Consider the following 72089-nt stretch of genomic DNA (forward strand, 5'->3'; position numbering starts at 1 on the left):
GTGGTAGGGATGCCAAGGAGGCTGAGCTGCCTCTGCTTCCCAGAGCTCCATTTGCTTCCCTCTCTCCCCAGCGTTTATGACAGCCAGGCTGCCTGGAGGCTGACCATCCATCAGGAAGATCTGCACGGTTAACCAGCCTGCAGGCAACATGGCTCTCATTAACTCTGGGGCAGGAGAGAAAGGAGCATTCTGGGAAGTAGAGGCAGCTGTGCCTCCTTTGGCGTCCCCACCCCAGCTCGTTAGGATGAGCCACTCCTGTTTCATACGTAAAAGAGAAAGAAGTGACAAATTGGGACTAAGGCCCCAGACTGGCCCCACTCCTGACCTCTATGCATGCAGTGGAAAGTGGGAAAGGCAGGCATCCAGTTGGCTCTCATAGCAGCTGCAAACCCAGTACAATTGAGGTTCTCATTGTCCTGGCTGCTCATGTGCAAACCCCTTTCCCCTGTAGAAGCCATCCAGACATTGCACCAAATGTGTGGCAGTGGGTGGCATGGCCAGTGGGTGCAATCCTGCTTCTCCCTTCACACATTCAGGGGGAAAGGACTTACGAACAGGGCTGCAGTCATTCTTGCTGCCGCAGTTGGGTTTTTGGAATATCTAGATACGGTTTGGGGAATGCCTTTCGGAGGAGTCATGGAATAGTTGCGCAGTGATCTGTGCAGCATGACAACCCCAAGTCTGGCACTGGCATTTGCATTTGGCTGTGACCATTTGAAGTGGGATCATGGCCTTCCAAAGGTGGAGCGGGGGCTGACAAGGTGTGGACTGCACTCTATCTGTCCTGGCTGCTCAGCGGATCCTTCAATTGACTCTATGCACATAGCAGCCAAGAGATGGGGGAAGGCAAGCCACTTATTCATGAGCCGGTATTCATGTCACTCACTCCCCAGCAGATAACGTTTGTCTTTGCTAAAATTATTTGGAGGCCTGTTGCAACAAAGAGATGGGGGAACCAGCTCAGCATTCAGAGCTGCTGGTCATTCATTTCAGCAGTTCTCATGCAGACCATAATAAAGTGTCTGGTCAGCAAGCATGACAGGAAAGCTTCAGAAAATATGATCGGAAGCCAGCAAAGTACAGTAGAGGCTTCTTCTTTTTCCTTTTCTTCTTTTTAAAAAGAAAACCCGTGTCACCCCAGTTTTTCAGACAGCTCCTCAATATGTGCATAATTCAGGCTGTGCAGCAGAGAGATAAAAAATTTCCCAGCAAAGATTTATGAAGTGGACTCCAAGGCAGTTAAAAGAACCTGGATCAGAGTTGTAAAAGGACAAATTTATTTAGGAGTGGGTATCAATTCCTTAAGCCCAAGACCAGGCAAATGCATGGGGGCAGACAGGGAGCAAAGGCAGGTGGAACACAGGAACATAGGGCGGGCCACTGGGTGTGAAACAGGATGCTGGACTAGATAGGTCTTGGGCCTGATCCAGCAGGGCTGTTCTTACGTATTTAGGAAGCGGCCTTATACCAAGTCAGACCCTTGTTCCATCCAGTTCAGGATTGTCTACACAGACTGGCAGTGGCTCTCCAAGGTTTCAGGCAGGAGTCTTTCCCATCCCTACCTGCAGATGCCAGGGATTGGAGCTCCTGCATGCAAATATGCAGATGTTCTTCCACTGAGCTATGGCCTGGTCCCCTGTCCTGGAGAAGAGAGGAGGAGAGGAGAGGAGAGCTGGTCTTGTGGTAGTAAGCATGACTTGTCCCCTTAGCTAAGCAGGGTCTGCCCTGCTTGCATATGAATGGAAGACTAGAAATGTAAGATATTCCCCTCAGGGGATGGAGCCACTCTGGGAAGAGCAGAAGGTACCAAGTTCCCTCCCTGGCAGCATCTCCAAGATAGGGCTGAGAGAGATTCCTGCCTGCAACCTTGGAGAAGCCACTGCCAGACTGTCTGGACAATGCTGAGCTAGATAGACCAATGGTCTGACTCAGTATGTGGTAGCTTCCCATGTTCCTATGTTCTGGCAGTCAAGAACCTGCAAGGCAAGATGGTTGGGGCTACAGCACCATGGAGAGCTCCAAAGGACCAGAGCTGGACAGAGGCCATAAAAACCTCCAGGCTCAGATTTTGCCTCTCTGCTGAAATTTATTATTTCTCTGTGTAAACTGCCCTGAGCCATTTTTGGAAGGGTGGTATAGAAATTAAACAAACAAACAAACAAATACAGTGATAGGCCCCTTCTATAAAGTCCTCTTCTGTACAAGGACAGTCCCCTTCCTCAGGGTCAATGTAGTACTTCTCCTCTGCTCCATCAAGTCATTTCTGGCCCAATGTGGGTACTGGGATGCAAAGCTGCGGTAGCACAGGATATGGAAGAGGGCAGATCATTGAGAGGGGGTCAAGCTTAGGCTCAGTGAGTTCCATTTTCTGGGTCTCCAAGCCGGCAGGCTCACAGCTCAGCCTGGTGTCAGAACTTGGGGCTGGGCCCAGGGCTGGCTCTTTCCGCCCAAATGCTCCCCACTCCTCAGGGTTGGACACTGTGCAAATGCTCAGGGCAAAGGTCATGATGCAGGCAGAAGAGGATGGAGAATGGCACTGCAGCTAAGTGGCAGAGCATCTGCTTTGCATACAGAAGGTCCCAGGTTCAATCCCTGGCCACATCTCCAGGTAGAGCTGGGAAATACCCTTAGGAGATACGCCTGGTATCTCCAGTGGAAACATTGGAGAACCACTGCCAGACAGTGTAAGCAATCCTGAGCTAGGTGGACCAAGGGTCTGACTCAGTATCAGGCAGCTTCCTATTTTGTGGCCTGACTCAGTATCAGAGATAGAAGGATAACTGGGTGCCCTCTTTCATCAACAAGTTGCCTGGACTGAGGGAGAGCAGCAGATCTGGAAGCTTTGTGTCAAAGAGTGTCACAGAATTGGTGGTCGGGTGTCATCTGACTTCCCAGATCAGGAAGTCAAAACTGTTGTGCTGCTGTTCCACTGTGTGTTGCCTGCAGTTTCCTCCTCTAACCAGCACCTGGAGCTTTCCCACACTGGGGCTTCACCCCGAATCTCCTCTGGAAGGGAGAGTGTGTGTTCTCATGAGAACTGGATTCCCGCCAAGGTCATTCACTGTCTTTGGAAGCATCCTCCACACAAATTGGGCTTTTCCTTCTGGATTTCACCTCATCCTGGTTTATATCTGAGTTTTAAAAATCCTGTATTGGAATGAAGTTACCTGGAAAATCCCCTGCAAGGCGCTGAGGTCAGTCTTTACATTTACATGATAAGAGCAAGTCATGCCTATAGAATGCAAAAACAAAGCTGCCTAGTGGCCTTGCCTTCGATCCTGAGGCAAAGAGTGGGAAAACTAGTTTTCAGGCATTTTGCTCTTTGAAATTTTATGGATGGCGGAGATCTGGGAGGAGGATTTGCAGAAAATGAGCAATTCCTTGCTGGGCTGCAAAAGCAGAGGAGATGCTGCAGGAAGGCCGACACATGCTGGGAACGTGTGTGTGTGTGTGTGTGTGTGTGTGTGTGTGTGAGTGTTTGGTGTGTGTGTGTGTGTGTGTGTTTGGGGTGTGTGTGTGTGTGTGTGTGTGTGTGTGTGTGTGTGTGTGTGTGGACTTCAACAGAACCAGATCACAGATGGTGCTTTAATTACTAAACCCTTGGGGGAAAGGAAGGTGTAGCGTCCCACGCCACAAGGAAAACATGGAAGTCAGCTGTGTGTGAAGCTACACAAAAGAAAACTTGCAGTAGAGAGGGGAGGGGCTGCTTCCCTAATACTGCAAGTTTCATTCAAAGTGGCTTCGTTCATTGGATAACAACAGCCCTGCTGGTTCAGGCCCAAGGAGGCCCATCTAGTCCAGCATCCTGTTCCACACAGTGACCCACCAGATGCCGCTGGAAGCCTACAGGCAGGAGTTGAGGGCATGCCCTCTCTCCTGCTGTTATTCCCCTGCAACACCTCCTCTGAGGCTGGAGGTGGCATATAGCCCTCCAACTAGTAGCCATTGATAGACCTCTCCTTCTTGAAGTTATCCAAACCCTTCTTAAAGCCATCCAGGTTGTTGGCTGTCACCACATCTTGTGGCAGAGAATTCCACAAGTGGATTATGCGTTGTGTGAAAAAGTACTTCTGTTTGTTGGTCCTAGATGAAGAGCTGCAAGCCCTGTGTGGGAAAGCTCCTGGTGTCTGCCAGGGTAAGCCTGTGCCCAGATCCAGAATGGTATATCTAGCTCCTTGGGAGCCAGAGGGATCAATGTTCTGAATCCCATCCTGTTCGCTTTTGGCAGCTTCATATGAACCATATGCAAAAGGTGCCAGGGGGCAAACTCAGCAGTCCAGTGAGATGTCCTCTTGTACAAGCCCAATACAATAAGCTTCAGTAGGGCTTATGGAAAAGAACTCTTGGCTTGACTCAGCCTCATGTATAATCTCAACTGGCCAACATCTAATGTGGAGAAGTCTCCGTTGTTCTCATATGTATGTCGAAACAAAAGGCGGAATTTGCAACACTTCCATTTTGGAACTGTACACATTTGGAACTGTGCAGAGATAGGGCTGTACAGTTCCATGTTTGTACTGTTCAATCATGTAAAGCAGATGCTAGGTGGTAGAGCAGTTGCTTTGTATGTTGAAGGTGTCAGGTTCACTCCCTGGCAGCATCTCCAGATATGGCTGGGAGAGACTCCTGCCTGGAACTTCAGAGAGACAGTTGGGGAGACAATTCTGAACTAGATGGAACAATGGCCTGACACTGTCTGAGGCAGCTTCCTATGTTCCTGTGTTCCAGTGCCTTCTACTGAATTGGGTTCATCTAGCTCAGTCTTCTCTTGTCAACCTCTGCTCAGACTGGCAGCACTTCTCCAAGGTATAGTAGCTCATGATGCAAGGCAGGGACTTTTTCCAGTCTTACATAAGAACAGCCCTGCTGGATGAGGCCCAAGCCCTATAGCAATAGCAATAGCACTTACATTTATATACTGCTTTATAGCCGGAGCTCTCTAAGCGGTTTACAATGATTCAGCATATTGCCCCCAACATTCTGGGTACTCATTTTACCGACCTCGGAAGGATGGAAGGCTGAGTCAACCTTGAGCCCCTGGTCAGGATCGAACTTGTAACCTTCTGGTTACAGGGCGGCAGTTTTACCACTGCGCCACCAGGGGCTCTGGGTCCAGCATCCAGTTTCACACAGTGGGCCACCAGGTGCCTCTGAGGAGCCCAAAGGATCTGACCAATCTTCAGGCTAAGATTACAGTCTAGTCAAGGTCAATGCTTTCATGTGAAGGCTTCGGGTAAAAGGTGGTGAACTCAAGGACAGCCCTCTGGATCAGGCCCAAGGCCTATTTAATCCAGCAATCTGTTTCCCACAGTGGCCCACCAGATGCCTCTGCGAAGCCCACAGGCAAGAGGTATGTGCCTGCCCTCTCTCCTGCTGTTGCGCTCTTGCAACTGGTGTTTAGAGGCATCTAGCCTCTGAGGCTGAAGGTGGCCTATGGCCACCAGACTAGTAGCCACTGATAGGCCTGCCCTCCATTAATTCATCTAAGCCCCTTTTAAAGCCATCCAAGCTGGTGGCCATCACCACATCTCATGGCAGGCAATTACATAGATTAATTATGCACTGGCTTCTGACGATCTGTTTCAACTGCGCAGGAACATTGGAGTGCCTCACAGTTATCAAGAGTTGCTGGGTCAGCCAGACAGGCCACCGCCACAGGGCACACATGAAGGCTAAAATTCTGGGGGGAAATGGAGGTTCGGTGCAGCAGGGGAAGAGCAGGGTGGCTTCAGGGGGCCATTTGGAGTGACTGCAGACCTTGGAGGCCACGAACCGGGGCCCCAATGTCTGTGGTAAGAACACCTCTGTTTCAGCGATCTGTCCACCACAACCCCAAGATCCCTCTACTGGTCAGTTACTGACAGCTCAGACCCCATCAGTGTATATGTGAAGTTGCGGGGCGGGTTGCCACTCTACACTTGCTAACATTGAACCATATCTACCATTTTGTCGCCTGCTCCCCCAGTTTGGAGAGATCCTTTTGACCTCCTCACAATCTGTTTTGGATTTCATTACCCTAAATAGTTTGGTGTCATCTGCAAATTTGGCCACCTTGATGCTCCCAACTTCTAGATCATTGATGAACAAGTTAAAGAGTACTGGTTCCCATACAGATCCCTGGGGAATCCCATTTCTTACTTCCCTCCATTGTGAAAACTCTGCATTTAAACCCACCCTTTTGTTTCCTGTCGTTCAATCAGTTACTAATCCACACATGAACTTGTCTCCTTATCCCACGACTGCTAAATTTTCTCAAGAGTCTTTGATGAGGTACTTTGTTGAAAACTTTTTGAATGTCCAGGTATATACTATGTCAACTGGGTCACCTTTATCCATACACCTGTTGACATTCTCAAAGATCTCCAAAAGGTTGGTGAGGCAAGATTTACCATTGCAGAAGCCATGCTGGTTCTCCTTCAGCAGTGCCTGTTCTTCTATATGCTTAATAATTTTATCCTTGAGGATGCTTTCCATCAAATTGATGCTTTCCATCAATTTGCCTGTAACAGACGTCAAGCTAACCAGCCTGTAATTTCCCGGATCCCCCCTGGATCCCTTTTTGAAAATTGGTGATACATTGGCTACTTTCTAGTACAGAGCCTGATTGTAGGGATAAGTTATAAATTTTAGCAAGGAGGTTGGTAATTTCACATTTTAGTTCTTTAAGGACCCTCAGGTGGATGCCATCTGGCCCTGGCGATTTGTTAATTTTTAATTTTTCCAGACACTTTAGAATGTAATCTCTCATCACCTCTTGCTGACTCAGTCCTTTAGCCTCTGTCCCTGAGACGTTCAGTTCAGGCACAGGTATACTGTATGTTCAGTATCCTCTGCCATGAAAAAAGATGCAAAGAACTTGTTTTGTTTCTCTGCAGTCTCCATATACTCCTTAATAGTTCCTTTCATTCTCTCATCATCTAATGGACCAACCACCTCCCTGGCAGGTTCTGATGTATTTAAAGACATTTTTATGTTATTCCCCTTAATGCTTTCAGTCTTGAGAACTGAAATCTTTTTTGCTGGAGATTCAGGGATCGAACCTGGGGCCTCCTGCATGCAGACCAAGAGCTCTAACAGTAAGGTACAGCCCCTCCTCACAGCTGAACAACTGTGCCCTTTTCTCCACCACCACAAAAATAAACCCAGCCGTCTGGACAACGTTGTTTATGACTTCCTGCATCGCTAGAGTTGTTTATAGCTTGCAGGCTCTTTATAGCCATGGAAGCCTTTGTTCTGTCTCCTGGCTTATGTTCTAAGCAGAGGAGCAGAAAATCACATGCTTATTGAGATGCTTGAGAAATAATGGGGAAGACAATGGCAATAGAGCAGTTTGGTGGTTGTCATTTTAAGTGGTATAAGAGCCTGTCGGCTTTACCTGGCAGTGTTTATTGGGCAGTGATTGAGGCGTTTGCTTTTCCCAGATGCTGGAGGCAATAATCTATCTATCTATCTATCTATCTATCTATCTATCTATCTATCTATCTATCTATCTATCTATCTATTGTAGATAGATCAGGCCCTGCTGGGCCTGATCCAGCTGGGCTGTTCTTATGTTCTTATGCTATATTTATGTACCACCTGAGATAGATAGATAGATAGATAGATAGATAGATAGATAGATAGATAGATAGATAGATAGATAGATAGATAGATAGATAGATAGATAGATTTGCCATGCTATAGAGTAGAGGATCTCTGTGCTTTCAGGGAAATCTGTCCACCTTGATGGCAGGGCTCTGTGTGCCTGAGGCAGGGTGACCAGTGTTGCCTCTCATGTGTGCACCCTTCTCCTCCCCACCTTCAAAAAAAGGCAAGGGGCAGGAGGGCGTCTCATCATCTCACTGGTGCCCCGATAGTCTGATGCCTGAGATGACTGCCTCATCTGGCCTGGTGGAAGAACTGCCCCTGTTTATGATTTAGGGGAAACTGTGATGAAGTGGACCATGAAAAGCGTTCATAAACAGATACACATGGCATGGAGGAATTGGACAGAGAGAGAGGTTTTTGTCCCTCTTATAATACTAGGACAAGGAGTCCCCAACAGAATTGATTAGCAGCAAATTCAGGTTGAAGAAAAGCCTGAAGAACCGCGATCACGAAACCTCCTTTCATGATTGCTATTACTATTACATGAAGAAGGTTTGTCACAGTTTGTGGTTAGGTGAAGTTTTACCCCGCCTTGTTATTTCACTTTATTATTTTTACGTTTCCGCATGCTTTTACTATGTGTGGGTGTGAGTATGTCTTTAGGGGTTTTTACGTATTGTTTTTGGTGCTCTGTTAATGATGCTTTGAAAACCATAGAGGGATGGGGGTGCTGCACAATGGTAGAGCATCTGCCTTGCATGCAGAAGGACCCAGTTTCAATCCCTGGCAGCATCTCCAGGCAGAGCTGGGAAAGGCTCCTGCCTGCAACCTTGGAGAAGCTGCTGCCAGTCAGTGTAGACAATACTGAGCTAGAGGGACTAAGGGCCTGACTCAGTATACGGCAGCTTCCTGTTCCCCTGTGTTCATCTGGAGGGGGTCCCATTTGGGACTGAAAGCTGAGGCACGTTTTAATAAATAGATAAGGCCTCTGGGCTGACTTTCTGGAGTGTGTGATTCTGAAAATGGAGAAGACTCAGACATCTGAACGCTGATTCAAGTAGGACCTTTAAGCTTTTGAAAGTTAATCACTCTTCAATGAAAGTTCATCACTCTTCAAAGTTCAATCACGTCACCAACCCCTCTGGATTGTTAAGACCATGCTCAAGCCCCCACACAAAGGTGTGCGCACACATGGACACGCACACACACACTCAGAGTACTTTTTCATTGTTCTAATTACAAATAATTGCTCACCACCATGACCGATCAGATTGCTCATTGCTATCACACAGGTCCCCTATACCTCTGTGAAAAGCCAAAAAAAGTGTAACAAAGACTCAGGGAAGTTAAAATACCTAATCAGGAGTGACTTAATTAATTGAAAGGAATAATCTCACTCCAAGTCATTTGTTTTTTCCCCACCCCCACCCTTTTCTTTAGTTCCAATGAGTTCTCGGTTTAAACACTGACATTCTTATTATTTTTATAATGTTGAAAATGCCACTTGAATCAAGCTTATGATTAGCATAAATTTGTCTGGCCTATGAGTAATTTTGTCTTTAATTAGAAGCAATGAAAGGTTTTATGATTTCAAGCCAAGTGAGATAATATATTGATTAGATGAGGATTCCGTCTCATTAGAGAGAGCATTTCTTTGTTTAGCACAATTTATTCTGGGGGTGGGACTGCACATCTTAATAGCATGTTCTCCCAGGGAGAAGAACTGAGTGTAAGACCAGTCTTGCTCTGTTAACTCTGTATGCACCCATGGAGCCAAACTGAAGACCCAAACAAAACATTTACTGTTGACTTGAGCTGGAAGAAAACCCGAACCTACCTACCTACCTACCTACCTACCTACCTACCTACCTACCTACCTTCCTTCCTTCCTTCCTTCCTTCCTTCCTTTATTTGATTTTTATATCGCCCTTGAAAATGGCTCAGGGAGGTTTACAATTAAAACAAAGCCATTAAAATCAGTTAACAATTAAAACAAAAATTATAAAACAGCATAAAACAACAATTAACAATTAAAACATCATAAAACAGCAATTAAACAATCACAACAATTAAAAACACTCTGAAAACCAGGTTACAACATTAAAACCAATTGCAACTATTTAAAAACCATGGAAGGCCAGGCCAAACAGAGGTTTTAAGGGCTCTCCCGAAGGCGAATAGAGAATTCAAATTACAGATTTCTGCCGGGAGTGCATTCCACAGCCCAGGAGCAGCTACAGAGAAGGCCCGCCTCTGAGTCGCCACCCAATGAACCGGTGGTAACTGGAGAAGGACTTCCTCAGATGACCTTAACGTGCAGTGGGGATCATACAGAAGGAGGTGCTCTCTAAGATAAGGTAGGAGCAGTAGTTATCTAGAAGTCTGCTCTGAAGGAACCTGAACCAGGTCACACAAAATCTCAGTGGTAATGGCATACTCAACTGACCTGTCTGCAATGAATCATGAGCATAGCCATTAAAAGCCTGATGAGTGAACCTGTGGGGACTGGGAGATCTACATATATTTAGTTAATCACCTGCAGGGAGCCTACACACACATAACAATATGGAGGTGGAGTTCTCTCCATGTGATTCAGAACCGTGCTTTACATTTAGCCACTGACCACAGAGTCCCACCACACTCCCCCCATTTGTATGACCAGAGGAGAGCTGGTCTTGGGGTAGCAAGCATGAATTGTCCCCTTTGCTAAGCACGGTCTGCCTTGGTTTGCATTTGAATGGGAGAATACATGGGAGCACGGTAAGATATGGGGCCGGTCTGGGAAGAGCACCTGCATGCAGAAGGTCTCAAGTTCCCTCCCTGGCAGCATCTCCAAGATAGCACTGAGAGAGACTCCTGCCTGCAACCTTGGAGAAGCCACTGCCAGTCTGTGTAGATAATGCTGAGCTCGATGGACCACTGGTCTGACTCAGTATAAGACAGTTTCCTATGTTCCTGTGTCCCTATGACCAGCCTCTTGAGTTCTTGTATGAAGCTGGCTTATATCAAGTCAGACCCTTGATCCATTTAACCCATTATTGTCTACCCTGATGAGGAGCGTTTGAAGAAGCGGAGTCTGTTTATCCTGGAGAAGAGAAGACTTCAGGGAGAGATGATCACCCTCTTCCATTATCTGAAGGGCAGACATATTCTCGGTTGCTCCTGAGGGCAGGACTAGATCCAATGGCCTGAAATTACAAAGAAGACTTTTTAGGTGAGACATCAGGAAGGATTCCCTGTGTGTCTGAGCTGTTTGGAGGGCAACAGTGACTGGAGGTTTTCAAAGAGAGGCTGGGAAGCCCTCTGCCAGGGATGCCGTTGCTTGCACTGAGCAGGGCGTTGGTCTGGAAGGCCTCCACAGCCCCTTCCAACTCCAAAATTCTCGGATTCTGCTCTGACTGGCAGCATCTCCTCAGGATTTAAGGTGCAGTTTTTCATTCCCATCATCTACTGCCCAGTCATTTTGGCTGGATACGCTAAGGACCAAACTGGAGACCTGCTTGGCCACTGAGCTAGGCTCCATCCAGAATTTGGGGTGCAGAGTCTTGTTAGGAGCAAAACGTGACCTTGCTACCCACTTCATTCATTCATTCATTCATTCATTCATTCATTCATTCATTCAAAACCCCTCCCTTCTGATCTCTGGAGCGGGGGGCTCCTCCATCTCCCAGCCTTTCTGTTTAGAAGCGGGTAGTGGTAGAGCACATGCTTTGCAGACAGAAGGTCTCATGTCCAGTCCCTGGCACCTCCATGTTGCACTGGGAAAGATCCCTTTCGGGGACCCTGGAGAGCCCCTGCAGTCAGGGCAAGGCAAGACAGCTAGATGGACCAATGGTGGGTCCCAAACATGTTGAGAAGAGGAAGAGGAAGAGGAAGAGGAAGAGGAAGAAGACTTCTGTCCTGTCTGCACTACAAATTCAACCGGTCTGAAATCTGTTTCACTGGCATGGTTGCCATGCAAGCAAATCTGGGGATAGTAGTTATGTGAAGTTGCACACGTATTCCCTACCTTTTAAATCTCATCTATCGTGCATGGAGCTCAGGAGAGCACACAAGGTTAAGAACATAAGAACAGCCCTGCTGGATCAGGCCCAAGGCCAATCTAGTCCGACATCCTGTTTCACACAGTGGCCCACCAGATGCCTCTGGGCACATGAGAGGGCCTAGCCAATTTGTAACTGATCTGGGAAGAGTCAAGATTCATCTTCCAATGAATCCCTCCTTGAACCTCGTGAACGACTCCATCCAAAGAGTGAATGAATAACCCAGAGCCACTCAATGGGCTTTTTAACTGAGCTGCTCTTTGAATGTGGGTGGCTACCTGCTGTCAAACTGCAACACATTCGAACTAATGCACCATACACTGGCCAGGTATTTTCTGTGCCCATACAAAGCTGGAGGGACAGGGCAGCAAATATCAATTAAAGTCCTCTCAGTTGAGTTTAACATCTGTCTGCAGTACATGTATTGCAGATTGTTTTCCTGGTCATCCACATTCACAGGAGGCAGCGGCATTTGGGAGAAAGCACACTGGCCCACAGGGAGAATGGAGGGAGGAGGAGTTGCCAAGATGGCTGCCGCCACTGCCGAACCAAGGGGAGGATGGGAGGTGTGTTTTCCTGTCCTTTGCCAGCACCTTTCACTGCTGCCAGTAAACATGGGGGGCATGGGGGCCTACTGGGGGAGGGAGGCTTTGCTCCAGGATCCCAGGATCCTGGAGCTGACACCACCAGCAAATCTCACAACATGGACACTGCAGAGAAATACAGGAAAAGTTTGCATCAACATCACCAAGCGAGATGTACAATTGAGCCTCAGTTTTCCCCTCATTGTAATGGATTTGCAGTCCGGACTAGGCCCCCTTGATAATGTGTCCCCTCCCTCCATGGTTGGGCCCTGCACACCAGGGGCCTAGCCAATTTGTAACTGATCTGGGCAGAGCCAAGATTCATTTTCCAATTTCTGATACCGGTTTAGGTCATGACGAACCAGGTTTCCCCAAACCAATTACAAAGAGAGGCACTTGCAACATGATGAGCCATAACAGGCCCTTTGGGGGGAAAGGGGGAAGTCTCCGTTTTGCAGAGGCCGCCTCTAATCCTGCTTTCCTTCTCGGGAAGTCGTGATAGTCCCACCGGCACATGAAGCATCTCTATCCACTAACTGGAATGTGTGAGGAAACAGCTTTCTGGTGTAAATTGTGGGAAATCCAGACAGACTCTGCCCGAAAGCCCACTCATCTGGTTATGTGAATATTTTCTGCTTGTCCCTACGTGGATATTGCTAAGCCAACACAGATGGTCGTGTACAGATTACTCCCTTTACAAGGAGAATGGGGTGGTTTTTCTTCCAGGTATTGATTTTGAACAGTGGATTAGACAAAGTGTTACAGCAGTTGGGAGAATGGTATTGTAATGAGAGAACAAGCCGGGCTGCTCCAAACAGGTCTCCGGGAAATTTCTCGAAAACGTGCCAGCAAGACACAGCTGCAAGCTTGGCTCTGAAATGGATGCCTTTTGTTTTTGCAGCCCCAAGTCCTGAGCGTTGGTGCTCACATGGCTTTTGCCGAGGTGGCGCCGTCCATGTGGGGGGGCACCTTAATGTCAGACAGGGAGCTGTTTGAGGAAAACTGCCCCCCCCCCATGTGCACATGGCAGAACCTACCATGTCAGAGAGCAGCTGGCACGGCCAGTCACCCCTGCTAACTGAACCAAGAGACACCTTTCAAAGTGCTGGTTCTCTTATATTTAGCAGGGGGGGAGCAACTGGCCCTATCCATCCCCAGCACAGCATCCTCCCAATGATTGCTGCTTGGTATCTGCCTTGTGTCTCTTTTTCGACTGTGAGCCTTTGGGGACAGGGAGCTATCTTATTTATTATTGATTGTCCGGCTACACATCCCTGTCTCCTTTACCCAGCCTGCCTAGGCTTATCAGGTCTGGCCTCAGAGCAGGGACAGGGAAGGGGTTGAGCATCACCCGATGCCTCCTCTGTCCCAAGCTTCTTGTTCCTTGTGTCTGCCCCTCTCCGTGGGGTCCTGACACTCTCCACCAGCCAGCCTCTCATCACCAGCCAGCTCCTTATATGCCCCCCCCCACAGGCTATGCACCTCCCACCCCCAATTATGGGGCCAAAGCCCCTCTTTATCCCCTGTAATTGACTACCCCTTACAGCTGTTGCCAATGCCTCTCCCTCCTCCTGCTCAGACCCCCTGCTGCTGATGTTCTCCTCGCACGCCTCCCCTTCGGCCTTATCAGGGCTCAGCTCCTCCTCCACTGGAGCTGAGTCCCTGCCCGTTGGCAGTCTTTCCTCCATCTCTCCTCAGCTTCCACCCCTCCATCACCTTGGGCCCTCTGATCACTCCATCCTTGGAGGTAAGGACAGCCAGGCCCACCAGACATTATTTATTTTTCTATGTAAACCACTTTGCAAACTTTTGTTGAAAAGTGGTATATAAAGAGTAGCTGTTTGTTTGTTTGTTTGTTTGTTTGTTTGTTATATTTCTAAACCGCCCCGTCTGTCAGCTCTGGGTGGTTCACAGCAAATAAAACAGAAACACCATCCATTAAAACCAACAACGCGATCAAAAACTAAAACAGTACAAAACCGTTTAAAACAATGTAAGAACAAATAAGAAACCCTGGGAGGTCAGACCAAAAAAGGAAGTCTAAAGGGCTCTCTTGAAGGTCAGTCATGTAAACCCCATGGGAAGGGTTGGATGAAGGGGGCAAAGGTGGTACTGAAGGGCAGTGCAGAAACCCATAAGGAGGGGAAGAGTCGGCCAGGGTGGAATTAGTGTGTGGCACAGTCTGGATACTGCAGTGGGAGAAGGGAGAGAGATGAATGGGGGGTGAGGGTGCAGGAGGAGGGGCAGAGGGCCGATGGCTCACCCCACTGCTTCAGGTGCCAGGGGGCCTGGCAGGGCCTGGCAGAGGCCTCCCTTCTCATCTACGTACATTCCTTTGCATGGCTATCCTTCTTCTGATAACATATCCGGGATGAGTGCATGCATATAGAGAGAACACAGGAACATAGGAAGCTGCCATATACTGAGTCAGACCCTTGGTCCATCTAGCTCAGTATTGTCTTCACAGACTGGCAGCAGCTTCTCCAAGGTTGCACGCAGGAGTTTATCTCAGCCCTCTCTTGGAGATGCTGCTGCCAGGGAGGGAACCTGGGACCTTCTGCTCTTCCCGGAGCGGCTCCATCATCCCCTGAGGGGAATATCTTGCAGTGCTCACACTTCTAGTCTCCCATTCAAATGCAACCAGGGCAGCCCCTGCTTAGCTAAAGGAACAAGTCATGCTTGCTACCACCAGACCAGCTCTCCTCTCTTAGATCTTCTCACAGAAGATCTGCCTGTGTTCACTGTGTGTGTCTCTGTGGAGTCAACACACGTGGGGCTCTTTTCCTAGGGTTCATCACGCTTTACATTGCACACACATATCCAGGTCTGCATGTGCATAAGAGGTGCAGCTACCCTACAGACAGTAGGGGTGAATGTCTGGGGCCCACAGGTGTCCGGGGGCCACCTACCACCTCCCCGGCCACCCTCCACTGGGGACTCTGCCTTAGGTTGCACCAGTTCTGTGAGGGGGGGGGCGTTCCAGGGCCTGCCTTAAAGGGCACTCCCATTCTTGCTGGCATTGGGGCAGCTCTGCCTCATAGAGCTGGTGCAGCTGCCAGCGAGCAACCGGTGCCCCGTGGAGACAGCTCGGCGATGTCATCGGACTGTGTTGGCTCAGTGGGAGAACAGGCAGCTCAGAGCTGGGGCTGAGCAGAGCACAGCTTTCAAGGTGGCCAGAAAACACAAGTAGGAACTAGTGAAGGCGGGAGGTAGCAAAAGCAGATTTTTTAATTGATTGATTGATTGATTGACTGATTGATTGTTAGATTTATATACCAGATGGGCCATCTTCAAATCTTGTCCCAGCCCCATTCCTACCTTGCTATGCCACTGATGTGCAAACAAATGTCCACGTCAATGACCGGGCATGCCTTCATCTTAAAAGTCAGCACCATGACTGGACTCCTTGGAAATTTCATAGGTTTCATAGGAAGCTGCCTTATATCAAATCAGACCATTAGTCAGACTGCCAAAGGCCCTCCAGAGTTTCAGACAGACCTTTCTGAGCCCTAGCAGGAGCTGCTACCTGATCAAGCAGAAGCTATGAGCAGCTATGATCAGAGGTGCTCTTACCCCTGGACTTTGGGGCCAAAGTCCAGGGCCTCCACAGCCCCTGGGGGCCCCCAAATCCTCTTTAGTCTGTCCCAGGGTGGTGTGGTCGCCTAGATGAGCATGATGATGCTTAATTTGCAGCGGAGGGCAGCCTCCAAAGGTCTTTAGGTCCAGACTCCAAAATTACCTAGGGGCACCTCTGGCTATGATCCTCCCCCATGTTCAGAGAAGGCATCTAGTGCAACGCATGCATTGAATGTAACATGCAGACAACTGCCAGCAATCGCATACAGCTCAACAATCACATGCACACGATGCATTTGGGCTAGATAGCAGGTCCAGGTGTCTCCCTCCTCCTTTTTCACATGGTTTGCAATAAGCTTGGACATCTATAGGGACTGGCTCAATCGCACCTGCTTCTTCTCAGGGAAGCACTGAGAGATATTTCCAAGCCCGTAATTCAAAGCTGTTGCTCTGACATTTGAGAATGCAGTGCGCTCCCCCAGCCGCCTGCTTGAGGATGCTTCTCTTTCTGCTCCCAAATCCTCCAGGAGTCTTAATTAAAAAGCATGCCCCATCACGAGTTGAACTGCAGCAAAACATCCCTTGGGGTGGGTCAGACAGTCCCTGGAATCCACCCTGAACAACAACAGGTGTGTGAAAATGCTTGACATGTTTCCCAAGAGGCTGCAAGCACCCAGCGTCACCAGGGAACTGTAAAGAGAAGGCAATTGTTCTGTGCAAGATCCATTTATTATTTCGTTTTATTCTTTGGGGATGAATCATCTCCTAAAAGTGAGAGTTAAAATATGGTGTGTGCCTATGTGGATGACGAGAGAGATTAGTTTCCCATTGGCCCTCTGCCCGCCCTCCCCAGCAGCCAAAAGGGAGCATCCCTGACCCCTGGGGGCCTGCAATGACACTGGGGTCTCAGGCAGATACTGAGAGCACAGTGGTGGCACAAGTCTCTCAGCCAACTCATGCCACCACAGCCAGTGATTCTTGATGTGAAGGTTTTGGTGAATCCATTCCTTGATCCAGGCCAGCTTTTGAATGGGGCTTTAGTTACTTGTATTCCAGTCCTGGAATAGAGGCGGGGCTAACAAACAGCCAGCAGCAAGAGCACTGGAGGCAGACTGCACTTGCCTCTCTGTACTGAATATCTGTCTCATTACACTGTTAAGACAGGACAGATCTCCTCCTCCTCCTCCTCCTCCTCCTCCTCCTCCTCCTCCTCCTCCTCTAACATGTCTGAGTCCCACCATTGGTCCATCTAGCTCAGTCTTGCCTTATTCCAGTCCTGGAGTAGAGGCAGGGCTAACAAACAGCCAGCAGCAAGAGCATGGAAAAGCCATCTGCACTTACCTCTCTGTAGATAATCTCTACTTCATTACACCATTAATATTCCTGATTCAACTGTCTTGTCCTTGCCCACCAGAACTCTTTCCTCTGGATTCTACACTCGGGGAGTTCAGGGGTCAGCCTGACTGCATGGGATGGTCCCTTTGCTGCCTCTTCCCAGATGGCCCTCTGGGAAGAGCAGAAGGTTCCAAGTTCCCTCCCTGGCAGCATCTCCAAGATAAGGCTGAGAGAGATTCCTGCCTGCAACCTTGGAGAAGCCGCTGCGTCTATGTAGACAATACTGAGCTAGGTAGACCAATGGTCTGACTCAGTATATGGCAGTTTCCTATGTTCCTTTGAATGCCAGGAGCATCAGAGGTTGCTGCCAAGTATGTAGGGGAGTAAATGAATGAACTGGCACTAGGTCCTGGGGACAGAGAGAGGCATCGAGAAGGCATTTGTCACTTTTGTGAGATTAATATGCATACATGCCCTACTGACATGTCTGGCTATAAATACAAATGAGACAGCCAAAAGCGTAAGCAGTTTAAATCAAAGAAACTGAAAGGCGCTAAAGGACACCAATCAGTCTTCCGGTTTTTCAAAACAGGCAAGGCTTTTTGTCAGCAGAGGGCTGTGTCACTGCTTTGTAGTGAACTTTAAAAAAAAAAGACATTGGGACACTGGTTGCATACTGTATTGGACTCTCCTGGGCCTCGGTGACACATCCAGGATGAGGGGGCATCATATGGATTTCAGCTCCTGCCCCATGGGATTTCTTTTTTAATCATGTTAGCTTCTTTAACCATTCCATCTCTGGATTCCTTCAGGCATGCCACAGAATGTTGCATCTAGGGAAGTGTAACTACATTCCATGTTGAGTCCCAAACATGGTTTCCCAGCTCTTATCCCTACTTTAATCCGAGTGTGACGGAGGATCTCCCAGTCACCTCCCTCTCAAGCAAAGCTGCGAGTTCCATGGTGGGAGAGATGCAGCAGCAGCCGGGGGCCACGGAAAGACCACCAGGTTGTGCTCACTGCTCACTTCGAAGGGTAAAAATGAATGAATGAGCAAACAAACAAATAAAATAATTGCTCCTGCTGTTCTATGCTAGTCCACAGAGAAAGCAACGTGCTGCTCTCCACTGCCACACAGCTCCAGTTTTCTACACCAGCAAAATTCAGTTGATGAATGTGCTGTGCTGTGTTAGGCAAAAGGTAGGGGCTTCTTTCTCTCTGTTTGGTCTGCTCTTCTCACTAAGCCTCAGATACCTGGCTTTTCATGTAGTGTTTTGAAAATATGCCTTATTATTATTATTAATTCGATTTCTATATTGCCCTTCCAAAAATGGCTCAGGGTGGTTTACACAGAGAAATAATAAATAAATAAGATGGCTCCCTGTCCCCGAAGGGCTCACAGTCTAAAAAGAAACACAAGATAGACACCAGCAACAGTCACTGGAGGGATGCTGTGCTGGGGGTGGAGAGGGCCAGTTACTCTCCCCCTGCTAAATGAAGAGAATCACTACATTAAAAGGTGCCTCTTTGCCAAGTTAGCAGGGGTTATTCCAAACTGCAACACATGCACACTGCTTAATGTAAATATATCCACTCATACCAAACCTTGCATTTAGCGTGGTCTCGCTCCCCTTTGCCTCCATCTTCGGTCTTGTCCCATCTCCCTTTGTAACATTATAGAAATATGGTCCTTCCTCTTTGCTCCCTTGACAAAAGCTCTGGTTCTTGCCCTGACTATAGCCCAGTTCAGACATTGTACTGTATGAGTGTACAGATGTCTGTAAATTCGTACATGTGTTATGGTGAATGACTGTACCTGTTCATTTTAAAAGTGAACCTGGATATAGGCCCTTCAAGTGCATGCTACAGATAGGAAGCGTACTTCTGGACCTGTGTTCAATATAACATGTGAATGACTGTACCTGCGTACAGAGCTGTACCTCAGTACACTTTACACTCATTGTACGAGTGTTGAACATGATGTGTGAATAGGCCTTATGCCTCTCCTAGATGACTTCAACCTTGTCATCTCCGATGGTCCATTGACTCACCTTGGTCTCCTAAATCTCTCATTGCTCTGGCAGCCCAACACATCTCCATCAGTATCTTCACTGGTTCCCTGTTTGCTCCTGGATCCTGCACAGAGTTCTCATCCTATGGAACTCCATCCATCCAGTTCCACCACTATCAACCATCCAAAGTTCTCCTGCTGCCTTAAAAAGCTCTGATATTTCTCCCTTTCTGTCCTTATGCCTGAACTCTCTCCAGAATGCCTACATGATTTCACCTCTCTTCCATGATATCTATCCACCAAATTCTTTCCCCCCCCCTCAAAGCCTTTGGCACAGCACCTTACTCTTCTCCCTCTACCAGTGCTGGCAGACATCCAGACTAATGTCATTGTGATGAACAAGGATGTACCCATGTAAAAAGACCACATAGCAGAGCGGGTGCCTAACGTTGCTCAGTCTCTTGCACCTTTGTTCTACTTGTGCAGCAAGGCTAGTGGTCAATTTTGCATCATTCATAAGAACATGAGACCAGCCCTGCTGGATCAGGCCCAAAGCCCATCTAGTCCAGCATTCTGTTTCACACAGTGGCCCACCAGATGCCTCTGGAAAGCCCACAGGCAAGAAATGAGGGCAGGCCCTCTCTCCTGCTGTTGCATGTATAACTGAAATAAATGCTTATCCTCTCCCTGTTTACCTTGCTTCCATCTTCCTCCGCTTCCTTTACAATCTCCCCTGTGTTGAATTTTAGATTTTAAGTTCTTTGGGGCAGAGGCTTGTCCTCTTGCAGTTTGTAAAGCACCATCCACACTGAAGGCGGCAGCGGCATCACCGCCGCCGCCACAACCACCACCACCATCACCACCATCATCCTCCATGAACTCTGATGCCTTTTTTGCCCCGAGTCACACCAAAGGCAGGGATCAAGCCCCTGTCTCTCCGCACAAGTTATACTAGAAAAGAAAGCCTCTAGTGCCTTGTTGTTATTAATATCTCTCTGCCACTGCTCCACAAAAAAAGTTCCCAAAGCAGTTAGCATAGAAAAAAGAATAGGATGGTCCTTTATCCCCAAAGGACTCCCAATCTAAAAAGAGACCGATAAGGTAGACACCAGCCACAGCCAGGGGAAAGATAATGTGTGGGGCTGAATAGGCAATAGTGTGTCTCATAAGATGTACAGAAACAAAAATTAACCTAAATGTACTGTCCAGCCTAGCAATCATCCTGTATGGGAGGAAAGGGGAGAGTGAGAATGAGATATTGGAAGTAAAATATGGCTCTCAGTCCTTCTGTGTCTGGGTGGTTTAGAATGATGTCACACTGAGCAGCAGAAATATGAGCTGTTCTGTTCAAAGAGGCAAGCTGAGATGAGAAACTGGTCCCAGTGATAGATTTTCTGATTGCACTCAGCTCCCCCCCCCCTTCCTATCCCGCCCATACAGAGATTACTATTTCTTTTATTACTACATCCAACAATTCCGCTGGAGACTCCATGACTATCTTTTAGAGAAATGATAGGATATTTAATTACCAGTCCAAGCTTCCTTTGACATTGTTCTTCCTTTAAAAGCAACAACAAAAAACCAGGTGCAATATCTATCTTCAACAGTGGTTATCTATAGCCAATCCTAAGGAGCATGTGTGGGATTCATGACTCAGTCTGGCCTCAGGAAGCTGCATCGTTGCTGAGGGCCAAATGAGACGTGATTAAAATCTCCCACTTAAAAAAAAAACATATTATTAACTGCTGCAGAAGGAATTTGACTGGGACCGCAACAGTCAGTGAGGGTAACCCTTTCCCCCGCACTGGTTTCCCAATTGAAGTTTCGATATTTTCTTTCTTCTCTTGAAGTTTGTCGTGGGTTTTTTTTCAAAATCTAAATAAGAAACTTGAAAATGTGGCTTCATGAAAACTTTGGTGGCAATTAATTAGCATGAGGAGAAGCCTCAACTGGGGTGATCCTGTCATGAGGCAAGGCGAACTTTGAAGTGGGAACGTTCAAGCAGCCACCTGGGCATTTTGAAACTCTCAAAATTACAGGTGCTACATTCAAGACAACGAGAAGGAGAATCTTCTTGTGTAACATTAACCTGTAGAACTCACCTCTACTGGATGTGGTGAGGTCTACTAGTTGAGATAGCTTTTGAGTACGGATTAAACAGATTTGCTGAGTGTCAGTGGCTGTCCGCCATAATAGCTCTATGGAACTGCTACATAATCTCCTGAATATGAGGCGCTAGGGACATATCATAGGAGTAGGCAATCACTGGCATCTTCTGCGTGTGAGTTCGGGAGGCATCTGTCAGCTAGTCTTAGCTCAGATCTCACAAAAAGATGGCAGTTTTCCCAGCAACTGTGCTTCCTATGTATAGCCCTCCTATCATTTTGACTATCTTGACTATCACCTTTTCAAGATGAGAGGGCCAGAATGTCACGGGACTGAAGAAGATGGAGAAAGGGGCACACACCGTCCTATGGTAATATGAGACATACAGTTAGACCATTGGTCTGTTTAGTCGGCCTGTGCAGGGTTCGAAAAGATGGATTCCAAGCTGACCCAGCATGACAGTGAGATTGTCGAGAGGGACCATGGAAACCCTTCCCAACTGGTGTGTCCTACATGTTGGGTAAAAGAGGGCCTTTTGAGACCTGACATATTCCTCAGGCTCCCCTGCCTGCCACACCCTGCCCTCTCCCCCTTCCCTTTCCTCCCTCCCCTCCCTTACCTGGGATCAGATGGGGTGAGATGTCCTCTTCACTCCATAGGGAGCACTCAAACACCCACACCACTCAGGGACCTAAAAGGGAATGTTGCGGGGCGTGTGTGTGTGTGTGTGGTGCCTTTTAAACAGAAGCTTTGGACAGCAAGATGGCTGTCTGGCTGCTCTCTGTGGAACATGCCCTCACCCGGTCTCAAGAAGAGGAAGAGGGAGGGGAAAGGCCAGGGGAGAGCAGGTCTGATTCAGTCCAGTCTGACAGATATTTCAGATATCTTTAGAGTTCCTCTATGAGAGCAGGAGGCCTTCCAGTGACTCTGAATGTCAGGGGTCTCCCTGCTGTCGTGATCAAATTCCCTGGAACTCCCAACTGAGGGCATACCTGTTAACACGATTATGAATATGAATACGACAAATATTTGTATACTGCTTTCAACAAAAAGTGCCCAAGATGGTTCACATAGATATGAATAAATCAATAAAAAGGCTCCCTGTCCCCAAAGGGCTCACAGTCTAAAAAAGAAACATAAGATAGACACCAGCAGCAACAGCCACTGAAGGGGTGCTGTGTTGGGGATGGAGAGGGCCAGTTGTTTTATTTGGCATTTAGCCCAATATTGTCTGCTCTTGGCAGTACTACAGGCTCTGAGGCAGTTATTTTTACTAGCCCAGGTAAGTGTGATGTTTTTGAAAAGTGGAAGCAACCAGGTTTGATCCTGGGACCTTTCGCCGACAAAGCCAGCGTTCTTCCACAGATCGCTGCCCATTCCACCAAGCAATGATCTCTCCCCATATCCCAGATTATTTCCATCTCCAACATTTGGCTTGTCTGTTTTTTCCTTACTTGAAAAGGCAAAAGGGTGCAGAATTGACCCATTCCTGTGTAGGCCGTTTGTGTGCTTGTAACGCTCAGTCTCAATTGGGTGCCGAAGAGAGATGTGTTTCCAGATGGCTGGCTTGGCCAGTGGGGCTTGTGACGTCCCCTGGTGCCGAAGCAGGTTGCACGATCTGATGACCGGCCCTGACGACTCTGACAGAATGAAGGCTACTCTGGCACAGCACCACTGCTGACCTGCAATGTGCCTTTCCCAGCACCCTCGCCCTGAGGTTATGGGGGCCTCTGGTTAGGGTGGCAAAAAGACAGATGCCGGCGAGGAGGACGTGCACATTTGCATGCCAGCTGCAACATCTGGAGTGCCTGTAATGGAATTCAGAAAACTGCAAGGCCAACGGAGGCACAAGTGGTACTAAACGCTCCGTTCCCTCCTCTCTCTGTCATTGCATCAAAGGAAATGGAGCGGCCAATAATGGAGAAGCCAATTAAAAGGCAGATTACTTGGCAGAGGCGCATATTAATGTTGCCTTTTGTGCTTCCTCTGCGGCTGCAAGGCCTCCAGACTGTCGCTGAGCAGGGAGGGACGTGCCTGAGCAGGACAGCAGGGAGTTCTTCATGGCTGCGGCTTGCTACCATTCACCGCTTGAGACAAACCACATCCCGTCGCTGGCTCTGCCCTTGGCTGGGGGCCAGCACAGATTCTGCCCCACCCCCCTCATTGTTCCCACCCCCCAGTGACACAGACGTTGGCGGTGGACCCGGGGTCAGATCTGAAACAGCCCCACTGCTGCCTGCCTGTGCTGGGTGCTCCCAACACAGTCCAATGGCATCATTGTGTGGGCACCAGTTCTTGTGGGCTCATCTCACTGAGATCAGGCACCGGAGCAGGGAGGTCATTCGAGCATGTTGGCACTGCCCAGCAAAGGAGACAGACTATGGGGGGTGGGGGGAGGGCAGGCAGATGGGTGGGTCTGAAGCAGTGGCAGTGAGAGTCACCTCAAATCTTGCCAATTTTCAACACTTTGGGGTGTCAGGAGGGTGGCCAGTCCCAGCGTGCAGCCAGCATGGAGGGAGGACATAGCAGTTAAGAACATCTGAACAGCCCTGCTGGATCAGGCCCAAGGAGTTCAATCTAGTCCAGCATCCTGTTTCGCACAGTGGCCCACCAGATGCCGCTGGTAGCCTACAGGCAAGAGCTGAGGAATTGCCCTCTCTCCTGCTGTTACTCTGACTAGATTTTGTGTGCTGCCCTGGAAGTTTGTTTTAAACTAAGGGTGGGGTACAAAATGCCTTAAAGAAATTAATATTAATAATCCTAATAACTAGACCAATAATTCTTTGTTAACCCAAATATTGATACCGCCTGCACAATATTGCCCAATATTGCCAAAATGATGGCTGTACAAAATTTTCACATGTCAAATAGCAAGGCTGAATATTGACCAAATCCTCGCATGCTGCCCAGAGGATACATTTGGTGGATGTTCCCACCAAAATGCTAACTTGGCATTGGCATAACTTGGCATAACCCCTGCTAACTTGGCAAAGAGGCACCTTTTAAAAGTGGTGATTCTCTTGACTGAGCAGGGGGAGAGTAACTGGCCCGATCCACCTCCAGCCTAGCACCTCCAGGGACTGTTGCTGGTGTCTATCTGATGTTTCTTTTTCGATTGTGAGCCCTTTGGGGACAGGGGTCCATCTTATTTATTTGTTATTTCTCTGTGTAAACTGCCCTGAGCCATTTTTGGAAGGGCGGTATAGAAATCGAATGAATGAATGAATGAATGAATGAATGAATGAATGAATGGAAATGTGTAGAAGGGGACACCGAGAAATCAAGGAGGGGTGCACATTTGCTTTAGCTGTAGGGGAGCTGGTCTTGTGGTAGACAACATGAATTGTCCCTTTTGCTAAGCAGGGTCTGCCTAGGTTTGCATTTGGAAGGGTGACTACATGTGTGCTGCCCGCTGTAAGATATTCCCCCTTAGGGGATGGGGCCATAGCTCAGCATCTGCTTGCATGCAGAATGTCCCAGGTTCAATCCCTGGAAGAATCTCCAGGTAGGGCTGGGAGAGACTCCTGCCTGAAACCTGGGAGAAGCTGCTGCCAGACTGTGAAGCCAATACTGAGCTAGATGGACCAAGGGCCTGACCCAGTATAAGGCGGCTTCCGAGGTTCCTGTGCACAAAGCTCTTTTGAAACACTGCCTGATCCCCCTGCTCTCCCCCTGTAAACCATGAGTCAGCAATCTCTAATCTCTGGCAAGCTCCCAGGAGGCTCTTACCAAGAGCATCACTTGCTGGGAAGAAAGAGGGAGGCTCTTTTGAGCAAGGGGCAAAACAAATTATACCAGGAGCCACCTGGGGATACTTCAGAGCAGTTGCCGGTTGTCAGAGGTGCTCCTCAGCACATCTCCTTGCTGTGGCCTTTACACAGGCAAGGAAGCCACAGCAGCTGGGAAGAGCATTTGAGCCCCCAGCTTAGGCAGGGCTGGCTCCGTTCCTGGCAGTTCATTCAGCCAGATTAGGACTGAAACAGCTTCAGGCATTACGTTTCCTTTTCATTCACTTTCTTTGGGGGATTCTCCCCCCTCCCCGGTCCCGCCCTCAGCATTAGGCTGTTTGCTGCAGCTCCCCCTTCCCTCCGCTGCAGGAATTTCAGCCTGGCCTTTAAAGGCTCTGTATCTTTTGGAGAAGAGAGCCCTGGAGCATCTTTGAGAAGCTCCCTTTACAAATACACAGATGGAGCAGGGATGATGAGGAGCGAAGGCAAGGGCAGGCAGTACCAGGCAGACAGAAGGAGGTCTGCCTCCACTCTCCTCACAGGACAAGATGGCGGCATGGTCTCCCTAAAGGTCACCAGGACCACCGAGAACGGGTTTGGGCCCCAGTGGGGGAAAATGTGAGGGCCCCACTGTGAGGCCCCCGCCACTGCTGCTGCCACCACAAGGCTGCCTCTGCCATGAGGCCCTCCCGCCGCTGCCGCAACAAGGCCGAACCGCTGATCTTTAAAATAATTCTAACTGCCATGTGCACGGCCGGGGGTGTGTGAGCCGAGCACCCCCTTGGGGTGGTCTTGGGCGGAGCAGGAGTGGCTGCTGAGCCTGACCATGTGGCCCAGCGGCCCTTGAGAACTGCGAGGCGCTCCAGTGCACCTGCGCAGTTTGAATCGTGCGTCAGCGCAATCATGGACGGAACATTCCAACCACAAACCATTCTGCACACTTCTAGTCCCCTGGAGCTTTCCCTTGGGGCCTGTTGGGAGCTGGGGGACCCTGCTGGGGTGGGTAGCCATGTCCAGCCCCATTGGCACAGCACTAGGGAGTTTCCAACATGCTCATGCATCCGGTGGGGACATGGTGCTCCCCATAGATATGAGGGTTGTCTTCCTTGGAGGACTTCAGGAGAGCCTTAAAGACCCATCTCTGCATCCTGGCTTTTAAAGATATCTAGTTTTACCTTAATTAGAATGAATGAATGAATGAATTTTTTATTACAGTCAGTGACCAGCAATTTAATTTTAATGAGATTTAATCTGGTTTAAATGTTTCTTGATTTTAATTAGAGGTCTATAAAATCACGCATGGTGTGGAGAAAGTGGAGAAAGAGACATTCTTCTCCCTCTCCCACAACACTAGAATCAGGAGTCATCCCATGAAATTGATTCCCGGGAAATTTAGGACCAGCAAATGGAAGTACTTTTTCACACAACACATAATCAACTTGTGGAATTCCTTGCCACAAGATGTGACAGCCAACAGCCTGGATGGCTTTAAGAGGGGTTTGGATCACTTCATGGAGGAGAGGTCTATCAACGGCTACTAGTCGAAGGGCTGTGGGCCACCTCCAGCCTCAAAGACAGGATACCTCCGAGTACCAGTTGCGGGGGAGACACAGCAGGAGAGAGGGCATGCCCTCAACTCCTGCCTGTGGCTTCCAGCAGCATCCTGTGTGAAACAGGATGCTGGACTAGATGAGCCTCCTTGGGCCTGATCCAGCAGGGCTGTTCTTATGTTCTTATGTTAATTGTTTGATTCTGTGTTTTTGATTTTAATGTAAACCACCCTGAACCACTTCAAGAAGGGCGGAATATAAACTGAATGAATGAATGAATGGCAGCTGTTCAGTTATCAGAGACTGATAGTGGGAGTGGGACAGGCAGCATCAGATTCACTGGGGTGGGGAAATTCTTGCCCAGAATCTTGCCACTGGAGCAGGGGAAGAAGCAGGGTTCAAGAGCCCTGCTGTGGCTGTCAGGCAGCCTATAAAGGAGAGGCCGGTGATGAGCGAGGGAGCACAAAAGCAGAGGTGGCCCTTCTGCTCAGCCTGAGGGAAATATAATGCCAGATGAGGATAAGGGTGCTGAAATGATCCCTCTACCTCCTTACTTCAACTGAGGTCAACTTCAGAACCTCAGAAGTAAACCTCCCCTCCCCACACATTTTGGTAGAGTTTTATAGGGCCCCTGCCCCACTGTCTGAGAATCAAGACCCTAGGCAGTGCTCTCCTTGGGCAATCCCGTTTTCTCGAGTCATTCAAAAGGACTTTTGCTTTGGACTCCCAACCTTCACCACCTGACGATGGCTGCTCTCTACGCTCCTGCAGCAGTGTGATTTAGACGGTTCCCCATCGACTTCAACCTTTGCAATATATCTGCAGGGTCAAGAGCTGTGAGCGTCATCGCAGAGATGGCGATAATCACATTAATTAAAAATCCATTAGGGCACTTAGTAGCAAATCATTTGGCTGATATGATTAAGGAAAGACAACATGCCGTCGCGCCATCTTTACAATGTACAAACATTTGATAGCCTGCCCTGTAAATTATGGTGCTGGGGATGATTAAGTATAGCTTTAGTATAATTTATTGCTATCAGCCCTGAATTTTCAAAAAGATGAAAAGAGAATTGGCAAAGAGCAATAAAGCTGCTGTTGAGCCCAATTTCATCTTCTTGCTGTGCCCTAGAAACACACACACCCCAACCTGCCTTGCCTCAAAAACTATTTGAGATTTTGAGCCTTCCCTTGGAGAGCTCAAAAAGTCTCAAGACTGCTAAAATGCTCATTGGCAGGCATTGAAGTTGAGGAGTGATGGGGAGGTTTTCAAGGGTGGGCAGATGACAGGCTGCCATTTTATTTAACCCAGAAATCCCCTTATCACAACCCCACATCAACACGTAACATCACAGTGAAGGGAATTGTGAGTTTAAAGCAAAATGGTGCAGCCTCCAGAAAGACCGTGGTTACTGTGAAACAGGCAAAGGCCAGTTTGGAGCATTCTGCGGGATTTTTGTGCCCCACAATGCAAATTTTGAGCCAAAAGTTCTCCGCGAACAATGTTTGCCTCAGTCCTACAAAATAACCTTGAAAGGGGTGTGTGTGTTTAAGTTCCTGTTTTTGAGCATCGGAAAGACAATCCAACAAAGACACATGGTTTCGCATGGCCCCTTCCCTTCCAGTTTCTATGCCCTCTTTCTTGTTAGCAAAATAAAAATAAAAAGTGCAAAGGAGGTGAAAGTAATAATAGTGGGGAAGGTGCACAGGTGAGCGCCTGACTTTCTAAGCGGAAAATATACATTTATGTTTAGGGTTAGAAAATATGCATCTATGTCATAGAGTCACCTGTCTATGACATTCCCCTGCTAATTGAGCAAAGAGGCGCCTTTTAAAAGTGGCGCTTCTCTTTATTTAGCAGGGGAGAGCAACTGGCCCTATCCATCCCCAGCTGGAGGAGAGCTGGTCTTGTGGTAGCAAGCATGACCTGTCCCCTTAGCTAAGCAGGGTCTGCCCTGGTTGCATATGAATGGGAGACTACATGTGTGAGCACTGGAAGAGATTCCCCTTAGGGGATGGAGCCACTCTGGGAAGAGCAGAAGGTTCCCTCCCTGGCAGCATCTCCAAGATAGGGCTGAAAGAGATTCCTGCCTGCAACCTTGGAAAAGCCGCTGCCAGTCTGGGTAGACAATACTGAGCTACATGGACCTATGGTCTGACTCAGTATATGGCAGCTTCCTATGTTCCTATGCTATGCACAGGAACTCTCTCAACCTTGGGTCCTCAACCTTGAGTCCCCAGACATTGTTGGGTGACAATTCCCATCATCCCCTTCAGCTGGAGGAGAGCTAGTCTTGTGGTAGCAAGCATGACTTGACCTCTTAGCTATGCAGGGTATGCCCTGCTTGCATATGAATGGGAGACTAGAAGTGTGAGCATTGGAAGATATTCCCCTCAGGGGATGGAGCCGCTCTGGGAAGAACAGAACGTTCCAGGTTCCCTCCCTGGCAGCATCTCCCAGACAGGGTTGAGAGAGATTCCTGCCTGCAACCTTGAAGAAGCCACTGCCAGTTGGTGTAGACAATACTGAGCTAGATAGACCAATGGTCTGATGCAGTATAGGGCAGTTCCCTATGTTCCACAGCATCCATTCAGTGGCTGTTGTTGGTGTCTGTCTAGGTTTCTTTTTTAGATTGTGAGGCCTTTGAGGACAGGGAGCCATGTGTGTGTGTGTGTGTGTGTGTGTGTGTGTGTGTGTGTGTGTGTGTGTGTGTAAACCACTTTGGGAACTTTTGTTTATAAATTTTGGTTTATAAATATTCATTGTATTTGTATGATCTCCCCACCACCACTGATGGAGCTCTGTAGGGAAAGCCCTGGGGAGGACAGCATTTCCCAGTATTCCTAGTGAACCTTCCTGCATGGCTTCCAAGACACCCCTGGGGATTCCTAGGGCTCCTCCCTTTAATGGCCCTCCCTGGTGCTGCCCACAGGACTGCTCTGGGCGGAGCTAAGCACTACAAGTGGCTGCCACACTAGTCTGGAGCCAGGGCCGAGATGCAAATAATTTCACTTGGACGCTTGGATGTGGAATCTGTGCACAGGCCTAGTGTTTTGGTAAGAAGCAACTTGTATGACCCCAGCACCCCAAACTCTAAAGTTGCTGCTGAGACACCTCACGCTTGTTGAAGCAGATGAAGGCTCCAAAGGTCTTGCCAGTTTGTGTGAGATCCACTTCATACTTTTAAATGGCAAATCATTTATATCATTGGGTCATTCAAACCACCTTGAGACTACATAGCCCATGATGCATTGTGAGGGGAAAGTGTGCTCCAGGAACCTTGACTATGAATGAAAATGACGATTTATGCAGTTGTGCACAAAGCCTATGATACATTGTGGCTGTGAGCAAGATACCCATGAGAAGAACGGCTGATTGTGCAGTTATACAGCCTTGGGATTGCAAAATCCATGAGGCAGTGTTTCAATGAGCTAAATACACATTTGTAAAATGTTCAGAGGCCCATATCTGTAGCAAAAAAGAAGAGCCAACAAAACATGCCAAAATCCAAAGGAAGTGTAGATGTGTCAGCGGAGATTGTCCTGGGCAGAGGAAATTGACTTGATGATAGAATTCTTCCCAGAGGCTGATCACATCTCTTGAGTCGAGAGGTGGACCATATTAATCTCATCACATTAAGAGATTGGCCTTCAGTCTGCATTTCACGGGTGAGGCATACTCTTTCTCCTTTCCAAAAGTCCATACTGTGTTTTTTGCCCTCTATCTCTGACTGTTTTCTTTCTTTATTTCTTTACAGATATATTTCCTTTTTCAGTCACAGGTAAATTGAATATGAATTACAGATGTCTGGTGTGCTTAAATTGGAAATGAAATTTGTGTCCCCTTGCCAAGTCAGGTTACAAATGGGGCTGTTGCTTGGGCAGGTCACAGAATTTGGCTAATTTAGTCCCGGCCGTAAGTGCTGATCCTATTTTATGGTGATATGTTTTACAGCTTGGATTGCTGATATTGAGTGTTAATGCCGTTTATGAATTCATTATATATTTCGGAGATCCTTTCAAGCTCTCGCACAGTGAGAGAAGCATAAATATATATCATGCCGCTTTTTATGGCTAAATTGAAATTTTGTAATAGAAAGAAAAATGGATACAGAAATAGATTTCTGTCTGCTGTGGGAGGCTTATGAATTTTGATGCTGTAGGAAACTGGACCCAGGTTCCCCAGAGAAGCCAAAGTGTAGTGTGTGCAGCACAAAACTAGCTGATGTTAAGCCTGCAGATTGCCAGCAAGGTCTTCAGAAGGTCCCGCTGAAGCCCGGCTTGCTAGACGCCAAGAGTTCCAAGCTGAGCCTAATACGAATATTGCTGTTCTGTTATAAAAGGATCTGTAAGTGGAGGAGTGTAGAATTCCATGCCCCAATTCAAGCCAAGCTCAGATCCCTCTTTATTCAGGTCTGGCTCATGGTGGGGTTCACCTCTACTGCTAGCCAGCCGTTCTGCCAGTTCCCCAGTTCCCATGCAGCCTTACCCTTGCAGAGTGGGTCGAAGGACTGAGAGCAGGGACAGCTCACTAGGTCACTCCAGGAGAGATCTAGAGCAGAAGCTGGCATTAGGTAGAGCCATTGTGAGCTCCCAGACTGATCTGCAACAGTTCTCCAGGCATTTGCCTTCTCCCTCCCTGCCTTCCCACGGTGCTCAACCATGGGTCGAGCAATTGGTGCTCGGCCATTATTGCGGTATCCCAGCCAATACTGCAGATCTGATTGGCTGGCTGAGTGGGACCATTTTGAATTCTGCCCTCTCTCTTTGAGCGACCAGGGTGGCTTTTACTTTCTCTCCCATACATTTATCTCCAGTTTCTTCTCCCACAGAGCAACCTCTCTTGCTCCCCTCCTGTTCTGCAACAAACCTGTTTGGGCGTACAGGGGGTTTGATGGTAAAATCTCTTATTCTGCTGATGGAAATTGTTGTACAAGCTGCCATTCTGTAACTGTCTCCACCTCCCTGAGCTGTTGTTTCATGCTGGTGGTACTTCCCAAGACTCTGGCAAAAAACCAAAACTGTAGCTCCTGGAAGCCTTACATCTGCCCACCCTAGCCTAGAGCTTCATTCTTTAATGTCCTGGGTGCTCCTAAGCACTAGGGGTGTGCAATTCGGATTTTTGGTGTTTCAATTTGGATCCGAATCGAAACACCCCCGATTTGTTTTTGGGTCCGAATCTGACCCATCCAAATCACCCCAGATTCGATTTGGATCTGAATTAATCTGAATCTGAATCCGGATCAATTTGGATCAAAAATGGGTCCCAGGGCCAAAAGAGTGGGGTGGGGTGGTAGTGCCTAATGGGTGGAGGCTACCACCCAGATTGCAAAGGAATTGGGCAAAGGGCTGATTTTTGGTGAATTTTTGAAGTTTGAGTGTCTTTGGGGCAGATTTTCTGGGGTGAAAGAGTGGGGTGGGGTGGGTGAATGAGTATGACCGTGCCTAATGGGTGGAGGCTACCACCAAAATTGCAGAGGGACTGGGCAAAGGGCTGATTTTGGGTGAGTTGTTGAAGTTCTGAGTATAGATTCTCTGGTAGCAAATGAGATTTTCAATACAAACCATGAATCCACTCTCATTTGCTATCAGAGAATCCACACTCAGAAGACATCAGAAACAACAGAACCCTGTAACCCATGGGGGTGGCTGGCACCCTCTGTTCACTACACCACCACTCACTCTGGGCCACCCCATCACCACCGCGCCCCCCCCCCCACATTGCAGTTATGGGGTTGCTGAAACCTACATGATTCCCTATGGAGAAAAACCTTAAAGATGCATATACTTCAACAAATCACCAAAAATCAGCCCTCTACCAAAATCCTTTGAAAAAATTCTGCTAGCTTCCTTGCCCACCTTGGGCACTACCACCAACCCTACACCCCTCTAGGCCACCTCTCCCCCCCACGTGAAGCGATACACCTCCATTATACCTTATGGGGGAAAACATTAAAGATGCATAAACTTCAACAATTCACCAAAAATCAGCCATTTGCCCAATCCCTCTGCAATTTGGGTGGTAGCCTCCATCCATTAGGCACTACCATCCCACCCCACTCTTCCACCCCTGATCCAACTTTATGCCCCATATCTGCCCCAAAGACACTAAAACTTCAACAATTCACCAAAAATCAGCCCTTTGCCCAATTCCTCTGCAATTTGGATGGTAGCCTCTACGCATTAGGCACTTAACATAAACTGAGTAGTACCCCACTGCCTTGCGGGTGGGAGTGGGGTGTAGCTGGCACAGTTGGTGCAGTCAAAAAGACAATCAAAATGAATAGAAGAAATGAAGGTGTGTAATGAATCCTCATAAGGATTCATTGAGTGAAAGTTATTATACACCAAAGAATCCAAACACTTGAAAAACAGTGACCACACATTTTGCTCCATAACCCCACTTCTATAAGGGCTAGAGCTTAGCTTTAAAAAAAAGAAAAGAAAGAAAGCTGACAGTCTCTGGGAATTAATAGGAGGGATCAGAAACTTGATCAGGCGTGATTCGATTTGTACCCAAATCTAGCCAATGGAGCACAGGGGTGATTTGTTTTGTCTCCAAATCACCCGAATCAGCTAGATTCAGGTACAAATCGATTTGTACCCAAATCAATTTGCACATCCCTACTAAGCACCATTTCCTGCTGAGGTGCAAAGGACTTGTAGTTTTCCATGCCTCCCAGTTCAATGATTGCCCCCATATTACAAATAGGGGAGTGAGGCTGAAGAAGATCGTGGCTTGCCCAAGACCACTTAGAACCACAGAATTGTAGTGCTGGTGGGTTCCAAGGAGGTCATCCAGTTGTTAGAAGGGAAGATTACTCCCTGCATCCACTTGTCTCTTGGTTAGGTATTTCACCAGACACTAGTATCAAATTTTCAAACAAAGCTTTATTTCAGTACTAGCAAAAGCTTTGGGTTTGGCCGCCTGCCCCATCTGGCAAGGCACCCCGTTTTTTATACCCTTGAGTAAACAACGTTTGCACTTGCGCATCGCATACAAGCCCAAGTGTTACTTTAACCCCAAAGGTTCCAATTTGCTTCCAAGTGTTATATTTCCCATTTACACTCTTAAGACATCCAGCTTGTAGCCTTGGTTTCCCCTCCCCATTGAGACATCCCTTTAAGCAGTGCCATCATAAAATATCCTCCAGACATGGGGGTTATCTACCAACAGCTGCAAGCTTCATTGATAAGGCAGGTAGCCAAGTGCTGTGCAAATCAACCGTGCTTTTTGGCGGTTGAGAGCTATTAGCAAATAATATTCCAACACAGTGGTGGGGGTCGTGGAGGCCATCCACCCCCAAGTTCGATACAAGAAATCTAGGGCTAGAAGGCTGACTGCTGGAAGACCACCAGTGAAGAAGAGGAACCCAGTTAGGTAATTGGTTCCTTTGTGAAACGGCTTTTACAGTTAAGAAGTTTCTCCTAATGTCCCACCAAAATCTACCCTCCTGTAACTTAAGCCCTTTCAATCTGCCATGTCCCCTTCCCCTCAGTCTTCTCTTTGCCAGGTTAAATATACCTAGTCCCAGTAGAAGAGGTTTTATGACCACCCCTTCTTTAGCAGAGAGGCTCAGTTTGGCAAGAATAGAGCTCACAGAGGAGATCTGAAGATGATTGCTTCAAGTCTAAAACAAGTAAAGGTCTATTTAAAGAAACTTAGATTTAAAAAAATATATAGAGATAGATAGAAAAGCCTGCACCCTGTGCTAGCTAGGCTCATGGTGGAAGGAAGGAGAAAAAACAGAGAGAACACAAAAAGAAGGGGGTGTCCTAAGAACAGCTAGAAAACCCCAGGCGGGCTATCCTTGTGCTATTAGGACATTTTATTCAATTATTTGTATTGTTCCTGTGAGCCTATTTGAGCACAATTTTTGTTGGAAAGCAGCATATAAATGAAAATCAAATCTAAATTTCTGAAGATTGGAGGACCAAAAGACAGTCCTCCAGAGAAGATCTTCACAATCAGGCAGGTTCACAGGGGAGCATGTGATTCTTTGCATATCTTGGTTCTGGTTTATTTAAGTGCCACAATATGAAATAGATAGGGCAGAATGGTGAAATAGCTAGCCCTTTTCTGATCTGAATGGAAAATAATAATGTCATGCCTTTATTAGACTGGATTCCTGTACAACTGATCTATTTAATATATTTCATACATTGTCATGCTACTTTTCCACTTGAAAGTCTCCATAGTGACATGAAACACAATAAAAATACAGTATCAAAACAAAATTAAAGCAACTACCAATAAAATGAGATGTACGCAGTCGAAGCTGCTAAAAAACAAGATCAGTAAACCAGCAGGCAATACGAATCAACAGCAGCAGACAGAAATTTCAGTCAAGAGCCTTGGAGAATAAACACAAGATCTCTACCTGTTGCCTTTTTCAGGGGTGAGCAATAAGGAGGCCAGATTCTATGGGTCGAACACTCTCGGGATGATTTGCAATAGATTGGCAAGGGTTTCTGACTGCCAGCTGTTTAATAACAGCAACAACAAAAAGTCTCCTCTGCTTAATTAGACTGTTAGCATCTCTGATCTGTGGTAATTCAGATGTGTATTTGCACTTATGTATGACAGTTATCCCAGTATATGGCTCGTGTGGTGCCCTGGGAAATGGGCCCCGTCTCTGGAGTCCCCATTTTGCACCTGATTTGGGTTGGTGGAACTTGGAATTTTAGTTGGCATTCTCTAAGGAGAGGAGAGCTGGTCTTGTGGTAGCAAGCATGACTTGTCCGCTTAGCTAAGCAGGCTCCACCTGGGTTGCATATGAAAGGGAGACTAGAAGTGTGAGCACTGTAAGAGAGTGCATTCTGGGAAGAGCATCTAAGTTCCAAGTTCCCTCTCTGGCTTCTCCAAGATAGGGCTGAGAGAGATTCCTGCCTGCAACCTTGGAAAAGCTGCTGCCAGTCTGTGAAGACAATACTGAGCTAGATGGACCAATGGTCTGACTCAGTATATGGCAGCTTCCCATGTTCCTATGTAGTACAAAAACTGACTTCCTGAATTCTACCCATTCCTAGCCTAAATGATAATAAGGAAGGCCCTTCACAAATCATTCTGGAAAAGGCATTCCAAAGACAGGCTGTAACCATCAAAAAGTAAGATCAGTGGCTTACATTCTGTGCAGCACCTGCCGATCCAAAAGTGGGTTGATTCCATGCTCCACTGAAGCCCATCAATACTGCTAGTGAGTACAGAGAAGCTCCATCACCCCTAAAAACTGTATAATTGCTGTAGCAATAATTCCCCCATCATTCCTAATGGGAGAGGTGTCCCTAAAGGAAGGACACAATGCCTCGGAGCAACGGGGCCACTCTGCACTCGCTAGCGGTGTTGACGGACCTTGGACGAGCCCAGGACCCGCGTGTGTACCCTGCTCTTGAACTGGCTGATTGACTCAATGGGGAACAATGTTCAGCAATGCTAGGAAGTGATCTAGCAAGCAGAACAATCATCTATGTGCTTATTGTTTGATTTATTGATCAACTCTGCTTTCCCCCAACAAAAACAGCAAGGTGGCTAACAAATCCGGCCCAACAACAATGATCAAGAAAAACATCAATAATTTAAAAGAAGAAATGACAGTCAAAACAGCATTAAGAGGACTCTGCAACAATCTTCAAGCCAGCAGACAGGATAAAATAAACACCACAAGTCAATAAGTGAATACAACCAGAGTACATGCCCTAAAACACAGAGAGCCTGTTCTCACAACTAGAGATTCCTGGGTGGAAGAGGGTTAAACAAGAAATCTGAAGTCATCCTGACCCAGCAGTTCCATACCTGGGTAGCCCTGATCTGCTATCCAGGTTAAAAGTGAGGTAGGATGAAAATGGAGGCTATCCTACCTTTTGTTTTGGTTGTCTGTGCTGCCACACAATTTTAAACTGTTCCCAGGCAGCCGTTAGCCATGTTTATCATAAAGTCCTGTGGCTTACGGGGCCAGGCAGAGCAAAATTGCTGCAGTACTGCAGACAGCCTCTTCGCTGCTTGCGCAGTGCATTGTGGGATAGCTGGAGGACCCAGCTCCCAAGATCAGCAATGAAGAACACTACGGCAGCGTTTGTGTGGGTACACGGGCTGCAGACCCAAAAGGTGGCTCTAGTCATCCGGGAGGCACAAGATAGGACTGTGAGGCTATTCCCATGATCAGGCGAAACCGGGCTAGGGGAGCCTAGCACGATTTCGCCTGATTGTGGGAGCCACTGGGCTCACAGGTGAGCCCAGTGGCTTCCAAGCGGTTAACCCGCCAAACTATCCCTCCCCTTAAACCGGGTTTGCGGAGAGAGCGCGCCGCAAACCCGTTTTTTTAAACCGTGAGTTGCCGTGGTGCGGCTCCATGCCACAGCAACTCACAAGTAGACCCCCGACCGGGAGGCTTAAAAGCAGCCACCTGGCTTGGGAGTCTCTCCAGTATGTCCTGCATGCTCACTCAGGGCATGCTGGAGATTCCGGGAGCCGTGGGACTCCTGATCCTCCCAGCCCTCACCGGCTCCGTAATGGAGCCAGCAGTCATGTGGGCGGCTGATCCAGCCGCCCAGGGGTGCCGCCTTGCTCGTGTGTGAGAAGAGCGGGCTAAGGTCACTCTCCCCGCTCAGCCTCCCCAGGCAGGTTTCTTTGATCATGAGACCTGCCTCACGGTTGTGAGAACAGGCTGAGTGAGTTGTCTTCTGCTGAGTTAGACCATCTAGCTCAGCACTGTTACATTGACTGCCTCTGCTCTACAGGGCTTCAGGCAAGAGTCTTTCCATGTCTTACCTGAAGATGCTCCAGGGACTTAGTGACTAACTGCCTCACTTCAAAAGGTACAAGTACCTGAAGAACATAAGAACAGCCCTGCTGGATCAGGCCCAAGGCCCATCTAGTCCAGCATCCTGTTTCGCACAGTGGCCCACCAGATGCCACCAGAAGCCACCGGCAGGCAAGAAGCTCTCCCCATTCATTCTTAAGGAGCAGGCAGGTTCCTATGGGAGAAGATGGTCATTGAGGTAAAAGGGAATAACAATTCATCTGCTTGAGGGTCAGCAACACAGCTATGTAATGCCACCTTTTGGGCAGGTGGAACAACCTGCACAAATAAGTGTGTGTTCTGCACATTCTCTTAACAAGCAGACCTTCACGGTGTTTGCTCTTGATGGAGTCCAAGAGACGAAACCTCTTTCTTCCTGCTTTAAGACGCCCAGTACATCAGTGTAAAGGAATGGGTATGGGTTTAGAAAAAAGACAACTCTGGGGAGACATGATAGAGGTCTCTAAAATCATGCATGATGTGGAGAAAGTAGACAGAGAGAAATTCTTCTCCCTCTCACATAACACTAGAACCAGGGGTCATCCCATGAAATTGATTGCCAGGAAATTTAGGACCAACAAACGGAGGTACTTTTTCACACAATGCATAATCAGCTTGTGGAATTCTCTGCCACGAGATGTGGTGACAGCCAACAACCTGGACGGCTTGAAGAGGGGTTTGGATCACTTCATGGAGGAGAGGTTTATCAACAGCTACTAGTCGGAGGGCGATAGGCCACCTCCAGCCACAAAGGCAGGATGCCTCTGAATACCAGTTGCAGGGGAGACACAGCAGGAGAGAGGGCACGCCCTCAACTCCTTCTGTAGGCTTCCAGCGGCATCTGGTGGGCCACTGTGTGAGACAGGATGCTGGACTAGATGGGCCTTGGGCCTGATCCAGCAGGGCTCTTCTTATGTTCTTATTTTCTTATGAGATCAGAGCACTGAGAAACTACCAGATTGTTTGTTTACTTCTATTGTTTTGCCAGTCCTCTTTTTTTTTTTTTAATAAGTGATAACAAGCAGCAAAACCACACAGAGGGAGACATCCTCCTGCCTTTCAAGTTCCGGCTTTGACAGTGCTGGGATGCTACTTCTCTTTGCCATTGCAGTTAAGTGCCTCAGGATATTTAAATGGATGTCATTTGAATAGCAAGCAAAAACTACCCAAAGCTGGGAGAGGAAAGGAAGGATTTCAGCTGGGAGTGGTGGGCTGCTGTGTGAAAGAAGGCGACACATTGTTTGCCAAGCGATAGAAGAACACAAACAGGCAGCAGGCATGATTCGCTCTTAATGGGAGCAATTCCCAAGAACATCTCCAGCAATCAGACAGTCCCCCAAAGATCTGTTCTTTGTCTAATAGCTCTGAATTCATTTTGCTGAGTGTCTAGCCCACAATTTCCCATCTCTCTTCCTCCCAGAAAATGAAGCCGTACGTGCCATGCCTACACTTAAGTGCTGGTTTACATGTCTAAGAACTCTGCTGTGTGAGATCAATGTTGCATCTAGTCCAGCATCCTGTTTCCCACAGGAGCCAAGCAGATGACTTTGGGAAGCTCACAAGTTATGAACCTGACCGCCTTTTAAGATCTTCAGGGGAGGATCGCCTGAGGGTGCCACCAGCTTGTCTGGTGGCGACTCAAAGGTGTGCCTTCTCTGTGGTTGCCCCAGGACTGCGGAATGCACTTCCTGCTGAGATGAGAGTTACTCCATTCCCATTGGCTGAAGCGACTAAAGACACATCTCTTCAGCCAAGCTTTTTTGTGAGTGGTGTTTTTATGGATATTTTAATGTGGTTTGACTGCTGCTTTCTTGGTTTGGTAGTGGGCAGTATATAAAAAATTAATTAATTTAATGTTGGTGCCTTCAGCTCCTGCTCATTTTAATTAACAGGAGCTGAATGCACTAGCCCTCCCCCATATCAGGGATGGCAATCGATCCTTAGAAACATGGCCATGGTTGGTTGCCAGAAGGTCACGGAGATCTAGTGGTCACTGAGATAGCAAGCTGATGTCTCGGATGGACTTCTTCAAACTGCATGTGGAAGCTGACATCTGTGGTGTTTTGGTTTAATCCATTATTTGATCCAGGCCAGCTTTTGAATGGGGCTCTAGTATGGAGCAGAGGCGGAGCTAACAAACAGCCAGCAGCAAGAGCGCTGAAAAGCATCCTGCGCTTGCCTCTCTCTACATAATCTCTACTTCATTAAACTATCACTGATTCCACCCCATGGCCTTGTCCTTACATACCACCACTCTTGCCCTTGGATTCAACAACATCACTGAATGTCCCTTCAATTACATATGCCAGTGAGCACTGTGTTGTTGAGTTTGTTCCTCTGCAGCTCCTGTAGTTTTTTGGGCTGTTGGGTGGAGCTTCTGCAGATCCTGAGTGAAGAGGAGAGCTGGTCTTGTGGTAGCAAGCATGACTTGTACCCATAGCTAAGCAGGGTTCACCCTGGTTGAGCACTATAAGATATTCCCCTCAGGGGATGGGGGCTTCTCTGGGAAGAGCAGAAGGTTCCAAGTTCCCTCCCTGGCAGCATCTCCAAGATAGGGCTGAGAGAGATTCCTGCCTGCAACCTTGGAGAAGCTGCTGTCAGTCTGTGAAGACAATACTGAGCTAAATAGACCAGTGTTTCTCAACCTTTTCGGGGTCAAGGACCGCTACATTCTTCGTGCGCAGTTTCCTGGACCAGCAGTTAGTAAAGGGGTTTCAAGTTTGTTTGTATGTTTGTTTGCTTGCTTGCTTGCTTGCTTGCTTGCTTGCTTGCTTAACAGACTTCTATACCGCCCAAAACTTGCATCTCTGGGCAGTTTACAATTAAAATAATATTATGAGCATTACAATCATTACAGTTGGTATCATTTAAAAGCAAATATTAAACATTAAAACTATAAATCAGGGGTTCTCAATCTTGGGTCCCCAGATGTTGATGGGCTTCCACTCCCATAACCCCCAACCACAATGGCATTTGGCCGTTATGGCTGGGGATTATGGGAGATGAAGTCCACCAACATCTGGGGACCCAAGGTTGAGAACCCCTGCAAAAGCCTGGGTGAACAAATATGTCTTCAGTATGTTTTCATATGTCTTCAGTTAATAAATAAAGTAAAATTTGTTAACAAAGAACGTATTTTGCTTACATACTCATTAAAAACACACACAAGATATCAATGTGACACTGGATATAATCCCACCAACTAGCCGAAAGACTTTCAGAAAAGGAGAAGCGTCCCACCACCACTGCGGACTTCTCCCGGGAAAGCTAGAAGGCACACACGCACCCTTGCTCTTCTGAGATCCACCAGTGCCCACAAACATCTGAGATCCACCAGCGCCCGCGTCCAGTCCATGGGGCAACTCTACAGTCTGGAGAGCGAGGCACTGCTGTCTCTCCCTCTCATTCAGAAGTAGCCCTCCAACTTTTTATCTATTCTCATACTCGTGGGCAAAGTAAGCCAACTGGCACCAACATTTGCACATCTCTACAAAACCAAGGGTAAACTCCCTGGAAACATGCACGCACCTCCACTTTGGATAAAGTAGTTCCCACCCACCCCCACACCCCACTCCACACATTTATTTGGAAGTAAAAGCCCACTGATTTCAGAAGTCACTTCCAAGGAAAAAGGAGCAGGACTGCTACCTCACCCTAAGAACCTGACCCCCTCAAACCTCCAGCTCATCCTCTTTCCGGCCATCCCTCATGCACAAGCTTTGGTCAATTGCCACTCACTTCTCCAACTTGGCTCACCCATGGAAGAGAAATAAAGACGTCTGCAAACACTCCTGCCCTTTCCCAAAAGGACAACCAGCTGAAGCCCATTCTGCACTGAGGGGAGGGAGGAAGGGAAGACGGTCGGAGCCCAAAGAGGAAGGGGAAGCGAAGGAGCCATACGAAGAGAATGTGCTCCCTGTCCCTTCCTAGCCCCAACCAGTCGGGGCTCTCCTTGAGCCTGTGCTTGGGGGTAGAACAAAAAGCCTATTCCCCAGCACAAGGCTGTGGCCATGCCGAGGCTGCAAACACTCCTCTCTTTAATTCCTCTCTTTCCCTGTAACTTTCCCTTCCATGTAGGTATTAAAAAGGTTGGAAAAGGAGAAGTCAGAGGCATGTAAATGATAATAAGCAAATTGAAGGAGACAAAAAGAAAGGCAGCAGTTAAGAAACAAGAAAAATTGCGGGTCCCTGGGTTAATCCGGCACTGCTTCCTACATTGGGGGGGGATTTACCTCCCAGCCGCGGACCACCACTCAAGTCTCCATGGACCCACAGTGGTTCCCGGATCACTGGTTGAGAAACAGTGAGATAGACCAATGGTCTGACTCAGGATATGGCAGCTTCCTATGTTCCTGCCATGGTGCATGTCAGCACCAACGATGTGGGGAAATGTAGTTGGGAGGTCCTGGAGGCCAAATTTAGGCTGATAGATAGCGTATTGAAGTCCAGGACCCCCAAGGTAGCATTCTCAGAAATGCTACCTATTCCACGCGCAAGTACAGTGAGACAGGCAGAGCTGAGGGGTTTCAATGTGTGGATGAGACGTTGGTGCCAGGAGGAGGGGTTTAGATTTGTTAGGCACTGGAATACATTTTGGGACAAGCAAGACCTGTACAAAAGGGACAGGCTGCACTTGAACCAAGATGGAACCAGACTGCTGGCACTTAAAATCAGAAAGGTTGCAGAGCAGCTTTTAAAATGACGCCAGGGGAACAGCCAATGGGAGCTGGACAGTATCCGGTTTGGCAAATGTCATCCTTTAAAGTGAGAGGGTGCAAAGGATTCAGATAAAACAGAAGGGGACAGAGCAGAACAACATAAAGAGCAGGCAGAAGCCTGTGCCAGCTGGTTAAAGAGTCAAAAGAAATATAGCATACACCAAGGAAGATATATTCAGCATATAGGTGCTTACATATATGCCAATGCCAGAAGCCTCCGAGCCAAGATGGGTGAGTAGAAGTGCTTGGTTGCCAATGCAGAAATGGATATAGTGGGCATAACAGAAACATGGTGGAACAGTGAGAACCAGTGGGACACTGTTATCCCTGGATATAAACTCTATAGGAAGGACAGGGAGGGGTGCCTTGGAGGTGGAGTAGCACTGTATGTTAAAGAAGGGACAGATTCTAACAAAGTAGAAAACCTAGGTGGACTGAAGTCCCCCACAGAAACCCTGTGGGTGACAATACAAGGCCTGAAAGGGACCGTGCTACTGGGGACGTGCTATCACCCTCCGGATCAAAATGCTAACAGTGACTGGGAGTTGCAGGAGGAAATCAGGGAGGCATCAAGAAGAGGCAAAAGAAATGCAAGGTGACAATAAGGGAGGAAAAAAGAGAGTTTGAGGAACATTTAGCTAAAAGCATCAAGGGGAATAACAAAAACTTCTTTAAATAAATCAGATGCAGGAAACCTGCTGGAGAGGTGGTTGGATGATGAAAGTGTGAAAGGGATTATTAAGGACGATATGGAGGTTGCAAAGAAGATAAATCAGTTATTTGTGTATGTCTTCACAGCATAGGATATTGAGCATATACCTGTTCCTGAAACAGGATTTTCAGGGATGGAGGCTAAAGAACTGAGTCAGATAGAAGTGACAAGAGATAATGTTCTGAACTGCCTGGAAAAACTGAAAACTAGCAAATCGCCAGGACCATATGGCATCCATCCAAGAGTCCTCAAAGAACTCAAATGTGAAATTGCCGATCTCCTTGCTAAAACATATAACTTATCCTTGCAATCAGGCTCTGTACTGGAGGACTGGAAAGTAGCAATGTAACACTGATTTTCAAAAAAGAGATTCAGGGGTGATCCAGGAAATTACAGGCCTGTTAGCTTAACATCCATTCCAGGCAAACTCTTTCGGGTAGTGAAATCCAAAACAGATTGTGAAGAGCTCCAAAAGGATCTTTCCAAACTGGGTGAGCGGGCGACAAAATGGCAAATACGCTTCTTTGTTGACAAGTGTAAAGTGATGCACATTGGGACGAAAAACCTCAACTTCAAGTATATGTAGATGGGATCTGAGCTGACAGTGACTGACCAGGAGAGGGATCTGGGGGTCGTGGTGGACAGCTCGTTGAAATTGTTGACTCAATGTGCAGCAGCTGTGAAAAAGGCCAGTTCCATGCGAGGGATCATTAGGAAGGGGATTGAAAATAAAACTGCTAATATACTAATGCCCTTATACAAAACAATGGTGCGGCCACACCTGGAGTACTGTGCACAATTCTGGTCACCACATGTAAAAAAGGACATTGTAGAACTGGAAAAGGTGCAGAAGAGGGCAACCAAGATGATCAGGGGTCTAGAGCACCTTTCTTATGAGACAAGTCTACAACACCTGGGGCTTTTTAGTTTAGAAAAAAGACGACTGCGGGGAGACATGATAGAGGTCTATAAAATCATGCATGGAGTGGAGAAAAGGGATAGAGAGAAATTCTTCTCCCTCTCACATAACACTAGAACCAGGGGTCATCCCATGAAATTGATTGCCGGGAAATTTAGAACCAGCCAACGGAAGTATTTTTTCACACAACACATAATCAACTTGTGGAATTCTCTGCCACAAGATGTGGTGACAGCCAACAACCAGGATGGCTTTAAGAGGGGTTTGGATAACTTCATGGAGGAGAGTTCTATCATCGGCTACTAGTCGGAGGCCTACAGGCCACCTCCAGCCTCAAAGGCAGGATGCCTCTGAGTACCAGGGAGTTACAGCAGGAGATAGGGCATGCCCTTCACTCCAGCCTGTAGGCTTCCAGTGGCATCTGGTGGACCACTGTTTGAAACGGGATGCTGGACTAAATGGGCCTTGGGCCTGATCAAGCAGGGCTGTTCTTATGTTCTTATGTCCCTATGAGTGTAACAGTAAAAATCAGTTGTGCTTTTAGGCCTGTGCGTTCGCTCCAGTTTTCCTGCTACAAACACAGCACCTTCATTGGCGAGCAAGAAAATCTCTGCACACGTTTACCATCCTCAGTGTCAAGGAGGAAGCCTCATTTGCTTCTATGGCAAACTCTTCTGATCCTAGCATTTGTTGTCAACTTTGCTAGATCTCTGCCTGCAACAGTCACGCCTCCAGTTCTGTCACTCTCTACCATTCAAAAGGTCTCCTGCTTCCTTCAACATCTCTGCCCTTTCTGCCTTGCTGCTCTCTGTGCCTGGAATTCCCTCCCAGAATACCTACCAGGTGCTACTGTGTGTGTCCCCTGATTCATCAGAATGTACCTTTCTCATGAGGACTGCAGCTCCTTTTCCTCCATGCCTTTCCCCCCTCTTTCCAATACAAAGGAACAATGCAGGAACTCCAGAGCTAGAGCGGGATGGTTGTCCAGCAGCCTCTTCTTGAAGACCTCCAGTGAGGGACAGCGGTCATCAAATTTCCCTGATAGCAAAACCCTGAAGGGCTGATTTCACTGATGAAAATATTGAAGTGTGTGTGTGTGGGGGGGGGGTATTTCCCCCAGTTCAAGTGGGTTTGTAAGGAATGAAGATGAGACCGATTATATTTTTGCTTGTGTCACCTGAAGGTTGGAACATGGCAGTTGGAATGAACTCATAACAATCCTTTGTTGATAGAGTTACAGTAGCTGCCAATAGGTTTCTGGGCAGAATACAAAGTGCTCGTCATAACTTATAAAGCCCTAAATGGCTTAGGCCCTGGGTATCTAAGAGAACATCTTCTTCATTATGAGCCCCACCGCCCATTGAGGTCGTCCGGAGAGATCCGTCTCCAGTCGCCGCCAGCTCAGCTGGTGGCCACACGGGGACGGGCTTTCTCAGTTGCTGCCATGAGTCTGTGGAATGTGCTCCCTACTGAGATACGACCCTCCCCATCTCTGACAATTTTTAGAAAGCATTTGAAAATCCACCTCTTCACCCAAGCCTTTAACATTTTAAGGTTTTAATTCATGGATGATTTTTAAATTGTTAAATTGTTTTAAGTTTTAGTATATATTTTAACTTGTATTATGCTATTGTTTTAACCGCCCCGAGATGAAAGTTTGGGGTGGTGTACAAATGTGATTAATAAATTAAATTAAATTAAATTAAATTAAATTAAATTAAATTAAATTAAATTAAATTAAATAAATAAATAAATAAATAAAAATTACAATAAATATTTTTATGCTGCCTTTCAACAAAGACATTCTCAAAGTGCTTTATATGATAAAATAAAAGATGGTTCTCTGTTCCCAACTCAGGGGCTCACAATTGAAGGAGATACCTATGGGAGACACCAACAACAACCCATTTCCTGACTGTAAGAACGATTAGACTGTGAGACAATCTGCATTGTGCTATGCTGGGTTATCCTTCACTAGAGGTTTTCAGACAGAGGCTGGACAGTAGGGTTGTGCATTTCAGGTTGTTGTTTTTTCATTCAGCTTCAGCCAAATCCAAAGGGCCCCCCCCAATTTGGGGAGGGTCCGAAATCGACCCTCCCAAACTCCCCAATTTTCTGTTTTGGAGCCGAATTCCTCCGAAGCTTCAGCCAAATTGTAGGCTGCAACTGCCCGCCGCTTCCCCCCTCCCTTCCGCCCCAGTCCATTCCCCGTTGTCCTCCTTCCCTTCTGTTCTCCTTCTCTGCTTTCTCTCCCCAGCACTGGGATCCCTCCTCCCCTCCCCCCATTTTCGCCGGCACCCCTCCTCCGATCAGGCCTGCCACTGCTGCCTCATACCCCACACCACCTCCATACCCCGCCATCTGCCATGCCCTACTGCCCGCCTCCTCTGCCAGGGCCCATGTCTCCTCAACCCGCCATCTGCCTCCTCCGCCACCACCGCCATGCTCGGACAAGCAAGGAGCTCTCCAGGCCCTGGCTGGCAAGCTCCTGAGTCCCTGCCCCTGCCTCTCTGGAAGCTCCTCCCTGCCACATCTGGCACTGCTTTCGCCTACCAACCTGCAGGCCTGAAGGGCGGGAAATTCAAACAGACCTCAGCAGAAGAACTAAAAGGGAGACTCTTGTAGACTTTTTTACAAAATACAAATCTTCGTTTCCAAATGGGGCCGTTTCGATTACGAATACAAAACTCTTTGTTATGGCATATTTCATTTTTGGTATGTGTACAAAATGTCTGAAAGTGCCATTTTTGGACCCAAAATGTTTTGTCCCCTAATCTAAATGCACATCCCTACTGGACAGTCATCAGTTAGGGATGCTGTAGCAGTTTCCTGCACTGAGGAAGGGGCTAGATTAGAAGACCTCCAAGGTACTTAGCTCTTACATTCTATGAGCCTCTGCATGCGCTGTCACATCAAGGTGGCATTTTCACAGTGTATTATTAATGCAGACATACTCATTGGCAATGGAGACATGGGGAAATGCAAATAAACATAAGGAACTGAAATCTGAGGCAAACTAAGCATGTTTCAGTTCTAGAATAATCATCAATTTTAGAAATTCTCCAAAGGCCGGTTCAGAATGCAGGGTTGTGCCGAGGGCACACCTGCCCTGATGTCACAGGCAGATGGCCTTTAAACATATGAGGGGGATGTTCATCTGAATCGCTCCTCTACATGCGCTCCAAATACTGGGTTAAAGAGGAAGTCCTCCTACGACATCAGGGCAGGCATGCTTTCAGTTCAAACCCATCCACAGGTGCCTGCTGACATCTCGTCCAAACCAGTCCCCGGTTAAACTGGAATTCAGGAGGAACTGGTCTGCAATGACATGAACCAATGAAACCATCAAGGAACAGAAGCTCACCTGTGCTTCTTTCTGGGGGACAAAGGAAGCATGCTTAATGTCACTCATGAATACACCCTGTAGACTTTTGACTTGTCCATGGTAGCCGTCTCATTTTTAATCCAAGACTTTGGCGGCTGTCATGTCATTTAAACACAGCTGGGTGAAGCCGATGAGCTCCCTGTGATGGCTTTCCTGTAAAGGGCAAGAAAAGATTGCAGGGCGTGAGATGTTATCTACATTGCAGGGCGTGAAATGTTATATTACTTTTTATAAAGATCAAGAAATGAAATACATTTTTATTTGGCTACTCAGCACCATTATTGCTTCAGGGGGTGGGGGCACCATGTATTCCCCTATCAATCATGTTGAAGGTCACAGCCAGTGGGGAGAAAACCTGGGTCTTTTATCCTTCACAGACCCCACTTCAATTTGTTTACAGAGGGGAAACCTTCCCAGTCCTCTGCCCAATAAATCTCTTTCCCCCCCCCAAATCTCTTTATGACTTAATAAAGCTACAGGGAATACATAATGTCTCCTTTTTTCTCAACATAAATGTATGCAGACCAAAGGATTGGTCAAAATTAAATGACAATAGTTTCCATTCTGAATTCATTTGGGTTAGACAAACAAAATATGGATATATGATTTTTTTTTAAAGAAAAAGAAAAACCTGGCATGATTGATAAAGACGGCAGAAATGATGAGTTAAAGTGGATTTTCCTACTTTAAATGCATAGGTTACATTTTCTTTATGCAGTCTTTAAATAATTCATTAGTCCCTGAGACAGTTTTATTAAGTCTTCTACAATTGCCATGGAATTCCAAGCAGCTATAACTTCTTGCGAGCTTATGGGACCAAGCAGTTAGAATGCTAAAACATACTTAAATTGAAATAGTCATATATTTATGCTGGAAGATTGTATTTTGTCACCCCTACCGCTGCTGCCGAATTGAAGTGCATCTTGAATATTGGATCATGAGCATTCTACTGATTTCATCGCCTCACTGCAACGGATCGATGGAGACAGCTTCCGCCGCCCCTGTTGTGTTCAAAGAAGCCAGAAGAACGACTGGCTGGAGGGAACGTCTCAGGCCAGGGGGCTCCCCCCAACCCTCTCAACACCACTTCACAAAGAACTGCAGCTTTTTCAGTGAGTTAATCTGGCTGTAGGGAGACGGGGGAGAAAAACAGCACCATCCACTAGAAAGAGGGGTTAGGGAGCTGTCAAATACCAACTCCGACCATTGGCCCAACTAGCTCAGCATTGTCTACACAGACTGCCAGCAGCTTCTCCAAAGTTACAGGCAGGAGTCTCTCTCAGCCCTCTCTGGAGATGCTGCCAGGGAGGGAACCTGGGACCTTCTGCATACAAGCATGAAGGTGCCCTTCCCAGAGCGGCCCCATCCCTTATAGGATGGGGCCTCTTCCAGGGCTCACATGTAGTCTCCCATTCAAATGCAAACCAAGATGGGTGCTACTTAGCAAAGAGGATAATTCATGCTTCCTACCACAAGGCCAGCTCTGCTTCCATAACCTCCCATTAATGGAATGGGGTTCTAATACCCCTGTTAATTGGACAAAGGGGCACCTTTTCAGGTGGTGGCTCTCTTATTTTTATCAGGAGGAGAGTGCCTGATCCCATTCAAACCATCATAGCATCTCTCCCGTGGCTGTTGCTGGTGTCTTCTTTGTGCGGTTTTTATGAGTACGGGGGAGGGGGAATGGTGGGGACAGGGAGCCATCTTCTATTTTCTTCTGCTATATGAACCACTTTGAGGACTGCTTGCTGAAAAGCAGGCCTGTTTGTTGAAAGGTAATATATTATTAATATATAAAAATATATCCCTGCTAACTTGGCAAATAGGCACCTTTTAACATGGTGATTCTCTTTATTTAGCAGGGGGGGAGTAACTGGCCCTATCCACCCCCAGCACATTACCTCCAGTGACTATTGCTGGTGTCTAGCTTGCGTTTCTTTTTAGATTGTGAGCCCTTTGGGGACAGGGATCCATCTTACCTTACTTATTTATTATTTCTCTGTGTAAACTGCCCTGGGCCATTTTTGGAAGGGTGGTATAGAATCGAATAAATACATACACATACACACACACACACACACATACATACATACATACATACTGTATTTCTAATGAATAAATAATAAAATTAAATTAAAAAGCCAACTTATCAACAGGCTGGATGCCAGGGGCGTAGCAAGGTTGGAGTGGGCCCAGATACAAGATTTTAAAATGCCCCCCCCAAAGTCCAGGGCCTCCACACACCCCAGGTCCCCAAGGATTTAAGTCTGATATTCCAAAATAAGTATGCTGCCTGCAAATACATTTCACTGAATACACACACACACATCACAATATATAGTGATATACATTGAGTACTATACATTTGTATTACTTTTAATGCCTAGAACACACTAGAAAGACAAATTATTAAAATGGGCCCCTCGCTGCAGATTAGCAAAGGAGACTTTCAACCATGCAGGGTGAGCCTATGTTTGTTTTCCCAGAATTCTGAACAAATTCAGTAAAGTTTGATTGCAGGAGGTTTTTCACAGGAGGCTTTTAAAGCCCTTTAAGACACATCTCCTCTGGAATGGAGGTGCTGCATTCACATGTTGGCCAGATTGACCCTGAAGTCCCTGCAAGTTATTGGGGAGCAGTTCACACACAAGAAAAATAAAATAAAATAAAAGCACCACACATGCTTCACAGTTCTCACTCAGACCTTCTGGGTTGCAAAACAACTTGAACATAAGTGCATTTATAAATGAATGAATAAATAAATAAAATTAATAAAATACTGTTCCAGAAGTTTTTGCAATTTTCTGCCATGAAACAAGCCACTTATAGGTCTTTTTAGATAGTTTTTTTAAGTCAGCAAATTTTCCAAGCTGTTTCAAAATAAATATCCAGAGACTTCTCGGTCCCTCCCCCCCCATATCCAAGCCCTATGGCAAGCAGATCCCTATATATGGGGGGGGGAAGGTAACCACAAAAAGGAGTTCACACTCTACCTGGCAAATGCTGGTCTGGGTTAAGCAGGGCAGCAAGGGGTCTTCTGCTGCAGAGAACACTCTGGCTGCCTCCTCCTTCCTGGCTGGCTTGGGCCCTACTCGAGTTCAGGCTTCACTGCGGCCTACACGGAGGCCTCCGTGGAAGCCCCGCCCACCCGCCGATCAGCTGAGAGGCGGGAGAAAAGGAGCTCTTGGCAGCTGGGCTGCTGCTTCCATTGCGGCCAGCAGAACAAGCAGGAGAGACGGCGAAGAGGGCAAGTGGCTGAGAGGCTATGGGGCTGGGCAGGGGGCAATGGGGAGTCACATGAGGTGCCTCTGGGGTGCCCCTCCAGGCAGTGGGGCCCCCAGACAACTGTCTCCCCTTGCCCTATCATTGTTACGCGCCTGCTGGATGCAGAAACGACTGTTCAGCGCTTATAGTTTCTTCCTCTGAGGATCCAGCAGCAAAGGGAAGCCTGAACAAATCAGAGATTGGATGCACATTATGGGGAGCTGCTGCATTCCCACTTATAGGCCCCATGGAGTGCAGCACAATGAATGCGGAGGCCGGAATCCATTGGCTGCTTCACTGAAGCCTGCACAATGCTTGATTTCTGCACACTGAATGACTCAAACTCCACTGAACAGTGTGCACTCCATTGTGCAAGACGTGCTGTGTAAGTTATGTCTGTGGCATTGTATTTAGGATGGTCCATTCATTCATTCATTCATTCATTCATTCATTCATTTTCATTTACAGAGAGTGAGAAAGACAAGTCCCTGTCCCAAAGCCACACAGTCTATAAGAGAAACAAATGAGTTGACAGAGGAATGGGAGGGAAGTGGTTGCCGAGAAAGATGGTGAAAGAACCATAGAGTTGTAGAGTGGGGAGGGGTCTTCGAGGTCTTCTCGTCCAGCCTGCTGATCAGTGCATGAATATGCTATTGCAACTAGACTTGTAAAAGAATATTCTCTGATACATTTAATGGAATGGGTGGAACAATTCTCTGAAATATTCACTCCTGTGCTAAACGATGCAGGAGAATATTTTTCTACAAGTCTAGCGACAGCATCCTTGGCTAATGACTTGAAATCAAGCCTCCTCACATGGAGCTTGGTTAGCAACAAGAGGGGCAACACTGGGTGTTGTTGTTGTTTTTTTTTTTTAAATGAAAATGCAGGAGAAAAGCATAGCATTGGAGCTAAGAGTGAGAGAAGAACAAGGACATTGGTTCAGACCATCTAGTCCAGCACCCTGTTTCTCAAAGTGGCCAACCAGATGCTTCTAGGAAGACTGCAAGCTGGACTTGAAGGGAGCAGTACTTCCCTCTCTCCCCACTTAATCCTGAGAAGTTTACTGCCTCTGGTACTTGGAAGCTCAGTTTAGCTGTCATGGCTAGTGGCTTTCGATAGACCTGTGTTGCTTGAGTGTGTTTAATCCTTTTCAGGAATGACCGCTAAGGTGGTGGCCACCAGCAGCACATCTACTGGCAGCACATTCCACATGTAAATTCTGTATTGCATTAAGTGCTATCCTGTTCAGAGCTGAGCTGGGATCTCCACCAAGGAGAGGGTCCAGAAGTGCCACTCACCTTGGACAGCTCCAAGAGCCCGGAGTCAGAACCTCAGTTAGCACCAAGTGAGAGCTGGGTATGCCAGTGCTAATGGAATGTTGCTCCAGCAGCTTCTTAGAGCAGACTGACAGCTGTTAAGGCTGCTGCCCAGTCACAGTGACTGAGCCCCACCCCTTTCCTCAGGAAGAATCTTTCCTAAAGGGGCTTTGCCCAACTGGCTCCAATGCTACTGAGCAAATGTGGTAGATCCTCAGGTAACTCCTCCAAGTCAGAGGACAAAGGCAGGTCATGGTGGAGGACCTATCTTGAGTTCTCCGGATTCTCCTGTTATGGGGAGTCCCTGCAACACAGGGTTACCTGGGGTCTGGATCACAGAGTCTCCACGCCCTTTCTCATCCCCTGGACTGCCTGCTTCATTGTCCAAGAGGGGGTGTTGTCGATCCAGGGTCATGACAAGTACTTTCCTTTTTCTATCCTTAATTTCCTACCAATCAGTGTAAATTCTAGTGTTAAACAAGATGAAGAAAAACGTGTCCATAGCGGCTTTCTCCACACCAAGTCCCAGAGATTCCTATAATTCTTCCAGTTCTCCCATCCTTCCATAGAAGGGACAATATTGCCAATGAAAAAAGATGCGGATGATTACTCCTGGCAAGAGGAACATACAAGCTTTGAAGCAATTCTCCATTACAGTATCTTAGGGTAAACGGGTTTTGCTAAATGTATATTTGAACCCATTAATCAATTCACTTGTGCTAGGCTGTATTTCATTTTGAAGAAATCAGAGCAATGGATGGGTGGGGGTGGAATGATGTACCCTCCCCGCCCGCTTCCCAAAGTCTATCTCTAGCGGAAATTGTGTCTTTAATTATATTTTCCTGGCTGAAATAATTCATCAGAACCAAATTCCCCAAACTTTTCACTTAGCCCTGGCCCTTGAGCTGATGGTTTCAACGAGTGATTCATATTCCAGGGTATAATTTTCTGTCAAACTTTTTTTAGTGACTCATTTATATGCCAGCTCAGAGCCACTTAACGCAAAGCTGACATGGACCTACATTTTTGTTCAATATTGGTTTTCAGCTCATTTTCCTTAGGGTCCTGAGTGGAGGGATGAATCATTTCATTATAGATTTATTGGTAGCACTCTATAGTATATAGGAAAGGAGCACTCCCCACATCCGCAGTCTCCCCAGTGACCTCAAGACTTGACCTCCCTTCAGTCCAGCATCATGCTTCACTATTGGTTTGTTGGCTGATGTGCTAATCAGAGGAGAGGAAGTAAATGGTGGTGACAGAGCAGCCAGGGACTCATCCAGTAGGGACTCATCCACACAGCTTTAGAGTCCTGCCTTTCCCCACCAATGAAAATTAGCCAACCTGCTGTAGACAAGTTATCAAAAAGTGGCTCCACCTCAGACTCTCAAAGACTGCTGAAAGAATTGATGGTGAAAATGAAGGGCTTTCCATCACAGACAATATACCATGGACCATGCACAGTTGTGGTTGGGTGGGTGTCGGTTGCTCATCAGGACCTGAAGGCCACTGTTCACTGTAAGGACAAGAGCTTCTTTGCAAAATGGTAGGCAAGTTGGAAATACCAGAAGGGGATATCTTTTATGTATGATGTGCAGTACAGTGGAACAAGCCTAAAGGAACATCGGCAGGTGAAATCTTTCAAGGTGAAAGCCACCTGGGACAACAACAGTTTTGCATTTCCATTGTGGCTGAACTCACTAAACCATCCCACTGGCATGCTAAATTCTAATTACCTGTTACTGTTTTACAACTTGTGCTGGTCAACAACCGTAATAAAGATTATTATTAATTACCTGGTTGCTTCTCCCCTTCCTTCTTCCTGGGAAAGTGGGCCCTGTAATAGCTGCCATGCTCTGCCACCATAGAGTCAGAAAAAGACAAGAAGTACTCATAGCCTTCACTTCCAGTAGCCATGTGATTGCTACCATATATGGGACAGGAACATAATACAGACTAGGGAAGCAGTTCTACATCCAAATCATTATGATGCCCATTATGGTGCCTCCAAATCATTATGGTGCCCAGCCTGATGCTTTTGTTTAAATTGCTTGCCCTGCCTGCTGCACAATTGAGAACTGGAAGCATAGCTGTCGTTTCCTTGAGTCTGTGACTCCTCGTGCTCTGCCTGAGATTCCGTTGCAGATCTCAATTGTTTCCCATGCATATTCCCCACCTTCCCTTCAAATGTTGGTCAACAGGAGGGCTCCTGATATGAGAAGGTGGGATGCAGCATGACGTGCCTTTGGTGATCCCTGTGTAAAGCCTGTTATATACGCACAACAAAGCAAGGTCGGTAACTTTGCCTTCCTTGCCAATGATAACAATAGAGCACACACCAAGGCAAGCAATTCAACAGAACTCCTACCTGGCCATTCCGCCTACCTCTTGACTCTGTATGTGTTTCATAAGAGGACTAAATTCACACAAGGAGAGAGGAAAATAGCACAGAACACAGCAACGGAGGGGGAAAGGGGGGGTAACACTCCAGCATGTTTCACTTGTCAGAACAGTTTGCTGGGCATTGTGAGGAGGCATTTGTTCCCACCTCAGCACTTTGTGGTACAATGGCAGGAAGTTCCCCCAGGCTGGGACTAATGCAATATAGTTGCTGTGGGATGCCTGTCTCAACCTGGTTAACTCTAAAGTAAGCGTGCATGGATATATATTTCCTCACTATAGAAAAGGGATCAGGGTGATCATGGGGGCGCCTGCTAGAATCCATGGCTGAAGAAAAACTCAGTAAGATATGTACTTGTTCTCAGCTAAGCTGTAGGGAGGGGAGGCAATTTCTGTGAACATGTTCATTGTCTCAAAAGCTGTGCTCCATTTCTAGTGAATGTTTGTAAATGCTTTGAAAGGGTCAGCATGCTTTGCCTATTCAGGAACTGCTGCCCTCACTCTGAATGAGCGTCATCTGCCCTCGGTGATATCAGCATGTAAACAGATTTGATTGACAATGAAGTGTCCTGCCCTCATCCCATTCACAATGTAATCCCTGATTGGCTAGGCTCACCCATGGGACTAGTGTGATGTTTCTTAACATCTATATGAAGCTGCTGAGTGATGTAATTTGGAGATTTGGAATGAAGCATCGCCAGTGATGACACCCAGCTCCATTTCTTTCCAGCACATAAGTCAGATGAGGCTGTAGAACTACTGAACAGGTGCTTGAAGATGGGATGAGGCAGGTAACCTGAAGTCTGATGATGACAGAACTGAGGCTCTGTGAATGGATGGTTCTTCTGCTTAGGGCTCAATCTGCTCTGAAATATCTTTTTTGAAATGTCGGTTCCAGTTTGGGTCTGTTCATAGATCCAGCCTTGTCACAGGAGGCCCATGTGGTACAAGTGGTGTGGGACACTTTTCACTGGTCGAGGCTGATGAACCAGCTGTGACCTGCCCTGTGCAGAGATTGTCTTGCCACAGTTCCTCATGCTCTGCTAACTTCCCTTTAAAACTATCACTGTGTGTGATACATCAGGCTGCCCTTAAATTTGGCCTCAAAAATTCAGTTAGTGCTGAATTAGAATTTGAATCGGGACCTATTACTGAGAAGAAAAAAGAAAGGGCTCCACCAGTCCCTTTCCAAGCCTCATTCATAGTGCTGAAACTTGCATATAAAGAAAGCTTTATACATCATTGGTCCCTGATCCCTAAAGGAACACCTGCTCCCAGATCAACTTACTCATACATTGCCATCATCTGCTGATGCTCTTCTTTGTGTGCCCCTGCCATTGGAGGTGAGGCAGAAGATGAGATCATCTTCTGTGGTGGTGCTCTGTGTATGGAACTCCTTCACCAGGGGAGCTTGCCTGGTGCCTACACTATCTTTTAGGAGCAAGGCAAAGCCCTTCCCCCACCCTTTTGTTTTTACAAAATGTTTAAGTTATTTAAATGCTTAATGTGCGATCTGCGCTATCGCCCCTGCTAACTGGGCAAAGAGACACCTTTTTAACATGGTGATTCTCTTTATTTCTCAGGAGAGTAACTGGCCCTCTCCACCCCCAGTGCAGTACCTCCAGTGACTGTTGCTGGTGTCTATCCTATGTTTCTTTTTAGACTGTGAGACCTTTGGGGACAGAGATCCATCTCATGTATTAATTCTCTATGTAAACCACTTCGGAAACATTTGTTGAAAAGTGGTATATAAATATTCCTTGTTGCTGTTGTTGCTGGCTCTTCTGCCGAAGTGCTCCTCGCAGGAGCCATGCCCTGTAGCCACCATTTTCGCCTCCCCACCCCACCCCAGAAGTCTCCAACAGAGCAATGCTGCATCATCACACAGCACCATTCTCAGGTCCTTCTGGGAGATGGAAATTGTGCCATTTGCCTGCAAGTGCTGAGAGCATCACTGCCCATGAGCTCCACCCTCACCCACAAACCCACTTAAATTAATTTGTGCTGCAAGCAGCTGGGTGGTGAAAACAGGAGGAGACACATCCAAGAACCTACCAAACAAACACTGTTTGGTTGAGTAGTCTGGTCATGTAGCTCACAGTTATCAATGAGCGCTTCACCATGAATAAGGGGTAAACCATAACACACTCCTATGCATTGGCCTTCAACAGTGGTTCTCAGCCTTGGGTCCCCAGAAGTTGTCGTACTACAATTCCCATCATCCCCAGCCACAATGGATTTTGGCTGGGGATGATGCGAGTTGTCGTTTGACAACATCTGAGGACCCAAAGCTGAGAACCCCTGACTTACAGAGCTGTCCGGGCAATCTTAATCCTGATTCTGTGTGCTTGAGATATTTTGTATTCTGAGATGGAGGAGACCTTCATAATACATAATGCATGATTCATAATACATGGGAGTATCACAAGCTGGACAAATGTGCATTCCACATAATTACAAATGTTGACAACATCCCTGATGGGAAGTGTGGGGGAGAAGAGGCTGCTTTTTAGCCTTATTTCTCCTTTGTGTAAACTTCTTTGTCCTTACCTTGATATTTCCTTTGTTTTAACCACCCCACACATTGGGCAGCAAGTGTGGTTCCTCTTCTCAGGAGATGGTTCAGCAGCATCCCTGTCACTCTGCAGGTCCCAGGTGGATGAAGGACTGGAGCTGGGACTGATGAGAAAAGGGAAAATCTTTGTCCTTAGATGCAGAGCTCTCCCACACGCTCTTCCAATGATGCACAGGCTCCCCAGTGCCAGCACACTCCATTCTTTGGTGCACCAAGGAGAAGTTGACAATGACTCTCCACGGCTTTGGAGGTGAGATTGCATTGCAGAAGGAAACAGAAACTATTGTGCCACTGAGTGGCAAAGCTGGATGCTTCAATCTCGACCCCTTTGAATAACCTTCTGCTCCCAGTTGTATCTTCATACAATGGTGTCGCCTCCCTTGCCCTTCAGAAACTCTCTTATTCAGAAACTCATAGTTAGGCTGACGGAGAAGAGACTTCCAATAGCAATAGCACTTACATTTATATACCGCTCTATAGCCGGAGCTCTCTAAGCGGTTTTACAATGATTTAGCATATTGCCCCCAACATTCTGGGTACTCATTTTACCGACCTCGGAAGGATGGAAGGCTGAGTCAACCTTGAGCCCCTGGTCAGGATCGATCTTGCAACCTTCTGGTTACAGGGCGGCAGTTTTACCACTGCGCCACCAGGGGCTCTTTATCCACCCACAGGAAGGTAAGTGCTCTCATGATAGAGCAAACCAATAGGATAAATCTAGCATATGCACTGCATGATATTCCCATGTTTGTTGCAGTTAATAGTTTTTGTAGAGATGGGGGAGCCCGCTTTGTCTTACATCAGATTGCCTTGGAAATTAACCAAACTGTTTCCCAAGGAACTGGAAAATTGCTCAGATTATTTTTGAGGCAAATCTGAATTCCTTTCCAATCCCGTCCATCCCACCTCTAATTCCCCGAGTGCCCTTCCTTCTCCTTTATTGAAGTAAAACTGCAGGAAAGGAGCAGCTCATCCATGGTGGGAACATTGGAATTCTGACCTTCCTCTCCTTCACCCCTCTGGTGCACTGTGCAAGTCATGGGGAGGTAGGGCCCCATTAGGCCCTGGTTAAAGTACTTTTCCCAGGGGTTCGTGCATTTGCAATGTGATCAACAGGAGAGGGAAGGAAGGGAGAGAGAGATCAGAGTTTCTGCCTTCCCAGAGTTGTCACAAACCCTGGCCCAGACACAGCTACGTTTTGCTTAAAAGAAAGAGAAGGAAAGGGCCCTGGGGACTGGAGATGGGTGGATAAACTAGAAATTATCCACGGATTCAGATTTTAAATCCAGACCAGATAATAATTTGGGTACTTAGTGTTCTGGACTCTTCTTTTGCAGCAAGCAAGCATAATTTATTTACTTGCTTACTTATTTAATTTATATACCGCCCTTCCAAAAATGGCTCAGTGTGGTTTACAACAAAATAAAAATAATTAAATCAATTTTAAAATCCAAACTAAATCAATTAAACAATTTAAATCATTTAAACATTAAAATAATTTAAAACCAACATTAAAATTTAAAAACATAGTTCTAATTAAAAGTCTGGGCGAATAAATGTGTCTTCAGTGCCTTTTAAAAAGTTGCCAGAGATGCAGAGGCTCTTATTTCAACAGGGAGTGCATCCCAAAGTCCAGGGGCATGAACAGAAAAGACCGTTGCTAAAATAGGCCATTGCTAAATAGATAAATTTATCTGTCTGTCTGTCTGTCTGTCTGCCTGTCTATGTATTTATCTATTTATTTACCACTTGACTCCAAAGACTCTAGGCAGTTCATTATGAGAGCACAAAGCTTTTTCCTGCACCTGAGCCTATGTGTGAATTTTGTCAGCATCTCTAGCTCCCTGAAAACCCAATCAGCACAGATTTGCTATTATGCTATGCATTGTATTGCATGGTTTGATCACTGGAACAATTCTGAGGAGGTAATCCAAAAGCCTGTCTGTGCTCTAGTTTCTGTACCAGATTTTGCCCACATACTTTCAGATTTTTTCTCAAGAACCACAAGGGCTAGAAACTTGCTTTCTCTTCGTAAAAAATGAAAGCCCAAATGACAATGAAAAGATAATGCCCCATTTCCTGCTTAGTCATTGCTTGGGTGTGCTTGTCATCTTTATCTCTTTTACTGATGAATGGGTGATTCACAGGACCAGCAGCTCTTCCTGCATTACCAATCTCTGTTTATGTTTTGCCACTTAGTTCCTCACAATTATATCTGTATTTTGCCTCCTGGGAACAAGAAGATTCCCCTTCATGCCTACACACCCAGACAGATGCACCGGCAGAGACACAATGAGATCCATTCTCCTAAGATGGTGCTAACAAATTAGGGCCATTTGTCGCCCTCCTATGACTCATGAGAGAAAAAATCAGTCATGTATGACAAAACAAACCGGGAGGTGGCTGTGCTGAAACACACTTGTCATGGAGAAGCAAACTCCAGGCAAAGAGAGACAATTGCACCAAAGAGAGAAACCATGCCATGCAGTCTTAGAACTGACTGGTTTAAGGTGAAATGAACATCTGCAGGCAACTATTTTATGAGAAGCCTTATAAGAACTGCCTTGCAGGATCATTTCATGGTGCATCTAGTCCAGCATTCTGGTTCTAACAGTGATCAGCCAGCCCTGGATGTTCAGAAGAAGAGCATGAACTTCTTCGCTGTTGTTTCAATCCATTTACAACACAGAGGTATACTGCTTCTGTACATGGAAGTTCCATAGCTCTGTATTTCATATATTAGGACCTTTTTCGAAGCCATCTAAGCAAATGGCCATTATCCAACACTTGATCTGTTCCTTACTGGGAAAGTGTTGAACAACCTTCATTTTTGTTGTCATTCTCTACACCCTTTGGACTGATGGAGACTAAATACTATATACTGAAAAGGTACAAGGGAGTAAACACGGGAAAGAGCAAGGAACACCGTTGCGCCTGAGAAGACATCTGGTTTATAATCTGCTTCTTCAGATGCTTGAAATGGCACTCAGGCTTTGAAGTGAAGTTTACAGATCTGGCTTTGTAAATCATCACAACAGAAGATGTGTCAATGGTTAATGCTCATAAGAGCAGGATTTGGGGGGGGGGGGGAGCAGAGCTCAGTGGTAGAGCATCTGCTTTGCATGCAGAAGGTCCTCGTTTCAGTCCCTGATGGCATCTCCAGGTAGGGCTGGGAGAGACCCTTGCTTGAAACTGGAGAGCTGCCGCTGCTTAATGTACAGACAATGGCCACATTCGCATGTAACACAGAACCGCAGTTGAATGAGCCAGAGGTTCCTGAAGCATTACATCCAAATGTGTGCAAAGGCGATTTGCTGTGGTCATGTACCTGAGGTTCCAGATTTCTAACTCTGATCTGAACCCTCGGGTTATAGTGAGTTTCATCGCTGCAACCCAAGGTTGGATGCAGCCTGCATTGCATCCAAATGTGGACCCGCAGTCTGCATCCCCTTCAACTAGAGTTAATGGAGGAAGCTCCTCCATCAACACTGGCCATGATTGGCTGTCCTTCAGTCAAGAAGGAAGCCCACACAATCAGTTCCCCATCCTTTCTGCAGTCTCTTTGACTTCAGGGAGATCACTCTTCATTACGTCCGAATTTGGACTGGAGAGTGGTGGGCGGAGCGGACCCGCAGTTCTGCATTACATGTATAATAACAATGGTCAAGACATCTGGGGGAGATATTCCTGAAACAAGGCAAAAGGGGCTTGCTCGAGACCTAAATGAAGTAGGTAGGACTCTCAGCTGACACAGGAAGATGATGTCTAAAACACGGCTGCCAAAAGATATCATGGATGATGTGGTCTCAATACAGTCCGTGTAGAAGTTGAAAGGTTTCAGATTCCAAAAATAAGTCCAGCCGAGTGTAGCCTAAGTGTAGCCTCAATGGAATGTACTGTAGGTATAATCACTCACAGACTACGCCCTCACATACCATAATAGATGAATGCAAAGTTCGTATATCAAAACTTCATATGTCGTACGGCTCTTCCGGATATAAGCCGTTTCATGAAGATAGCTTCAATCAGCCTCCTCTACCATCAATAATACCAATACCTCACTCCTCAGGCTAGATAGAGCCTCTCACTATTGTCCGGCCAGTACTGAGACTTCTGCACGGACTGTATTGAGACCACATCATCCACTATATCTTTTGGCAGCCATGTTTTAGACATCATCTTCCTGTGCCAGCTGAGAGTCCTACCTACTTCATTTAGGTCTTGAGCAAGCCCCTTTTGCCTTGTTTCAGGAATATCTCCTCCAGATGTCTTGACCATTATTATTATACATGTTATTATTTATGTTTCAATTTGAATTGTCATGTTTGGTTCAATTATTAATTTTCTTACTATTGTAAGAAATAAGAAATTATTTTACTATTTTTCTACTGATTATCAATACATATTTCTAATTGTCTTTTGCAATATATGATTTTTATATATCTCCGTCTTAGTCACGGGTGGGTTCTTTCCTCTTTGTTTTGCTTGGTTGTATTCCTGTGATTGCCCTTGCTTTTGTTTTGGTTACATTCATGAAGAAGCCTGTCAATGGCTATGGGCTATAGCAGCTCAATGGAACCTCCGGATTCAAAGGCATTATACCTCTGAATACCAGGTACAGGAGAGCAATTAGAGGGAAGGGTGATTGTCTGCTTCTGGGCTTACTGTTGAGACATCTAGATATGCACTGTGGGAAGCAAGCGGCTCAACTAGATGGACCCTTTTCGGCCTGTGCTTTCCACTCCCCTTGCTGGCAGCTTGCTCGCGAACTCTCGCAAGAGCTGCCACACATGGGATTGGTGATGGGTATGCCTTAGAGAATTATATAGATAGATAGAAACACTATATTTTTAAAACTTTATTAAAACCAATAAAATTAATAGAAACAAACTGAAAACAAGCCTTAACTAAATTTGAATTTGCAGGTTAGAAAGTTCAAAGAGTTGCTCTCCCTTTGCTTAATATAAGATAACTGCCACTTTGAAAGGTGCCTCTTGGCCCAGTTAGCAGGGGCAGTTACAAATGCCAGAAAATACAAGCCAGGAGGATGGCAGAAAAGCAAACAGATTCTTGCCATTCTGCAACCAGCGGACTGAGACTTCTAATTCAGGTGGTGATGGTGGGCAATTCAGACTGAGAGAAATTCAGAAGAATCCCTGGCATAGGAACATAGGAACATAGGAAGCTGCCACGTACTGAGTCAGACCATAGGTCCATCTAGCTCAGTATTGACTGGGGGTGTGCAATTCGGATTTTCGGTGTTTTGATTCGGATCTGAACTGAAACACCCCTGTTCTGTTTTGTATCCGAATATGGTCCATCTGAATCACCCCTGATTTGATTCGGATCTGAATTAATCCGAATCCGAATCTGAATCTATTCGGATTAAAAAACGGGTCCCAGGGGCAAAATAGTGGGGTGGGGTGGTAGTGCCCAATGGGTGGAGGCTACCATCCACATTTCAGGGGGATTGGGCAAAGGGCTGATTTTTGGTGAATTTTTGAAGTTTTGGTGTATTCGGGGCAGTTCGGGGCATAACGTGGGATCTGGGCCAAAAGAGTGGGGTGGGGTGGTAGTTCCTAATGGTTGGAGGCTACCACCCCAATTGCAGAGTGATTGGGCAGAGGGCTGATTTTTGATGAATTTCTGAAGTTTACGCATTTTTAAGGTTTTCCCCATTAGGTATAATGGAGGGTGTATCGCTTCAAGTCGGGGGGAAAGGGGTGGCCTAGAGCGGTGTGGGGTTGGTGGTAGTGCCGGGTAGGGGCAAGGAAGCTACCTGAATCTTTTCAAAGGATTTGGGCAGAGGGCTGATTTTTGGTGAATTATTGAAGTTTACGCGTCTTTGTTTTTCCTCATAAGTTATAATATAATGGAGCTTTCAGCAGCCCCATAAGTGCACTTGGGGGGTGCTGGGGTGGCCCAGAGCGAGTGGTGGTGTAGTGCACATAGGGTTCCCACCACCCCCATGGGTTTCTAACCCATGGCGTACAGGGTTCTGTTTTTTCTGATGTATTCTGAGTGTGGATTCTATGATAGCAAATGAGATTTTCAATGAGACACCATGAATACACTCTAATTTGCTATCATAGAATCCACACTCAGAACACCTCAGGAACAACAGAACCAAGTACCCCATGGGTTAGAAACCCATGGGGGTGGTTGGCACCCTATGTGCACTACACCACCACTCGCTCTGGGCCACCCCAGCACCCCCCAAGTGCACTTATGGGGCTGCTGAAAGCTCCATTATTAAACCTTATGAGGAAAAACCTTAAAGACGTGTAAACTTCAACAATTCACCAAAAATCAGCCCTCTGCACAAATCCTTTGAAAAAAATTCAGGTAGATTCCTTGCCCCACCTGGAACTACCACCAACCCCACACTACTCTAGGCCACCCCTTTCCCCCTGACGTGAAGCGATACACCCTCCAATGTACCTAATGGGGGAAACCTTAAAGACACAAACTTCAACAATTCACCAAAAATCAGCCCTTTGCCAAATCACTCTGCAATTGGGGTGGTAGCCTCCACTAATTAGGCACTACTACCCCACCCCACTCTTTTGGCCCAGATCCCACGTTATGCCCCCAATATGCCCCAAAGACACTAAAACTTCAAAAATTCACCAAAAATCAGCCCTTTGCCCAATCCCTCTGCAATTGGGGTGGCAGCCTCCACCCATTAGGCACTACCACTGCACCCCACTATTTTGCCCCTGGAACCCAAAATACGAGTAGAAGAATTTCAAACCTTTTTGCATTGAAGTCAATGAGAGACAAAAAGGCAGGAAATTCAAATAGACGTCAAAATCCGAAACAACAGATATTCGGAGCCGAAACGGAGGTGATTCGGTTCAGCTACAAAAAATTTTGGAGGGCCAGAAGGGTGATTCGGTTCGGATCCGAATCACCCGAAATTGGCTGTTTCGGGTACAGATCGTTCTGTACCCAAAACGTTTCACACATCCCTACACGGTGGCAGCGGCTTCTCCAAGGTTGCAGGCAAGAATCTCTCTCAGCCCTATCTTGAAGATGCTTCCAGGGAGGGAACTTGGAACCTTCTGCACTTTTCAGAGCAGCTCCATCCCCTGAGGGGAATATCTTACAGTGCTTACATATCAAATCTCCCATTCATATGCAACCAGGGCAGACCCTGCTTAGCAAAGGGGACAAGTCATGCTTGCTACCAGAGGACCAGCTCTCCACCATCACTACCCTCCCACACCTGACTGGGCATCCCAGTCATAGGTGTGTGGCTTTCCCAAAGCACCACCTTCTGTTTTAAGAATTAAGCCAGTGTGTTAAGAACATAAGAACAGGATCAGGTCCAAGGCCACCTAGTCCAGCATCCTGTTTCATACAGTAGCCCACCAGATGCCTCTGAAGGCACACCCTCTCTCCTGCTGTTGCTCCCCTGCAACTGGTATTTAGAGGCATCTTGCCTCTGCAGCTGGAGGTGACCAGTAGACACCAGACTAGTAGACATGGATAGACCTGTCCTCTGTGAATTTGTCTAAGCCCCTTTTAAAGCAGTCCAAGCTGGTGGCCATTACCACATCCCACAGCAAGGGATTTCCATCGATTAATTATGTACTGTGTGAAAAAGTACTTCTTGTCCATCCTAAATTTCCCGACCTTCAGCTTCATTGGATCACCCTGGTTCTAGTGTTGTGAGAGGGAGAAAATTTATCTCTGTCCACTCTCTCTACTCCATGAATAATTTTATACACCTCAAACATGTCTCCCCTTAGTTGCCTCTTTTCCAAGGTAAAGAGCCCCAGATGCTGTAGCCTTTCCTCATAAGGAAGGTGCTCCAGGCCCCTGATCATCTTAGTTGCCCTCTTCTGCACCTTTTCCAGTTCCACACTGTCCTTCTTAAGATAGAGTTTTGACCAGAACTGTGCACAGTACTCCAGATGTGGCCGCACCATCGATGTGGCCGTACAAGGGCATGATAATATTAGGCAGCCCCTTTAGCCTTGTTCCTTCAAGGCTTAAGGGGCTGCCCTCATGTAGTAAGGAAGGCTTTGGGGGAGGACTAGTCCTCACTTAGAGCAACTGCTGGGAGGCTGAGCCTTTCCAAATAAGGGGGAAAGCCCGGGAAAATCAAAACAGAAGACCAGGACCAATCCTGGCGGGAACTGCACTCACAGCCACCAGCAGAAGAAGAGCAAGCTTTCTTCTTAGTTTGTTCTGTCACAGGAGTGCCCTGAGGAAGTAGCTGGCTGAGAAGCTGCTGGGGATATGGGAGGCCAAAATCCCTGCCTGTGTACTAAGATTCAGTTAGACATGTGAGGGAAGTTATTTTTCTTTATTGTATTGCTTGAATCGGATATGGTTAATGAAAACCGTCTCTCTTGCAATCTGCTTTATGAAAAGACAGTTGTTCTTATTGCATACTCTTGCTTTTCTTTTAATCTAATAATAAACCCTTGTTGATGAAGCGTGCTACTCTTTGTTTTGAGTCTACCTTAGTCACACGCCTTGGGAGGCCAAGGACTGCTCAGCCCTTCTAGGGTAGGTTTTGCCACTTTACACTCCCACCCAGGAATCTTATGTGGAAAACTTGGTTTGTCCCACATTAAAATAAAGTGGATGGTGGCAGCTTACTTTGAATCCCTTACACCCAAGGATTCACCCAGTGAACCCACCCCCTCCTCCTCTGGCTCTGGTAGGAGCTATGACACCCCATATCACTGCCCCCACCTAATGTGCTATGGAAACAGAAATGCCATTTTTTGTTCCTAACAGATTTATCCCCCAAGTGGAAGACAACTATAGTAAGTTATATGACAGGGAGTCCAGCATCCTGGAAGAGCCTTTGATGAAGAATGCCAGCAATATCCAAATAAGCCGTCGTGATATACTTGCCTGTCAACAGAAGGAGAGAATCCTCCATCTGTCTTGCATTTTCCCATCCATTTTCCCCTCAGCATTGACTTTATAATTGTTGGCTCACATACAGGTTGTGTTGCTCACAGCTACAGCGGACTCAAATGACGCCTGGACTCAAGTTCAAATATTGATCTGTGTTAATACTTTGTGAAAGTTATAACTCATATCTTCAGTTACCAAAAGAGGGTGTCCTCTAACGTAGGTTTCATGCAGGAGGCATTTTATAGAGATTGTCCACTCCTGGATCATTACAGAATCTGGGACCTTTTAAACATGTCCTATAATCCCCATGGGGCCTCCTCGGTGCATCTAGCCATACATTTACTTTAACTCTGTAAATCTAAGAGGGAGAGAACCCAGCATCTTCACCCAGAGAAGGAATGTAGAACATAACATGCATGCTTGCATGGGGAAGATTTCTGGACTTGTCCAAGAGCAAAATAAAGAGAGTTTTCCCTGGGATTTCACCTCAACCCCAGGGAGGTTCAAGCTCTGTTGATAAGTGGGGGGGGGGGGGTGGCAGCTTTGAACCTACCAATAATTACAGAAGAGTTTTAGGAGAAGCCTCGCCAGAAAGCTCTGCAGGGTTGATTCAGCATTTCTTTCCCTTATGTGGGCTTGCTCTGAGACAAAGGCTTTAATTCGCTACAGGTGGTGTGCCTGCAACTTCTGCACCATGCTGTCTGCCTGGATCTGGGCCAGCTGGCTCTTACTGGTCCCTACGTGGGATTGGCTGATTTTCCAAGTCATTTTCCTCCAGGACTGAGTCAGGGCATGAGTTGGTCATGCAATGCAAGTCTGGCTTGGGGAGGAAAGGTCGGGCTCGGGGGCAGGGGGAGGGAGAAGGGGAAACTGGGGGAAATGTTTGTAAAATACATAGTGTCAAAAATTGTTAGATAGATAGATAGATAGATAGATAGATAGATAGATAGATAGATAGATAGATAGATCTGTGTTTAAATCCCTGCCTTTTCCAGGTTCTGAACGATGAGCTTCTGAATGGTGTTGGTTAAGACCCATGAAATGACTTTCTCCTTAGCTTTTCTTCTCCTTCTCCCCTTTACATCAGTTATTTTCCAGTGCATGCACTTCTCCATTCTTGAGTCACTTTAGGGATGTGTAGAAACAATCTGAGGAGATTCTCTGAAAATTTCTCCTTGGGAGGAATTCCAAAATTCCTCCCGAGGCAGGTTTTCATGACACATAGGATGCTGAACTGCCAGCTCCCAGAGTGTGCACACAAGCCCGACTTTTGGCATCAGGACAGCTATGTCAGCATTGGGTGTATTGTTGTCTGAACGCACCAATGTCGACATATTCTGCCCAACTTGCAATTCTAAACCCAGCTGTAAGCAACTTCAAATCTTGGTTTCAGATGTCGGGTTTGGAACCACAAGTAGGGCAGAATATGCTGACATCGGCAGGTTTGGACAACACACCCAATGTCAGCACAGCTGACAGAAGTTTGGTTCATGGGCTGCAGAAGTTCATGACACCAGAAGTTTGGCTCATTTGGTTCTGGGAAGAGGGTATTACCATTTTCTGTGTTGTGTGACCTCGCCCTTTGAATTCCTTTGAAGAGAAATTTCAGTGGCAGCCCTATTCATCATTCTAAAATTACCTCTCTCTGCCATCACTGCTCATTCTCTGTTCATGACTCTCTAATCCCTCCCCCCCCCCCCTCTCTCTCTCTCCAAGGCCAAGCTCCTAGCCCTTCTATTTTTAGGACTGGCACTGAAATTTCAACAAAATGAAATTTGTAGCAAATTTCAGGTTCATTTATCAGAAGGAAAGAAAATGTAGGGCTGATTCAGGCAATATCATCCTGGAGCATGTGATAACGAGGGAGCCGTGCCAAGAGCATGCCCACCATGACATTGGCAGAGGACATCCCAACGTGCTCACAGTTGATAGAGAGGTCTATCAATGGCTACTAGTCGGAGGGCTATAGGCCACCTCCAGCCTCAAAGACAGGATGCCTCTGAGTACCAGTTGCAGGGGAGTAATAGCAGGAGAGCAGGCATGCCCTCAACTCCTGCCTGTGGGCTTCTCAGAGGCATCTGGTGGGCCACTGTGAGAAACAGGATGCTGGACTAGATGGGCCTCCTTGGGCCTGATCCAGCAGGGCTGTCCTTATGTTCTTATCTCCCTTCATCACATGGTGGGGGGTGTACATCTGAATGGCCCTTCTACACGTGCTCCAAAAATTAAAGCAGCTCCCCATGATAAAGGTTTGCACCCCAAGTGTGTTGACATCCTCCACTAACATAATCATGGGCACACTCTTTGTGCATCCCTTCCTGATCACATGTGTCAGAATGGGATCATCCATACCAGCCCTTAGAAGAACTGTTTCAGCTGTTTCAACTGTTTCAAAGATTTGAATCTGGAGTGGGGCAAAGGTTTCCTGAAACGATGCTATGCCCCACTCACTAGGCTCCTTTTATAAAACCTCCTTCAGTTCCCCCTCCTAGAGAGGAAGAGTTGCTTCCTGCCCTCTTCCTCACTGTGACATGATTCAGGATAATTTAAAAAAAAACAAAAAACCCTTCTGTGGAGTAAAACTAACCCATCTCACAACTGCCTAATCCCAGCTCTTATTTCATTATTGCTTTGTTGAGCATTCAGTCATCATTCTACAGATGGCAGCTTTGCCCCATTGGCTCCTCAGCCAAGTACAGATAGAGTACCACATGTCTGCCATTTGGTGTATGTGCTTGGCTGAGGAGCCAGTAGCGTGAAGCCAACATCTGTAGGATGATGATGGAATGCCTCTGAGTCAGAAGCATCACTCCCCCACCCTCCAAAAAAGAAGAAGTAGGATTTTGGTTCAGGATAAATGCCATCAGAGTGAAGGCAGATGAAAGATTTGCTGATGTCCTAACTAATTTACTCAGTAGAAGGCCTATTGAATAAGTAGTCCTTTAGGGTAACTCCTGAGTAGCGCTATTGTTTGCATGTCAGCCATTGCCTCCTATTTGGGTAGGAACAGAGAGCGTATTTTTTAAAAAACCATGAACCCAGCAAGAGCAAGGAGAGCAAACACCCTCACTCTGGTTTGACTTGATGGGCACTGAAAGGATATCAAAGAAGCTGTGCCAACCAGGCAGAGTACTACCCTCAAGAAAGCCCTCTCCCTCATCACCACCCATCTCCCTAATCACTACCTGCCCAGGGAAAAGCCATAGCTCAGTGGTAGAGCTTATATTTTGCATACAGAAGGGCCCAGGTTCAATCCTGGTAAAGGGAAAGTGTGCCGTCAAGTCGATGTCGACTCCTGGCAACCACAGAGCCCTGTGGTTGTCTTTGGTAGAATGCAGGAGGGGTTGACCTTTGCCATCTCCTGTTCAGTATGAGATGATGCATTTCAGTGTTTTCCTATATTGCTGCTGCCCAGTATAAACGTTCCCATGGTCTGGGAAACATATCTCTGGCTTGCTAGTCAAGTCATTTCCCCACTGCACCATTAGGTGGAAATACCATTGTCTGAAACCTTGCAGAGCTGCTGGCAGCCAACCATGTAGACAATACAGAATGAGGTCTGACTCTGTATGGAGCAGCTTCCTTTGATCTTGTTATGTTGTGTCCTGGTTGCTCTTAAGGCAAGGCGAGGCGAGGCGAGGCGAGGCAAGTCTTCAGGACCATGGAGGGGTCCAAGGGAAACTGTAGATGCAACCAGAGGCAAACTTAGTCATTCTGCACTCCTGAGGCCAGCCTAGCCCTGCTGATCTTTGATCGTAATAAACTGTGTTTATAAATTGTGCCAATCTTTGAACTTAATAAATGGAATTGAATTAGGCTTGGACTGCTTTAAAAGGGGCTTAGACAAATTCATGGAGGACAGGTCTATCAATGGCTGCTAGTCTTGATGGCTGCCTCCAGAGACAGAGATGGGATGCCTCTAAATACCAGGGGAGCGACAGCAGGAGATAGAGCATGTCCTCACCAATTGCCTTTGGGCTTCTCAGGGGCATCAGTTCCTCATCAAAGACTCTTGAGAAAACTTAGCAGGCATGGATAAGGGGACAGGTTCATGTGTGGATAGGTAACCGGTTGAAGGAGAGGAAACACTATAAATGGACAGTTCTCTAAATGGAGGGAAGTAAGAAACCCCAGGGATTGGTACTGGGACTGGTGCTCATTAACTTGTTCATAAATGATCTAGAAGTTGGGGTAAGCAGCAAAGTGGCCAAATTTGCAAACGGCACTAAACTATTTAGGGTAGTGAAATACAAAACACATTGTGATGAGCTTCAAAAGGATCTCTCCAAACTGGGGGAGTGGGAGATGAAATGGCAGATGCAGTTCAATGTAAGCAAGTGCAAAGTGATGCATATGGGGGCAAAAAACCCAGCTTCACATATACGCTGATGGGGTCTGAACAGTCAGTGACTGACCAGGAGAGGGATCTTGGGGTCATGGTGGACAGCATCTTGGAAGTGTTGACTCAATGTGTGGCAGCTGTGAAAAAGGCACATTCATAATAGGGATCATTAGGAAGGGGGTTTAAAATAAAATGCTAATATTATAGTGCCCATATACAAAAGTATGGTGTAACCACATTTGGAGTACTTCATGAAGTTCTGGACACCATACCTTAAGAAAGGCATTGTAGAACTGGAGAAGGTGCAGAAGAGGGCAACCAAGATGATCAGGGGCCTGGAAAACCTTCCTTATGAGGCAAGGCTACAACACCTGGGGCTTCTTAGTTTAGAAAAAAGACAACTGCAGAGAGACATGATAGAGGTCTATAAAATCATGCATGGTGTAGAGAAAGTTGAAATTTTTTTCATAACAGTAGAAGCAGAGGTCATCCCATGAAAATGACTGCCAATAAATTTAGGAAGTAAATTTAGGAACCGACAAAAGGAAGTAATTTTTCACACAATGCATAATCAACCTATGGAATTCGCTTCCACAATATGTGGTGTCAGCCAACAGCCTGGATGGCTTTAAGAGGGGTCTAGATAAATTCATGGTCTATCAATGGCTATTAGTCTGAGGACTATGGGCCAACTCCAGCCTCAGAGGCAGGATGCTTTTAAAGACCAGTTGCAGGGGAACAACAGCAAAAGAGAGGGCGTGCCCTCAGCTCTTGCCTGTGGGCTTCCAAGACGCATCTGATGGGCCACTGTTGGAAACAGGGATGCTGGAGCAGATAGGCCTTCAGGGCTGATCCAGCAGGGCTGTTCTTATTTTCCCCAGAATGCAGCTATGTCATGACGTAGCATAGTTCTGGAGCACTTGGGGGAGAAAAAATGGCAGTTTCCAGGCAAAAAAGCTGAGAGGAATGCCAGTGAGCCCCCCCTCCCTGCCCTGCCCCACCATTTGCACAAATTCAAAATAGGTGAGGTGATTCTGCCACCTCACTTTGGCCCTAACCCCCTTCACATCAAATCTAGTTGAACTTTTGAGAGTCTGGCTCAGCCCTAATGATGATAAAATCATAAACCATTTTTCTTGTGGGCAAAGTACAGCCTAAAATGCCTTTTGTTCCCCTGCAGTAGTCAATTTTCCTTTCCAAGAGCCAACTGACTCTCCAAGGTCAGAAAGGTTGCATGCAGTAGATCAAGTAGCAGAATTCATCTTTTCACCGCCACTCACTAGCATTTTAATCACTGCAGTGCCTTTCACTCCTTCAGAGATTGAGCTGCCTTCAATGATGTTATTCGCCCTCCAATAAACACACACAAAGTTAGATATAGATCCAAAGCTAAATGTTCAAATAATAATAGAAGTAATGAAATAGCATTCAAATTTCCCAGCTTGATGCAACAGAGTTGACGCTTAAAAATAGCAGCAGCTGGGTAAATGTTGAGCTCTGCATTACAAAACTCTGGATTTTGCTATATGCCTTAAACCTCTGTGCGACATTATTTGAGTGCCTTTGGCAGTTTTCAGACTGCAAATCTGATAGTATATCTCACTTCCTGAAATTTACAATCCATAATCCATAAAAGCAACAGCTGACATACTGTGCAGGCGTACATGAGCCCAGTAACGTTGCTTGCATGCACAATTGTGCAAATGCACAAATTGTGCAAATGATGTAACACAAGAGTAAGCCCATTAATTCCAATGGACTTACCCTTGTGTGGTTTCACAACTTGCATCCACATAACTTTACTGGACTGATGAACCCAGTGCAGTCCATCTGTTAGGAATATTCACACTAGGATTTAACCGTTATTAGGGATGGGTGATTTATCCCCTCCCACCAGGTTCAATTTGGATAGGGACTGGCAATTATAGAAAGAATGCTTGGAAACAAAGTTATTTTTTGCTGCAATTTCTACATGCCCTCATAATTTCTACCTCTCAACTCCTCTTTGAGACTCCCAATCCTTCTTACTGGTGGTTGTGGCTGACTGTTGTGCTACAACTATGGTATTAGCAGCAAAACTGCTTTGGACTGTACATCTTACCACCTGTTCTTTTGACCCTTGCCTAATTTGGCTCATTTCATCTGCCAATACTACTATCAGAGAGGGTCTGGTACATATTATAAATCCTTATTTGAGGGAGAGCAGGATCGCTCCTTACCTTAGAGAAGCTATTATTAGACCTTACCTGAGGAAAC

At 46.8% G+C, this 72089-nt stretch overlaps 1 long non-coding RNA gene across 1 annotated transcript; it reads right to left on the reverse strand.

The window, feature by feature from the left end:
- Positions 1-8311: 8311 nt before the first annotated feature.
- Positions 8312-56717, reverse strand: LOC128321928 (uncharacterized). Its single transcript, XR_008305426.1, has 3 exons — positions 56587-56717; positions 47033-47206; positions 8312-10775 (listed from the first exon to the last, which is right to left on the reverse strand). It is a non-coding gene; the product is annotated as an uncharacterized LOC128321928 (long non-coding RNA).
- Between the last annotated feature and the right edge of the window lie 15372 nt (positions 56718-72089).

Source organism: Hemicordylus capensis, chromosome 4 (assembly GCF_027244095.1).
Source record: "Hemicordylus capensis ecotype Gifberg chromosome 4, rHemCap1.1.pri, whole genome shotgun sequence".
In the NCBI taxonomy this organism is placed as follows: domain Eukaryota; kingdom Metazoa; phylum Chordata; class Lepidosauria; order Squamata; family Cordylidae; genus Hemicordylus; species Hemicordylus capensis.